The 71,808-nt window shown below is 47.1% G+C and overlaps 1 protein-coding gene, 1 long non-coding RNA gene and 1 pseudogene across 2 annotated transcripts; 2 read left to right on the forward strand and 1 right to left on the reverse strand.

The window, feature by feature from the left end:
• Positions 1 to 19,975: 19,975 nt before the first annotated feature.
• Positions 19,976 to 22,989, reverse strand: LOC147005116 (uncharacterized). Its single transcript, XR_015046899.1, has 2 exons — positions 22,650 to 22,989; positions 19,976 to 22,453 (listed from the first exon to the last, which is right to left on the reverse strand). It is a non-coding gene; the product is annotated as an uncharacterized LOC147005116 (long non-coding RNA).
• A 14,443-nt stretch (positions 22,990 to 37,432) lies between these two features.
• Positions 37,433 to 46,351, forward strand: Insig1 (insulin induced gene 1). Its single transcript, XM_021162628.3, has 5 exons — positions 37,433 to 37,880; positions 39,680 to 39,804; positions 40,622 to 40,788; positions 41,214 to 41,313; positions 44,495 to 46,351. Exons 1-5 carry the CDS (start codon positions 37,523 to 37,525, stop codon positions 44,522 to 44,524), a joined length of 780 nt encoding a protein of 259 aa, XP_021018287.1. The 5' UTR covers positions 37,433 to 37,522; the 3' UTR covers positions 44,525 to 46,351.
• A 3,701-nt stretch (positions 46,352 to 50,052) lies between these two features.
• LOC110295367 (gem-associated protein 6 pseudogene) lies at positions 50,053 to 51,028 on the forward strand (annotated as a pseudogene).
• The last annotated feature ends 20,780 nt before the right edge of the window (positions 51,029 to 71,808 follow it).

Below are 71,808 nucleotides of genomic sequence, written 5' to 3' on the forward strand. Positions count from 1 at the left end.
CATCAAAGGCTAGGCTCACAACCAAAAAAGGAAAACAAGAAAAAAAGTGTTTACTAGCTACTTGGCTTTTTGGGGGTTTTGGTTTTTGTGTTTGTTTGTTTGTTTGTTTGTTTGTTTTTTGAGAAATCTGTTTAGTTCCTAAACCATTTTCTTTTATTATTGTATTGTGCTTTAGTTAGGATTTCTAGACCTGTGAAGAGACACCATAACCAAGGCAACTCTTATAAAGGAAAACACTTAATTGTGGCTTATTTACAGTTCAGAGATTTAGTCCATTATCATCATAGCAGGAAGCATGGCAGCATCCAGGCTGACATTGTGCTGGAGAGGGAGTTGAGAGTTCTATATCTGGATCAGCAAGCATCAGGAAGAGAAAGGGACCCTGGATCTGGTTTGGGTTTCTGAAACCTCAGAGCCCACCCCCAGTGACACACTTTGTCCAACAAGGCCACACATCCCATTAGTGCTACTTCCTTCAAGACTGTGGAGGCTTTTTCATTAACCTCTACAGGTTGTTTTGTTGATACTTAGCTTCTGAAGTTCTTTGAATATTCTAGATACTAATTCCTCTGTTGGAGGTAAAGCTCCCAAGGATTTTCTCCCATTCTTCAAGCTAGCTCTTCCTTCACTGACAGCTTGTAGTACAGAAACATTCTTGTTTCATGGACTTCACTTCGTTGGTTGTTGATTATTTCCTGAGCATGGAGTCCTAGTAAAAGTCCTGGTCTACACCTGTCTCTTGATGTGCATTCCCTAGTTTGTCCTCTTGCAGTTTCAGGTCCTCTGTTGAAGTCTTTGATCCACTTGAGGGTGGTTTTGTTGTTTGGGATGAGAGATAATGATCTAGTTTCATTCTTCTATATGTGGATGTCCAATTCTCCAGACCATGTGTTTAAAAGGCTATCTTTTCTCCAATGCATGCTTTTTTTCATCTTTGGCAAAATCATGTGGATATAGTCATGTGACCCCATATCAGGGCCCTTTCTCTAGTCTATTGACCTGTATGTCTGTTCTGTGCCAGTACCATGTTTTCATTCCTTGGCTCTGTAGTATTAAGGTGTGGTGATAGCCCCACAATGGTGATAGTCCCCACACCATTCTTGCTCAGGGCTGCTTTGGCTCTCTGAGGTCTTCCACACTTCCACATATATTTTAAGATCATTTCTTATGTTCCTAAGAAAGAATGCTACTAGAATTTTTATTTGAGATTGTGCTGGATTCATAGATTTCTTTTGTTAGGGGAGTCATTTCCTAGGATACATAGAGGTGGGCTCATTTTATAGACACTAGCTAGCACAAGTTCTCACTAATGGGATGTTGTCCCTGGGTGTTGTATAAATAGAGCTGTTGGATAGGGTCACTTCAGCTTGTCTAATGGCTCAATGGGTCTGTCAGGGCCTCCTGGTCACTCAAGCTCTCCTGGAAGAGAAGGCTGAGTGGAACACCACTCCTTTTAACTCACCATAAATACAGAGAGGATGACAGGGACCAGAGTCCCCACAGCCCTGAGAACTTTCCCAAGCAGAGCTCCAGATTCACTCTACACTGATAGTGCCCATCATGAGCAGGGACAGTGGCCACTATCAGAGTCCTCAGGGTCCCAGGTTCACACCCATTTATGACCTTTGTTCCTGTTAAGAGGTGAACTATGTACTCCTGAAGCTCACATGTCACAGAATTAACTTTTAGTGCCTGGAAAGGTGGCCTTAATAGGAAACAGGCTATTACAGGCTGATATAAGAAGCTGCAGGGAGGTTACCTAGGAAAAGACAAGGCCCTAATTCCATGATTTCTGTCTTTGTAACAAGACAAGCAAAGACAAAGCAAACCTACAAGGGAAAGATGAAAGAAAGAAAGAAAGAAAGAAAGAAAGAAAGAAAGAAAGAAAGAAAGAAAGAAAGAAAGAAAGAAAGAGAAAGGAAAGGAAAGGAAAGGAAAGGAAAGGAAAGGAAAGGAAAGGAAAGGAAAGGAAAGGAAAGGAAAGGAAAGGAAAGGAAAGAAAAGAAAAGAAAAGAAAAGAAAAGAAAAGAAAAGAAAAGAAAAGAAAAGAAAAGAAAAGAAAAGAAAAGAAAAGAAGAAAGGAAGAGAGAGAAGAGAAATCTCCACTAAGGTCATCAGCCATCACTACAGATAGAGAGGCCTAAAGGGCTCAAAGAGCTAATCCTTTGAAACTGGGTCCATCTCTCTCACAGTCACAACTGAGACATTATTTACAGTGCTGATGCCACCCTGTCTATAGAACCAGGCAGCTCTTGTGATGAATTTCCCAACAATCATTGACTTTTCCAGTTTGGGTCAGATCAATTATGCCTGACGCCACCTCTCCCAACATCTACAACATCTACTAAGCAGGTAGCACAGGAGGAGGAGGTGTGGAAAGGGAAGTGGGTGGGGACACAGATGGGGACATAGGTTGGAGACACTTATAGAAAAAGAAGACTCTCCAGAGTTTCTACAGAGTGAGGTCATGAGCTGGAGCCCAGATGCTAGGCATCTTAAGGAAGCAAGAGCAGCAATGGAAGTCTTGGGACTTGTCAGTGAAACAGGCAGTATCTCTAGGAAGTGCAGATTCAGCAAAGCAGACCTGAAATATCAAGGCTTGTTCTTTCTTACTCTGGCCTCTCTGTGGTGCAGACGTTAGCTGCTGTTCCCAGAGCTAGTTCAGAGAATGGAGAATAGACATTATGCTCTGCTCTGCAGGTGACAACAGGTCAGCAGACCTTTGTCCCAATAGATCTCTCAGTGGTCAGACACCCTCCAGATTCCCTTACCCCAACATGGTCCTGGCATTAGTCATCAGTGCTGAGACAGTCCGGCTGCCACTTCTCTTGGTTCAGCCCAGTCTTGTGACAGTATATGGGGTGACTCAGCCACCTTTCCTGAGTGGTACAGTCTTTCCAAGCGGTGTTGCCACTTTGCACTTGGGAGACACATCCAAGTTCTCAAAAACATCCTGTTTCTGAACTTGGCTCACAAGAAGGAAAGCAGAGAGGCCCGAAACCAGATCTCTGAGCTGCATGGGGTGCTGGGAGGAGTCAGGGTCAGCCAGAGGGCAGGGAGGGAAAGTGGTGTCGAGCTAGGTTTAATTAAGGGGTAGGTGGCAAGATCAGTGGCAGATGTGAGAAGAGGGTCTCACATGCCACCTGCAAGAAGCATTTAGAAAACTGGAACTGGGACTCAAAAGTCATCCAAGTCACAGGAGCTCCCCCACATTGCCACACTGGTCTGTGGTGGTAACAGAAGTAGATACCATATCCAGTGGGCTTTCCTAGAGGGCCTGGATGGACAGAGCTGGTTCCCAAATGCTGCTTACTGTTTACATTGTGGGAAGGAGGTCAAGTTTCACAATCACAATCCTGCCTGAAAACACAAGCTCTCAAGAAAACGTGTGCTTGCAACACAAGTGCTTGAAGAGGGAAAGGGCTGTGCTGTTGTAGTCTCTCCCTTTCCCCCACATGTCAATGTGCCAATTGCAGCGGCTGGAAGAATCTGCTGCAATTGGCACATTGTGACGAGAGGGCATAACAGAGCTGTGACAGTGAAGCCTGCCACAGGGTTGGAATTAATTTTTTCTTCATTAATAATATCCTAATTTGCATCATTAATATGTCATGATCCATGAGCACAGGCGACTAATGGTACAACTGATGAACAAAAATGCCACCTGCGGAGCAAAGAGAATAAACACACATGCAAGAGACATCAGTTCCCCCAAACATCACCAGCATGAAAACAGCTATTTGAGGAATGCAGAGCGGGCTATTCTCCATGGCTCTATGGGAGGAGGAGCTCTGGGTGTACCTACCACTCCCAGACTACCATTAGACAAACCTGAAAATTCCAGACAAGGCTGATGAGAGCCCGCTGGCTAAGCTCCTTGCCTGGTTTCTCCAGCTGGCCCCAGCCCAAGAGGCGGGATGTTCCAGGCCACAGTGGTGCCACCCCATCAGCCCAGATCCACCTCTTTCGGTGACTGCAAACCTCAGCTATTTTTGGCCAGCCAGCCTGTATCAGGAAGTGGAACAGGATGATGAGCCCAGAGGAAAAAAAAACACATGTGGGATGTATTCAGCTATGTGCCAGACTACTGCTGACATTGGAAACTTTGGGAATGCTAGACACAGAGGTCCCCTGGAATCTATACTCCATTCCTTGACTTGAACAACTGAACATATCAGCTGTCTGCTCTGCTCATGACCACCTTGTTCCAAACCGTAGCTCTGAATTATTTACATAAGCTAAGACAGGTCCAGTGTCACTAGGAGATATGATCTTACAGGGCCAACATCATGTGTGCTTCTCTCTGTCAACCATCCTGTTGCTATATGGTACATGGATGTCTCATATTATATAGCAGAAATTGTGCTCAGAGAGTATGACTTTGGTAACCTGCACACACATGTATACACATATACTCAGGTGCATACACATACATGCACAGACAGGGATTTCAGTATGTTCATTTTCTAACTATAATAATTACTTCATTGTATGCATGTTATCAATATATCATATAATCTTTAATGTTGCTTACTAAAAATATATTCAATAAAACACAAATATATTAACATTCATGTGAGTTGGAATTATCTTGGAAATACATTTTAAAAATTCAAAAGAAATAATAAAGTTAGTCTTTATTTTATTTATTTTATTTTATTTTTGCAACACAGTTTCTCCTTATAACAGCCCTGGAATTTACTTTATAGACTAGGTTGGCCTGGAATTCACAGAGATCCTTTTGCCTCTGCCTCCCAAGTGCTGGGATTAAAAGTCTGGGCCACCATGCCAGGCAGTTAGTCTTCCTTCTGTGCTTTATTTGACCAAGTGGTATCTCAGTAGATAATTTCAGATTTTCCAGATACTTATTAGATATTGCTCATTAGTTTTCATCCTAACCCTTGGGGTTTAGTGTACACTTTATATACCCCACATGGCTTAGCCCATCACACCTGACACACAGCGCTAGTTCTTGCCACTAGATATTGTGGGTGGAATGTTTATGCCAACCTACCAAACTTCCAAGATGCTGAAATTAGGAGGTGAGACTTCTGGGAAAGACTAGGGCCAAATCAGCCGTAGGGTGGGGCCTTTATATTGCAATTGGTGCCCTTATTAATGGCAGATGTTGTCACTCCTCACTCTCTACCAAGTAGAGACTCAGAAGAGAGGGCCATCTACAAACCAGGAAGAAAGTCCTCACCAGGGCTGTCCATGGTGCCAGGAATTCTTGGTTTGGACATGAAGCCTCTATAATCATGGAGAGTAATTTCTGTTATTTGAGCCCTTGGTCTATGGTATTTGTTTCCAAAACCTGAGTTTAGGCACAGGCTCTTCATAGCACAAACCCAACATACTGAGGATCTGAGATAAAGAGCCACAGCAGCAAAGGCTGGGAGGCCAAAGACCTCAAACGCCAAGCTCAGCCTGCCTCCCTGCTCATGACAGGGGAGAGTGAGTCACTGTACTCGGTGCTGTATGCAGAGATGGAAATGTCTGCCTCTAAGTTCACCAGCCCTGATGTCAGTAAGCTGTTTAGCTTGCTATGAAGCCTGAACAAAGCTGAGATCATCGCTGTAAGATCTGGACAAAAGGTAGACCCCCTGCAACTACCACTAGGCACTCAAGGAGAAGAGCAAGCATTTCAAAGGCTTCTGCCAACACAGCATGTGCTTTTTCTAGGGCTGGGCTGTTGTTCAGAGTTAGGTGTTTGCCTAACGTTCAACAGGCTCTGGATTCGAGCCCTAGTATTACACACAGAACTGTGCCATGGTCAAAGGTCATTCTGGCCTCTGACCACACATCTGTCCTGACTCCACTGTGGTTTCAATTGTCCCTGAGTCCCACACCAACGGCCCTGTGCATTCTCAGATGTTACCTTTCCCATTGTTAGACATAAACAAATCACAGCAGAAGACAGGAAATGCTGTGGCCTGGGACTGCTAGGCAACGAATTGTTCAGTGTTGGCATAAATGACAGAAAAATTCCCAACTGCCAGAAGACCAGAACTCTGCATGTTGGAAGGGAATCCCCAAACTCTTGTGCATAGCCTGTGGCTCCAGCAGCCTCCACAGGGAAGATGAAGCTAAATCACAGGACCTCCACCCCGACCTCCACACATCCAAGTGTCCAGAAAAAAACAAAAGCATATGAGGACTGCAAGCCATCTAAAAAGACTGAGAAGGTCAAAGAAATGTCCTTAAGTAAGCACGTCAGGTCCTGGGACCTACCAAGCACAGTCCAAGGCATCTGATGCTGCTCTCTGTTTCCCTTTGAGACCGAGTCTATGGGGAGCAACAATCACAAGAAGCAAGGGCTGAAGCCTCAGACTTCACAGCACCTGGATAAAAGGTCTCTGGGATGTTGAGCAAAGTACGCAAAAGGAACTCAGTGAGAGGGAGACTGAAAGAGACAACCTCTGTGCCTAGTGCAAGGTCTCTGTGGGACTCAATCGACTTCAAGGCAAAGTTCAGCACTTGGGGATGGAAATCCATTCAGGAGCTTTTGACAAGACACCAAACCACAAAACAGTCTGGTCACAGTGCTGGGGTGAGGCTTGCCTGAGAGAGCAAGGAAAGTGGCCTGATGGTGAACTTGCTGGGTGCTGCCCACCACTCTAAGCATAGTTGTCTAGCTCCAGTGGATTCAATGACAGAGCCTAAAGGAGCTGGCCACAGCTAAGTCAGGTCAGTCCTCTGTGGCCCTCATGGGCTCTTTCAGAAACCTTGCTCATCATCTGTCATCTCAGCCACTTTCTAGAGCCTAGCCCCTAGCCTATGCCTCCAGCCACCATTCACAAATTCACTCTTAGCTCCATCTCCAAGCACAGGGCTCCCATGCCCAGCCTGGCTATGTTTTAGAACTGTCCCCAGCCTTCCCAGGATCATGGATGGAAGCTGGGGACAGCCTGGCCTCTGCAGCAGCCCTCTACTCTGATCCCTGTGGTGGAAATGGCAGGCTTTTTGCAGGCAGGAGTGGCCCTAGAATATAAGCATCTCTCCCAGGTCACTTCTAGTTGCGGGTATGGGTTAGACTGGCCGCACCTGGCTGTAGATCCATCTCAGGACAAAATCTGAATAACTGGAATTTCTTAATAATGGAACCATTTTGACTTCAGTTTACACCAGATTCATATTTTCTGATTATAAACTAATTCCATCATATCATGAGGAATTGACCTATGGCTTTATATATAGCTATTTTTTATGTGTTGTTTTGGTTTGGATTTTTTTGACATAGGTTTTCATGTAGCCCAGGTTGGCCTTTATCTCATTATATAGATGAAACCAGCTTTCAACTCCTGATCCTTCTGCCTCTATCTCTAGAAAGCTGGAATTGTAAGCACAAGCTAGCTGGTGTGGTTTTCATCCATGTTCAAAACTGAAGCCTAAACTTACATATATTTCCTTTTAACCATTGTTTACTTTGTGTACACTAATGAGTATGCACACAGATAGCGTCATAAACATAGTACCTAGTATCTGATGGGGCTACTGGATTCCTATAAAGAAGATAACCAACATTCCAACTGCTCAGGCCACTATTGGGTTTTTCTTTGCTCACATCAGTACTATTTCTGCACTGGGGACAAAGGAGGGCAGAGGGAGAAGATACACTCCTGTTGTACAAGGAGCCACAGGACCATCAGCAGGTTTGACACAGGGATATACATGGACTTGGCTCTCACAAGAACTGCATTGCCTTTCTCTGTGACACATTGGCATCTGTTCTCATGCTATCGATCTTTCTAAAGTAGGACCAGTCCGGACCAGGCAGAGGCAGTGTAACCTACAACCTCCTCTGGCACCCTTGACTTGGTTTGAGTTGGCTGGGCAGAGCTCTCATCTCTAGGGTAAGGAGCAGGTTCACCACTCCTCACTGCAGTCTCTCAAACACTCTCAGGGCCCAGGGAGCCACCTCTGTTCTACAGGAAGTGTCACTCACACATTTGGGTAAGCAGAATTACACAGTGGCACACATACATCCATGCCCTTCTCCAGGATCCCAGCATCCTCCCAACCATCCAGCCTGCTTGAGCCTTTATACTTAGAATATGTAGCCAGCTGTGGCCCTGAGAGAGACTTGTGGCAAGTTTACGAGCCTTGTGTCCTCCTGTAGGAGGCTGGCAGCAAGATCTTGTCCTAGGAGTTTATAGACACTGACTATATGACTGGCAACAATGGGAAGGTCTACACACTAAATGAAACCCCAAGCTGTCTGCTGAGACCCTTCCCTAGCTCAGAAGAATGGAGTTGAGCTTCCAATATAGTTAGCACCCAATCTGTTCCTCCCCTCTAGCCATCAGAGCCAGCATGGAGCTGAGACCCAGTGTGGCTTATATCGACAACTCTGTATAGAACATGACCCAGCCCATCTTGGGAAGACCAGTATCTAGCTTGAATAGCTACTAACGCCTTGTCTTGCGCTATACCATGGTCAGCTGAGCCCTGGCCACTCCCTTCTCCACCCTAAATCCCCAAGAGCATATCTGCTGAGAAGAGTCCTTGATATCTGTCTCCTCCACCACAGCCCAAGTAACAGGCACTATCTTCTTTGCCTGTGGCCCAGCCTAAGGGGAGCTTGACTGTGACATTCAGGAATCTTTCCTGGGCCCTTGTTTCTCCAGGCTTATAGGTGGAACCTGAAGAGGCTGAGTGTTAGTGAGGTATGAGTCACCAGGGAAGCACAGCTTATGTAAACAACAGCCACTTAAGTAGTGATTCCCTAACTACAGAGAACTAGTGGATTTATACATTTTTGTTTGTTTAAAACAGTGCCACTCTGGAGCCCTGACTGATCTGGGACTCACAGCAATCCTTCTGTCTCACTCTTCCAAGTGCTGGGATGATGAACATGCATTACCACACCCAGCTCAGTATGCTTTTGTTATTGTTTTCAAAATAGGGTCTCTGGTAGTCCAGACTGGTTTCAAACTCATTACATACTTTAGGATTTCCTTGAACTTTTGACTTCTGCTCTGTCCCCTAAGGACTGGGATTATAGGTATAAACCCCTCATATTCTTTCCACATTTTTATATGTAATGTATGTGTGTGCATGCAAATGCATGTGCAAATGTGTGTACAGCCCAGGTTGACACTGTGTCTTCCACCACTGCACTCCGTTTTTCCTTCAGAGACAGGGTCTCTCACTAAGCGTGGCTAGCCTCACCTGCCAGCCAACACTAGGGATCGTCTGTCTGCCTCTGCCTTCCTTCCCAACGCTGGGGTTTCACTGTGCTCACTGTGCCCAGCTTTGACGTGAGTCTGGGAGACCTACACTCAGGCCCTCAAGCTTGTTGAACAGACACTGTGCTGACTAATTTTTTTAAATTAAAAATGTACCAAATTCAGACCTGCAGCAGCTGTCCTTTTTCAAAACTTTGAAGTTCCTTTCATTTATCTTTAAATGTGGTTACTTCAAAGTTAAAGGTTAGCTTCTTAGACACTTAAAATGCACTTAACAGCTTCGTGGTTGTTGTTTTTTTAATATTATTTTTTAAAGAGCATCAGAGCTGCGGTCTAGGAAACTAGATCATTGGTAACACCTTAGGCTCCATGAAGTTCAAGACCTTCTAGGTCACCAGCACCCGGTTGACACCCATGGAAACTTCACTATTTTCCTTACAACAGAGAACAGAAAATACAAGAGGGGCTGGCTGCCTGTGTGTCCCATGCTGGTCACAATATCAAGAAAACCAAGATGGATCCCGGCACTTGACAGCCCTTGGCAGGAGGGGATGGACACACTCCTGGGACCCAGGTCTTCCTGGTAGGAAGGTGCTGACTTCCTGAGATTGAAGGCATTTGGGGAATGGTTGGTGAGTGATTATGTAATCAAGCCTGTGTATTGTTGTGTGGTGTGGGTAGCAGGTCTGGGGACAGACCCTGGTCCTGTCCAAGCCCTCTCCTCCCTATTCCCTGGCCTATTCTCTATGCATGGGAAGCCTATGACTCTAGCCTCCACTGCCCCCTTCTGTGAGGAAAAGGGCCCTTTAGCATCAGCCAGAGCTGTTTCTGGCACTGATAGCCAACAACTGTGTTTAAGACACTGTTCTCTGTCACCCACATGACTTCTTATGGCTTCCTCACTGTAATAGAGCTCAGGGAATGAAGAAGATATCACATGGTCCTGTGACCCTTTGACAATTCCTAGGACCAAACCAAACCCAGAAGGGTGTAAAGAGAGAGCCAAGGGCACCCTGAGTTGTTCTCCAGAATCCATAAAAGAAGGAGAGAAACAAATCCCCAAAATTGTCCTCTGACCTCTATACGCATACTCTGGCAGGCATGCAGACACCAGCCACACATCATACATACACACAAAATAAAAAGGAGCCAGTACCACCAGAAATCAGGCAATACTTTCAAAACAGAAGAACAGAGGTAAGGGAAGCACCACAAGACACTGTCTCAACTGCAGGCCACATAGCAAGCAGACATGTTTGAGTCTGATACAGGGTGTATCCAGGAAGTATATGGCCCCAAACACATCTTTAGAAAACCCCCAAAATCAACCAAAAAAAATGACTGAGTAAATAAACAGGAAGAGAAACCCCTCTTCCTTACAAGAGATTCCCTGTCAGTGCTGTCCACTCCTCCAGGAGGTAGAGTTCAAGCCCCTTGACTTACTTACAAGTTCACAGACCTGGGTATAGCAGGTCAGGGGCTCTACCTTTTCTCCCAAGGCAGCTCATTACAGTTGCCCTTTGGCATCTGAGTGGACAGCTTCCCCTCACAGGCACTGGACCATCTACATGACATAAAAGCAATGGCACTAGATGTGCCACAGTTACCGTGGTGATAGACAGGATGATGAGTGATTTGCCTGGCTGTGTGGGGAAAGGATGATTTATAACCTAGTCACGATGCTACATCCACTCCAGTAGTGACACACATGACAGGCCAAAAGCCTGGATGCAGTCCTGAGGCGAAGAGTTTCACGGAAACTTAGTCTCCTGGAACTGTGGCATTCCATAGCACATATGCTCCAATTTTGTCCTTACGAATGGATCTGTGTGCTTCCTTTCAGTATTGTTTTGTTATAGGTGCCTCCAAGCAATGACTTGCCAAATATCTAAGCAAAATAAAACTTTGCTTCCTGGCCTTCACCAATGCCCTAGGTAGTCCTTAAGCCGACCATGGGCTTGGAATTCAGTAAGAATGATGCCTATTCAGTGACATTCAGAATTGCCTCTAGTATTGTAAGAGAGATAGTGAAAGAAATCAGGCATTACTATCTACTACATAGAGTTAGAAATGTCAGGGCAAGCTTAGCAAAGTAAGTTTAGAATTCTTATTATAGTTATGTATGGCAGACTACATTACTTAATAGTAGAAAGTCCCCCCACACACACACACACACTATCACTCAGAATAAAAGCCAAGTCGCTCCCATATACAGGAATTTACAGTGATTTAGGAAGTAGATCCGGCTGTGGTTTGAGAGTATTGCATTATTCATGAGAAGGTCAGATAGAACAACTCCCTAATTAGAGCCATGACTTGGGTGTGAAAGCCCTTGCCCTGGGAGTGTAAAGGCCTGGCTTCTGAGACTATAGCTGACCTTAGATAGAGCTGACTTTGTCTCAGTTGTTTTATTGCCCAGTTCCCGCCAGTCTTTGAGTTTACATTCTTCTGTTTTGTGTGTATAAAAAGTTTGATGCTCGATTTGACAAATTACACTCAGATTCAACATACTCTCTCGTGTCGCATCTGTTTGTCACCCACTTTTCGCCTACTCCTTCACCCACCTGCAACCAGAGACCTGCTTCGTGCAGATAGGAGACCCCAAAAAGAGGTCCATTTGGCAACAAGATGTAGATTTTACCTCACTACTTATAAACTAAAACCTTAAATCACAGTTTTCTCCACATTTTTACTTAAAACCTCCTGACCTCAGTTGGACTTGAAAAACTGAAGCTGAGGCTGGCTCCTGAGCTGTGGCTCTGGACAGTTTGGTCCTTTCCTGGATCTCGGGAGAATAAGAGAGGTCCTTCCAAAGGAGTGGTGTGGGAGTGAGGCCCTTCCATGGGCTTTCTGGCCACTCAGATCTGAGCTCAGATACCTTCTGGAGTGTCAAGGCTGAGGCCCTAGGTACTGAACATCTCAAAATGAAGGTGGAAAGTAGCCTCCACCCTTACAGGGGACAGTGGCTAGTAGAGACAGAAGCCACTGCACCTTGCCCATTTCCCCTTCAGTTTTTCATGGTGTTAGAATATAATTTCCTTATGGGCCCCATAAGCCTTTCCTACAGGGATGTCTTATTCTCTAGAAACCCAGGAAACTGAGAGAGGGGTAAACTGAGAGGACTTAGCTGAGCTGTGTGGGATGAAGGATCTTTCTAATATATGATTGGCTTCCTTGGAATGAACAAAGGGAAAAGAACCTGACAGAAGGCTCCAGTCCTGCATTCATTAAGGGATCTCCCATTGGCAGCTTAAGAAACTGAAGGAGGAATGTGGCTGGAAGTGTGAGGGCACTGAATCCCTTGCAGAACAGCACCCAGGCAGTAATATCTTGTAAAAGGAGGCTTCCTGGATTTACTTTATAAAATCTAAATGCCAGAGGGATATGGTAGCACACTTCTTAATCTCAACACTTGGGAGGCAGAAACAGGTGCTGAGTTCTCTATGAGTTCAAGGTCAGCCTGGTCTACATATAGATTCCAGGCTCGCTAGGTCTACATAGTGACTCTTTCTCAAAAACAAAAGTTTCATAACTCTAGGGCTGGAGGATGGCTCAGTAGCTAAGAGCACTTGCTGCTCTTGCAGAGCATCAGCATGTGGCTGCCGGTACCCACATCAGGTCTCAAGCTGAGCTACGTAGCTGAGGTTTCCCTTCAGTTTCTTATCCTCCTGCCTCAACATCCTCAGGACGAGAATGATAGGCATGGGCCTGTCTGATTATTCCTTAAAACCAATTAATCTATTCAGCCCTGAGAAGTGGCTCATGTTGACTGTCAATGAAAAAGAGACGATGTCAGAGACTTTGAGAGAGCCATTTTCTTCCCCTCCTGAACAAAAGGTCAGGTGTAACAGACCCTAGAGCAGAGAATCTGGTTCTGTGCAAACATGCCCTGCAACAGTCGAAGGTTTCAGAAACAAATCCATGCTCCATTTTCTCAACTGAGGTCAAGAAGAGCATTAGCATCATTGAAAGGCCATCAGCCCCTGTGCTGTGGCCTGACACTGCCATCAGACATCACTCCAGAGCACACACACTGCCCCTGCCTACCAGAAACCACCCCAAATCGCACATGTCTCTGCCAAGAAGGATAGTGGAGAGGTGTCAGTGAACACATCACCCCATGGACCTGGGCCTGAAGGTTTGTGGAAAAGTAATGGAGGGCACTGATCCTGTTCTGATGGTCCAGTTGGCCCCACCTAGCCATGACTCAGAGCCACGCCAATCCAAGCTTTCCTGACCAAGTTGGATGTAACCTGCTGTGTCTGTTGCTTTCCTTGTTGACTATAACCAGATGCCTTACAAAAAGTGGCTGAAGGGAGAAAGGATTTCTATTGGCTTGAAGTTCAAATGCAGCCTATCATTTGGAGGAAGGGCTGGTCCACCAGGAAGCAGAGATGGTGCGGGTGTTCAGTTCCTTTCTCCTTTCCCCTTTTCATTCTGTCTGGTACTCCTTCCCCTGGGATAAAGTCACTCACACTCAGGTAGATCTTCCCTCTTCAGTTACACCTCTCTAGACACACCCTCCGAGGGACACTCTGTCTGTCATAAATGCCTCTGCACCAGAGCAAGGGACAGAAACAGTGAAGGGGGAAATGAGAAGGGAGGAAGATTGCAGGCACGGAGGAGTCACCAGAAGAACAGCTGTCACTTTGCAGAGGACAGTCAGTCGGTTGAAATCAGTCTTGAACAATAACACGATTCTCGGGAGCCTTATTTCTAGAACTATGACTTTAAATGACAGAGCTAGAGAGATAGCTTTGTGTGCAAGTATGAGGACCTGAGAATCCTCAGAACCCGCATAAAAACTGGATTTAGTGTAGGATCAGCTATAATCCCAGTGGTCTTCACTGACGGTGAAGTAGATAGTGAAGAAGAAGAAGAAGGTATGAGGGAGAAACAGGAGAGCCCTGGAAATCCACAGGCCAATGAGCCTGGCATGCACAGCATTAAGAAAACAAATAGGCCCTGTTTCAAAGACAGAGGTTGCAAAGCAGCACCTAAGACTGGCCTCTGACCTCCACGAGTATAACATGTATGACCCCCACAGTTGTACATGTGAATGCAGTGCAAGCAAACTGCACGTGTCTACCATATCGTGTAAAATCTGTGAGATTCCTTCACAAGAAGTTCTCAGGATCAGGGCTATGCTCACTCCTGGATGGAAAGGCCACTTAACATGAATGCAATCCTGTCAAAGGAGAAGCCCAACCACGTGGCATGTGATTCCTGAACCCCAAACTCATGGCTTTTTCAATTTCCTAATTCCTGAGGCCAGCCTCTGTAGGAATGTTTAACCCTCCCTCCAAATGGTTTTTAAAGGAAAGACAAGCAAAACAATGTGGTCAAGAGACAGTGCAAAGTATATTTTCAGATGGGTACTTTTATTAAAATGCTGTTCATGCTTGCACAAGAGAAGACAAAAGAAATCACTCAGGGTGCTTGTGTTTTAGGGATGAGGGACTCTTTAAAGCTTTGTTATGGATAGGCCAGGGGTCACCTATTCTATGCCTGCAGGGTGGCTGCCTTCAGGAACAAGGCTGCAGCCAGCCTGAGGGCTGCTCAGTGCGTGTGCTGGTACTGCACGGAGTCACAGAGCTTCCTCTTGCAGACTTGGCACCTTGTCTTGAAACAGCAATCAGAAAGAAGAGAGTGGATGTCTGCCCTGGAAAGGTGGCTTCTTGGCTAAGAGCAGAAGTACTTCCAGAGGCCTCTAAGGTCCCTGCTGACCGTTTTCATGTGCTCACTCCCCCATGTCTTGGGTCCCCGTTTGAACAGAGGATGACCACTCGCTGATAACCCAGCACATATATTACATGACTCATAACCATCTGTAACTCTAATTCCAAGGGAGCCAAACATCCTCTTCTGCCTCCATAAGTACTGGACACACTGTATGTATGTGTAGTACACATACATACACATATATACACATTGTCATAGTTAGGATTTTATTGCTGTTATAAAAACCATTACCAAGAGTAAGTTGGGGAGGAATGAGTTTATTTCATCTTAAAACTCAAAGCAGAAATGGCAGGAGCTGAGGTCATAAAAAGATGCCAGTTACTGGCTTGCTCCCCATGGCTTTCTCAGCCTGCTTTTGTTTTTTTTTTTTTTGTTGTTGTTGTTGTTGTTTTTTTTGGTTTTTTTTTTGTTTTTTTTTTTTTTTTGAGACAGGGTTTCTCTGTGTAGCCCTGGCTGTCCTGGAGCTCACTCTGTATACCAGGCTGGCCTCGAACTCAGAAATCCTCCTGCCCCTGCCTCCCAATTGCTGGGATTAAAGGCATGCTCCACCTCTGCCCAGCCTCAACCTGCTTTCTTAAAGCACCCAAAACCTCCAGTGCAAGGGTGGCACCACCTACCGTGAGCTGGGCCCACCCACATTAACCACTAATTAAGAAAATGCCCTATAGGCTTGCCCACAAGTTGATCTTATAGAAGCATTTTCTCAGTTGAGGTTCCCTCTTCTCAAATGGCTCTCATTTGTATCAAGTTGACATAAAGCTAGCAAGGACAATATTACGTAAATAGATAAGCACTTCTAAAGTAACTTTGACTTAAAGAAAATAAAGAAAGAGTTAATTCTGAGTGAAGTCCGAGTGACCATGTCCCGTATTACCCTGGATGACAAGTCCAATCACAGAAGAGACACAACCATTATAGAACAAGAGAAAGCAGTGAAGCAGTATGTCAAAAATGCTATCATAGGGCATGTGAGGCCAGGAGGGTGCACAGCGGTGGAAACGCCTGCCCTGGGTCTCAATGTTCTCTGACTCACAGGCTTCTCTCACTTTTCTGCTCTCTAGACCACCCTGTATGAAAAATCATCTGGAGCCACAGATCAACACTCTTCACTTACACTAGTGGGGGCCAGAGGTCTGCTCAGCTCAGCAGTGTGCTTCCCTAGATGTTTACAAGGACGTTGGGTCAGATTCAGAGGGTGAAAGCAAAAGGAGGCCTGAAGCCACCCAGAAGCATTCTGTCTGGCAGCACTACAGCTTTCCTCTTCATCCTAGTTGCCCAAGGTCAGCCCATAGGATCTCTAACACAAAGCTAAAGCTTCATCTACCTATACCCAGGTACTGTGCTCAAGGACCAGATGGTCCAATAGTGGCCACCATCACCCTTCCCCTTTCAGAGGGAAAACTGAAGCACAATTCCATAACTTAACCAAGCCAGTGTCCCGGACACAGAGGCCTTGGAACTCCAGATCAGGACAGGGAGAACAAGGAGGCTGAACCTACAGGTGCAGCAAAAAGCAGCTTCCCACAGGGCTCCTGTGTGAGGTAGGTCGGTGTTCCTGTTATGCTAGCCGCCTGTTCTCCAGGGCTAGTAGAGATTGGGTCATGAGTGCCAGCAGAGGAGGAGACACAGAGAGCTCCAGGGATCCTTACTGACTAGCTTCAGTGATACCTTGTTGAGTCCTGGGACTCCCTGGGAATAGGGGACAGCCATATCCTGATAGCCAAGCAGGACACAAAGGCAGTGGACAGGTCATCCCATGCCATGATATGGGAGTTAGCAGGGTTTTGGACCTGTATCTGATCTATATGGGTCCAACTTTGAGGAGATAGGGGAGGAAGGGATGGAGGAGAGGAGATTCAAGGCAATCTAGCTACTACAGATGTTAAGCACAATGCCAATGATGTAGTGTTTCCTACTTAAAACTCAAACGTATAGAAAGTCCTTCCAAGAGCCAAGCAGATGGCTCAGCTGGTAAGATGCCTACTGTACAGGTGAGGACCTGAGTTCAGATTCCTTACCATACATATCAAAAACCAGAAGCAGCCCTATCTCTGTAATCTCAGTGCCAGGGAGACAGAAGGAGGCTGATGCCTGGAGTTTATCAGTCAGTCTGCACATACACAAGTGCACAGACATACACTCTCTGTCTGTTTCTGTCTCTCTTTCTGTCTCTCTGTCTCTCTGTCTGTCTCTGTCTCTGTCTCTGTCTCTGTCTCTCTCTCTCTCTCTCTCTCTCTCTCTCTCTCTCACACACACACACACACACACACACACACACACACACACACACATTTCTGACCTCCTTACTTATATCATCTCCATAGATTCTCAGTTTATCATTTTAGTTAGGTGGAAGCTATTCTATATCATATTCAGCAATAATTTGTCTTTTCTTTCCAGGAGCTTATGCAAAAACCTTAAATTTTTCTGAAGCCAAAAACAGTAAGGAGGACCTTACTTAGGCTCAGAGCTACCCTGAACAGCTTCGGGTAGGTGGATGGGGACTTCTATGTTCATTCTGTAAATCCCTCCAGATGGTTACTGAAACTAGAGTTTAAAGACGGCTCATTTTGGTTCCCGGTGAACAGTCTAGTCAGAACTCAAACTTACAGACTAGGTTTCCACCTATGCCCACCATTCTGACACCATTTTGAGGTTAGGGACAACTGAGCCCAGCAGAGGAAAAGGCTTTTCTCCTGATTTCTGGGTAAGTCAACAGAGAGTACCTGTAGCTGATGGGGAGTGTGCCAGGGTTTGCTTACTTACACAGTCCTGCAGAGGCAATGTGAGTAATGTTATACTTGGATATGTCTACCCATGCATGCAAACTTTGTTTCTCAATAGCTAAACTCTTTGCAAGGTCCCTGCACTGTATGTTATTTCTCTGATAAATGGATTTTTGTTGTTATGAAATGCTCCCTTGGCCTCCACACACCTCTTGTATTAATAGCACCTCCTCAGTCTCCTGGATTCCTCCTGTCCTGGCTTTCCCCTGTAGCCCATCTGTCCAGGTTCAGAGACAGCTTAGTGCTAGAGTGACCCAACAGTATGTTCAAGGCTCTGGTTTGATCCCCAGCACCCCCCCACACACACACACACAAATAAATTAACCCAATGTGTTTCCTGTGACTGGAATACTGATGGCTCCGGAACCTTTACCCCCTTCCTGTGAGAGGTTCAGCTGCCCCATTGTGAAGCTGACAACAGCTACCATTTGTTGCTTCCATTTTCTTCCCTACCTGCCATCTCTGGGGGTGATCTTTAGGCTCATTAGGATCATACTGCATTTAACCTTTAGCTGTCTGTTTCCAAGTGGCTTTTGAGCTGTTTCCTAACATACTTTCCACTGCCAATAACACACCACCACAAGCTGGAAGAAGACAGCTTGGAAGAAGACAGAGACACTGGAGTGCTGAGCAGACAGAAGCAGGGTTCATTTTGGCTCAGGAGTCTAGGCCAAGGCTTCAAGACCTTCTGATGATAGTTGTCATGCTGGCAGAATCCAGAGGCTGGCAGAGCATCATTGGGCAAGAAGCAGGGAGCTCCCTAGTCCCAGGGTCTGTGCCTGTGATCACAGATCTACTCACCCACTACCCACTCATCCATTACTAACACAGGCACATGAATCGCATTGTGCAGACAGGAGCCCCATCACCTCTTAAAGGACCACCCAGTTCCACCTTTTAATATCTCATACGTCCAACCAAATCTCAATGTGTGTTTCAGCAGGGACAAACTAGATTCAAACCATAGACTTGTATCTTTTCATGATTTTTTAAAGGTTTCTCTCGTGTTATGGTAAAATGTGTGATTTAAGATTTGTATGTGGTGAAAGCTATCTGATAAGTGTGTATTAGGGTGTCATTAAGGACAGCCACCGTGGTGCACACCCATCACTACCTAATTTCCTATCTCCCCAAATCCCCACCTCCATTCTCAGGCACTCTCCTTTTTGTCAGAGTTGGCTTCAGTGACTGCAGTATGTGTCCTTGGTCCACCTATTGTTACCATCGTATCAGTTTGCATAAGCTAAAACTTTGCAGCTACAAAAGATCCATTAGCCTCGAGGACCTTGTTCAATGCAACATGTTGCTATGGTTTTTCTATTGAAACAGCCATAGGAGTTCTAAGGAGACAGGCAGTAAGGTGAGCACACACAAAGTGCTTGCTTCTAACCCTCTCAGACTCTCCTGTGATACTTTGCTCCTGACGCCCTGCAGGCTGTGGCTATGAGAATCCCCAAGTGGGAGGGAGTCAGTGCTCCCACGAAGCACCTATGGACCACACCCCTGAGAGGATGTGTTTCTGAAACTGGGTTTGAAATCTGTGTGCAGTTGAAGAGACTACCTGAAACTGTGGAGTGTTTATGGGGCCAGGGACAATCTCACACTCTTGCAGCCGAGAAGCTCTGTCCTCCATGTGATGTGTCTGTGCAGTGTGTGTTTATGTTCATATATGTACATGTGCATGCATGTGGAAGCTAGAGGTCAACTTCAAGTACATTTCTCAGCCACTCTTCACATTATTTTGTTGAGAAAGGGTCTCACTAAACTCACTTGATCCAGCTGAGCTTTCTGGTCAGCCAGCCCCAGGGGTGCTCCAGACTTTACCTCCCCAGGGATGAACTTAAGACACATGTCATCAGACCTGGATTTTATGTGGGTGTCTGAGATCCAAACTCAGATCTTCATATTTACAAAGCAAAACACTTTACCAACTGAACCATCTCCCCAGCTTGCCATATTCTGTTCTTAAAACTAAAGTACTCAGGTTTTTTAGATTGCTAGCAAGGGACTGAGAATGTTGTCTGGATTTTTAGAAGTTATGTTACAAACTCAAAGAGAAAGCCAAGTGGCAAAACAAACAAACAAACAAACATCAGAGACACTGGAGTGCTGGTAAGCCCAGGAAAAGCCATACATGACATAGTAAGTGGACTAGGCATGTTCTGTGGTGCACAGAACATCACAGAAGCATATGCAGGTAGCTGCACATGGCTCTCTTGGATGGCCTCTCAGTTGAAACAAGGATTCCACTCACATCTCTTTTTCAAAAGACAGCTGCCTTCTGAGCTTTTACTTCAAGGAAAAGAGGAACCAGCTGGTCTCCAAGGGTGGGATGGTCCCCCCTACCTCTATCCTATTTCTGAAGAGATTGTTAAATTAGGGGCTTAACCTGCTTCCTTTTCCCTGGGAAATGAGCTCACCCCAGCACAGGCTGATTGATAGGCCTAGCACTGCACACAACGCTTACCTCCCTGCTCCCTCCTCCATCATTCACTGATCTTGCAGGGCTTTCCTGGTTGGGAAAGTCTCTCTGAGGACAGTCTTTGCTCTCAGTTTCCTTCTTAAACGCATACACATCTTTGTACTGGTATCTAAATCCCAGGTTTCATGTAACTTACAGAAACTTTGCAGAAGTGTTTTCTTTCTTTAAGAGACCTTGGCCTCTGCTGCTGGTGTGAGGAGCTCTGCTTTCTATAAATCTGTCGCTTTGGGAAGGGAAGAAAGGGCTTCTCTGTCTTGCAAAAGTGCCTGCTACAAAGCAAAGCAAACCATTTACAAGAGTTTGGTGTGATTCTGCTTATTGCTTTGGTTGACTTGGGGTCTCATGTAGCCTCAGCTGGCCAGGGTGCCACATGGCTGAGGATGACCATTGACTACTAATCCCCGACTCCATCTCCCAGATTCAGGTGCACGCACCCCAACATACAACTGAGGGTTATTTTTGTGTGGAGTAATGAGTCTTTTTTTTTTTTTATAGCAGCTGGGTTTTCAGTGTATTAAAATGTTTAGGAGGATCTAGAGAGACAGCTCAGTGGAGAAGAGCACTGGCTGCTCTAGCAGAGGTCCTGGGTTTAGTTCCCACCCCTCACATGGTGGCTCACAACATATGTAACTAAGTTCCAGCAGACCCAGTACTCTCTCTGCCCTTGGCCTCCACAGGCACTAGGCACACACATGGTGCACACACACATACTTGCAGGGGAAACATTCATACAAATAAAATAAAAATTAAATTAAAAACACATTAATAAAAAGGTAAAGGAGGGGCTGGGGAGATGGCTCAGTGGTCAAGAGTCATCTTCCAAAAGACCTGAGTTCAATTCCCAGCAACCACATGGTGGCTCAAACCATCTTCTATGGGATCCGATGTCTCGTCTGGTCCGAAGACAGGTACAGTATATTCATATAAATAAAATAAATGAATAAATAAATATTTTTTAAAAGGTAAAAGAATATGAGATTTCTCTGTTTTGCTTTTACTTTGTCTTTCTCATGGTCGTACAGGCAGAAGACAGGACCTTTCGCATGCTACGTAAGCCTCTATTGTGGAACCACACAGCACAGCCAGACAGATTGAGTCTTTGTATTTTTATGTGTATGGGTGTTTTGTCTGCTTACATGTCAGTACACAACATTCATGCCTGGTGCCCTTGGAGGCGGGGGAGGGGGTGCGAGGTGTGGGATCCTTTTGAACTGAACTAGAGATGGTTGTAAGCCACCATGTGGGTACTGAGAATCAAACCCAGGTCCTGTGGAAGAGCAGCCTGTGCTCTTAACTACTGAGGCATCTCCCCAGCCCCCAAAACTTGATATATTTAATAAACATCTCTAGTCAGGCCTTTGAGTTCACAGCACCCCAGGATTAGATGAAGCCTCAGGGAGCTGTTGAAGCATGGGTTCTGAGAAGCTCTTGATGGGTCAGAGATTTGGCATGGCTGAAACCTGCTGGTCAACAGGCCTGGGGACAGCCATCTGTGTCCTGAGCACCGAAGCACTTCTCTGTTCCCACACACCTTTTCCTGGTGCTTGGTCATAAAGTCCTCGGCTATGGACTCTCAGGGTAGAGTGAGCTGTCTGTTGCATACATGTCATCTCAGCACATAGCACTGGTAATAAACTGTGTCCCTATAAGCTTACTTCTCCTTGATGTCCTAACTAGCAGTTTAACTGCCCAGCAGAGGAATCAGGATCTTTACCCAGGAGGCAACTATTGTTTCCTTGGGGGCAAAACAAGTGCCAGTGACAACAGATGCCAAGTAATGCTAAGAGAAAAGGCATCAGCAAACCCAGGCACAGAAGAAAATGTTTACCTGAGGCTTACCTAAGCCTGGGTTTGGCTCCACCTAGATCCTGCATCAGAGCCACCAGCAGAGCGCTGGGAAAATGTAAACTGCTGGGCTGTCTTAGCCTCAGGGTTCCAGTGTGGGGTTTGGCATGGGTTCAATGGCTGGATATCCTACTGAGGCCCATAGACCTAGACCCCATTTTTGAAAAGTCCACATTTTGGAGGGAGGGGGGTCTTTACAAACCATCTACTCCTGGGGTAGATCCAGTTCAAGACAAGTGTACCAGTTCAGATAGAAACGGTGAGATTTAACATTGCCAACCGGACAAGTCCTAGAATCACTGAAGAGGCGAAGTTCAGAGCATGGCTATGAGGGAGCTCCTAGCTTGGGTTCGTTCACTGAGATGAGAAGCACCACCAATGTGGGCAATCCTGAGGCCTGGGCTGGGAACCTGGACGAAAAAAAGGAGAAAAGTATGCTGAGCTCCCTCGTTCTGCTTCCCAACTCTGGGAACTTCACACTCAGGCTGCCATGCCTCCCCTCCTGTAATGGACTATACCCTCAGGCCAAACTAAATCCTTACTCTCATAAGCTGATTTGTCACAGCAACAAGACAAGTGACCCTTGCAGAAGGGTCATACACAGACCTTTGTTTGGCACCTTTGACATCAGGCTTCTCTTTCTTCCATTAAAAGAACAGGTGACTGGGCAGAAAAGCATGATCTGTCTCCACTCAGAGGTCCCTTCAGTCCGTCCCAGTCAGCTTCAGTATGTTTTCTCTAGAACATTCTATTTGTCTACAAGGGTGAGCTGGGAGGACTCAGCCAATCAGGGAAGCCGTCCACTCCTCACCACCCCCAAGCTATTCTGACCCAGAAGTAAAGCACTGCCAACAGGTGAGCAGCAGTGGACTTGGGCTAAAGGGTTCATTGTTCCAGTGTCACTCATTGTTCCAGCACTGCTGAGTGTCACGGAGGCAGGCAGACACCTGGCTGGCCCCCAGGTTCCCTGAGCCTATCTACTCTTGATTACAAGTGGGTGGGTTCAGTGTACCTTGTGCTCTCACATGGCAGCCACACCCCCAGCCTCCTAATGGGCCTCCCCTTTGCTCTCTGCTCAGAGAATAATGATGGCCTTGAGAAGGGGGCAGAGAGGCTAACCTCTTTTCCAACTCTTCACGCTTGAAACTTTTACACCCACTTCTTTATCTAAGCAGGAAATCAGTCCAAATTACAATTCCTAGGATTCTACTTATTGCAAAAATTAATTCCATGGCCTAGATTAAATTGTTATTCAGCAAAATTTAAGACATAGCAAAAACAAAGTAAAGGAGACACTGGTGAGTATTCTGGCCTTGTTTATTAACAGCACTGCCTTGCTTTAAAACTGCTACTGGAACAGGGAGGTGGTGGTGCACGCCTTTAATCCCAGTACTCGAGAGGCAGAGGCAGAGGCAGGCGGATTTCTGAGTTCAAGGCCAGCCTGATCTACAGAGTGAGTTCCAGGACAGCCAGAGCTACACAGAGAAACCCTGTCTCAGAAAAAAACAAACAAACAACTGCTACTGGATACTGAAAACCACAGAGAGGCTGAGGTGCAGCGTGAGTAGATTAGCATCTCTGAGGGTAGAGATAGACCAGGGCTCCCATGTCCTAAGCAAGCCAAGCCTGCTAAGATGCACCCCAGCCCTAGCTCACATCATTTTACATCAGCTCTGGCTAAAAAATAAATTAGATGTGCTCATGGCTCCATGGTTAAGAATACTTACTGGTCTTGCAGAGGATCCAACACCAACATGGTGGCTCACAAACATTGTTAAGTCCAGATTCAGATCAGATGCCAACTTCTGGTCTCCAAGGGCACCAGGCATGCATGTGGCAGACATACATATATGCTCAAGAAACCCTCATATAGATGAAATAAAATAAATCTAAGAAACATTTAAATTAATATATTACATAAAATAATACATTAGAGAACACAGGTAATGAGTGTGAATGGAAAGCACTGCAGGAGCCATCTGTCTCTGTGCAGCTGATGGGGGTGAAGACAGGAGAGTCTCTAGTCAGACCTTGCACACAGCCGGGGTTCTGCTTAGAGACAAGGACTGACACAGATCAAAGTGTATCCTTCAAGAAAGGGTTTCCCCTCCCGAATCTGACTGTGCAATTAAGAGTCTTTTATCTGAAGTCAGTGCTGGAATCTGACTAAAGAAAAAGAAAATAACAGATGCAGTCAACCCTTACTGGTACAGGACACGTCACAGCCATGCCTCTGATACCAGATTGTATGACATGGTTCATGAACATCCAAAGGGTGAAGACAGGCTGGAAAGTGTGTGATACACACAACCTACAGAGCCAGTAAATATTCTCAAAGGATATTGTATCATTGTCCCGGGAGAACTGAGCTGGAAGACAGAACACAAAGTAACATAGACACAGGGAGGTGACCCACACCTGTGACCTCAGCTTTCCAGAGGTTGAGGCAGGAAAATTGATGCAAACTTGAGACTAGTCTGAACTGAAGTGAGACTATGTCTCAAAAACCAAAGAAGGTAAATAATGACAATTGCCAAGGCCTGACATTATTTTGGACATGACTTTGCATGAATAAATCAGACATGTAGAAAAACAAAGTAGACTAGCTACAAAGCTGCTGGCTAGGATTATTCCCTGAATTTAGGTCCAGAGGCGATGTTCAAGCTCTTGTCTTGACTTTTCCCCCATTTTCTGACTACTTACAATAACACGTATCCTTCCTCTTTCTCCTCCTCTCCTTTTCTTTCCCATCTTCCTTCTTTGGGAGGCAGTGTCCCATATAGCCCAGGCTGACCTCCAATTCCATATGTATCAGTTTGATTTCCTAACTCTCCTATCTCTACCTCCCCAGCACTGAGATCAAAGTTGTATGTCACTACATCTGGCTTGTGCTGGCTGGTTTTGTGTGTCAACTTGACACAGGCTGGAGTTATCACAGAGAAAAGAGTTTCAGTTGAGGAAATGCCTCCATGAGATTCAGCTGTAAGGCATTTTCTCAATTAGTGATCAAGGGGGGAGGTCCCCTTGTGGGTGGTGCCATCCCTGGGCTGGTAGTCTTGGGTTCTATAAGAAAGCAAGCTGAGCAAGCCAGGGGAAGCAAGCCAGTAAGAAACATCCCTCCATGGCCTCTGCATCAGCTCCTGCTTCCTGACCTGCTTGCGTTCCAGTCCTGACTTCCTTTGGTGATGGATAGCAACGTGAAAGTGTAAGCCGAATAAACCCTTTCCTCCCATTTTGCTTCTTGGTCATGATGTTTGTGCAGGACTAGAAACCCTGACTAAGATATAGCTTAAGCAAGACTGCTTGCCTACATATGGGGGAGTGTGTGTATACTGTGTACAAGCCTGGCACCTGCAGAGACTAGGAAAGGGGTCAGACTCCCTGGAATTGGAGTCAGGGGTAGTAATGTGCTGCCTGATGAAAGTGTCTGAAACTGGATCGGGTCCCCTCCAAGAGCAGCAGGTGCTCTTAACTGCTGAGCCAACTCCAACTCCTCCCTTGAGACTGTTAGTCGCATGCTCTGTTAGGAACACTGACATTGCCACTGTTGCTGGAACTCTTCAAATGGACAGTGTGTTTCCTCTCTATGGAACTTATAAAATAGAGTTCCATCCCAAAGCTGGAGTTGGTTTGCTTGGTGCTCCCATGTCCTAGAGGTTACAACTGGACCTTCCCATGATCTCCATCTTCTTCAAATGGAAGACAGCCTGGAACATACTAACTTGTATCCCTCATAAGGGTGTGTTGAAGTCCTATCCCATGTGTGATGCTCTGAAATGGTCACATAAGCTCAAAGGTTGAAGGCTTCATCCATGATGTACTGTGTACAGAGGTGGGGCTTCAGGGAAGCAAGGAGATCTGTGTGGCAGGCTTATAATTTGATGGACACTTAGGTAGTGGCACTTATTTGAAGAGAATGGGACCTTAGGGGCTGCATCTTGTTCCCAGCCCTTTCCCAATACCCCTTTCTGGATGTCATGAGGCCAGCAGCTTTACTCCTTACCACGACACAGACACAAAGTAACAGAGCCAGCTGACCAGGGACAGATATCAACAAGCAAAACATCCCTTTTCTACTTGCAATTGTTAGTACTCATGGTCAGCACGGCTGGGTTTGTAGTCACCCAGGAAACACACCTCTGGGTGTGGATGTGAGGCTGTTTCTACAGAGCTTTAATTGGAGAGGGAAGATCTGTCCTAAATCCCTAGAGATGGGTCCTGTGGGCTGGGATCCAACCTGAATAAAAAGAGTGGAAGGAGAAAGCCAGGTGAGCACTGGTGTTCACTGCGGATATGATGTCATCTGGGTCCCTGTGCCACCTCTGCAATCCTTTCCCCACCATGGTGGTCTGTTTCCCTTTAAAATATGGGCCAAAATAAAGCCTTCCTCTTTAGATGGCCTCTTGCCAGTTGTTTGTTTGGTCAGAACAAGGAGAAATTAACATACTTTCCTTTGGCATTGTGTCAGTAGCTAAAATCTGACAAAAATCCTGGTAACTGCAAAGTGACTTTGTGAGGAAGTGGGGTCTGAAATGAAGTGGGTAGGTACTTGATTCAACCTGGCAGCCCTCTGAGAGAAGAGAGCTGAAAAGAAAGAGCACTATGTGTAAACACAGGCCTGGCAACAGCAAAGCTAGAAATAGTTCAACCAAATGACAGGATCAGGGGCTGTGCCAGAACTCTCAGAGATGGTGAGGCTGGGAGGACCCTCTCCCTGAGCCTTGGAGACACAGGGCCTTGAAGACCTATTGTGCTTATTATGTCAAAGTCTTTTCCCTCAGACTGTCCTAATATGGTCAGGTGTCCCTGCTGCCCTAGGTCCAAACACCCAGAGAACTACAGTTCTTGTGTTACTGTACCAGCCCCTCCAGCAAGCCTGCACCCCAGCAGACTCCTTAGCCTTCAGAAGCCTGTTTCCCAAGTTTCAGAGTCATCCCAGAGAACCTGAACCTGAACAGAGCAGGTAGACAGGCTGCCAGACCCTTCCAAGACAGAAAATTCCCTGGATCATTTAAGGAAAGACACTTTAGAGGAGAGGGTGTCTGGAAGGCTCAGCAGATGGTGAAACAGTTAGAGAGGCAGCCTAGGAAAGCTGTTCACATTGTTAGGGGAAAGGAACGTGGCTGGGCGAGTGCCTCAGAGCTGAGCTGGCGGGAGCCCACACCTATCTTCCCCCAGCTCCTGCCAGCACCTCCCTCTGGCCAAACAACATTTGCCTCCTCTATCAGGATTCAAGGACATGGTCAGCTGGAGATCCTAGACCAGATCGACAAGATAGCAAAAGCAAGAGTATGTGGAGCATGGGTAAGGGGGGCTTCTGTAGTCACTTCCCCCTAGGGGAGTCAACCAGGGCCAGGCCCAGATGCAGGGGAGCAAGGATCAAAGAACATGCTAGCCATGCACTCAACTGTGAGCAGACGCTAGCCTTCAGTATCGAGAAGAAATACAAAAGGGAATGAGCAGAGGAGGATGGGCAGGGAAGGTCAATAGATACCAGAAAGGAAGCTTTAAAATAGGGCTCTGATGAAGGCCACCCTCCATTCCTTACCCATGATGCTCTGTTAACCTTTCTATTCGTGGTTCGTTTTCACCTGAGAAAATTTTACACTACCCCAGTGTGGAGGTTTGAGTGAGAATGGCCGCCATTTGCACACATGTGGAATAATACCTGGTCCCCAGTTAAATGAACTGTTTAGGAAGGATTAGGAGGTGTGGCCTTGTTGGAGGAGTATGTCACTGGGGGTGAGCTTTGAGGTTTCGAAAACTGAGATCAGGTTCAGTCTATCTGTCTGTCTGCTTGTCTGACTGCCTGTCTGCCTGCTCCCCCCTTCTCTCTTTGCCTTGTGCTTATGGATCAGATGTGATCTCTCAGTTACTGTTACAGCACCTAGCCTGCCTGCTGCCATGCTCCCTGCTATGACAGTCATAGACTCACCCTGTGACCCCAGAAATAAATTTGGTCATGGTCTCTTCACAACAACAGAAACATAACTAAGACACTAAGGCAATAGGTATAGCAATCAAACATTAAAGAGACATTTCTTTTTAAACAATGCTTTGTATGCCTCTAATTTATTGTCTCTTAAGACCAGATGCAAGTTTACATACCAATGAGATGGATGTGCTTGTTTATGTTTACATAAGGAACTGACTTATGGCTAAAAATTTAGAGCACAGGATGGAGGCCATCTTTGATGTTCTCCAGAGGTGAGCGATGGTTGTGCATATTTGTGTGTAGCAAGCATGTGTGTGCATATCTGCATATGCATGTGTGCATTGATACACCTATCTACAAATACACGTGGGGGCTGCAACACCGATGTCAGGTTTCTTCTCCACTCTCTTTCCACCTTATATACTGAAGTAGGGTCTCTCACTTAGCCATGAGTGTGACAATCCAGAGAATGCAGATGGCTACCTTGCTTCAGGGACTGCTCGTCTCTGTGTCCCCAGCCCCAGAGTTATGGGGCCACCAATGAGGTGCTTCTGCATTTAGTGAGCACTGAGGTTCAAACTCAGGTCTTTACTAATATACAACAAACACTTTACACACCAAGCCATTTCCCCATCCCGGATGAATATTTTGATTTTCTAATAATTAGTACTAAGGACTTCCCCTCACATAAATATAAAGTACAAATTCTGCCCTAATTCCAACCCACCATTCATTGATCAATTGTTTAAAAATCTCCAATCAGCTCAAACAGGAGTTTTTAAAATCAAACAATCCAACCCAAAGATGCATCGCGTTGATACATTCTGAGGAATGATGGCAAGAAAACAACAAGGTTTGTTTTCTGTAATTAAACGGTTTTATTTCTATAAGAACAAAGACTTCCGTATGTACAGATAAAACACCACAAGTCACAGCATACAACAATCTTGGACCTGCGTTGCATGCTTCGGGCATTGTTCTCTGTTCTCTGGTGCTGTGCTATGACAGCATGACCAATGAGCCCACAGGCTGTCCATCCATTTCCCCACCACTACCCACTAGTGGCCTGTAACTTCAACCATGCCATCTAACAGCATACTCCCACCTCCCTGCTGTACCCAGCCCTGCCTACTCTTGCCCAGACTCATGATGACTTTGATAGCATCACTGTCAACCCAGAGGAGAGCAGGCAACCTCTACCCTTCCTGTCTCCCTGAACAGGCTCAGACCTCAGTTCCTCAGTGACCCATCTTGTATCTGGTACAGTCTACATCTGTCCTCTCCATGGCTAACATTCATCACTGGCCCGGCCCCTTAGGGCTCCATGGGCTCCATCTCCTGACCCTCTGGCCCACTCTAAGCCCGATAGAAGAAGAATGTGGTCTTTCCACTCTCCCTCTTCCTAGATATAGAAACTAACATACACAATGGCTGCCTGTGTTGTTGTAAGACTCCCCTGCCAATAGTTACTGGGAAAGTGACAGACTAGCGGAAGCTACACACTGTAGAGTACTTCAGAGTTCTTAGAGCCATTCATTGTCTTCCATGCAGCCCTTAGTACACTCCAGAGGGTTAAGGGGAAGCAGAGTTAGTTCTGAGAATGATGTATCCTAGCCACACCTTGCCTCCTAATCCAGTGGAAACCAGTACCCGTGTCTACCCCTAGGGCCATGTACTAGGACAGCCTATCAACAACCAGTCTCTCTAGGTCTGATGACTTAGCCCTGTGGGGTGTGATAGCATATCTTCCCCATGACCTTCATCTCAGGAGACAGAAGTGGGAGGCATGTGTCCACTCCCATTCTCCATACAGCTCCAGAGCAAGACCATCTCATGCTACTAGATTAGCTCCTTCATGCTGTCCATGCTCCCCATCACTAGCCAGGTAGACTCCAAGCTGCAGTCTTCCAGGCTGCAGTGAGCAGAAGAGATGATCAATCTGCATTCCCCCTGCTAATAGCAGCAGCCCTCAGTGTACAGGATGCTTCTAGAAGAGATCCATATGTGCTAATACTCAGCAAGTATGCAATCAGACACTGCCTCATATGCCGGGACCTATAAAGACCATAGAGCATGCAGGGCAAACAACCACAGCCCAGGTCTGAACTGGTGCTGCTGTGTACAAGGGAGACCACATGGCATACTTAAAATATCACCTGCCAATCTTGTGGTTCTTACTTACATCCCACATAAGCCATGGTGGTTTCCCAAGGGATGGGAAGTGACTGTGCAACAGGAAGTCTGCTGTTAATCTCAGGATTAACTACTTAAACAACTTGAGCTTACACATGACCTTGAGCCCATGGTATTGACTGGGGTGCATGCTAGCTTTCTTAAGGAGACAGGAACAGGGAGGAGAGCATGGTTGCCTCTATGAGAAGGGGGATGGGGCATCTGGAGTGCACCTGGCTGCTTAGCATGACTGTAACTGTGCACATGCCTGCCTACACCCTATAGCACAGACTTAGGCCTGGATAGCATGTGACCACAGAGAGAAAGGATCGTAACTAAACTACTATCAACAGAAGCAAAGGAAAAAGAACAATTTAGGGATACTGTACCCCCACAGGAAAAGTCATGCATACAACAAAGGCTGCCTTCTGCCCAGCTTGGCTTTGCTGGTTCCTCTGTTCACATACTGGCTGGACACTCTTAAGTATCTGAGGGACCTCTCTCTTTTCTTAGCTCCTTTTTTTAAAAAAAAAAAAATATATATATATATATATATATATATATATATATATATATATATTTATTTATTTATGTGGCTAGGATTGGACTTGGGGCCTTATACATCCCAAGTTCTACTTCCACTCACTACATTCATATATTCATTCTCTCTTTCTGTCTCTGTCTGTCTCTGTCTCTGTCTCTCTCTTGAAAGTGAGTTGCCCAGGATGGTCTGGAACTTGATATTCTCCACCCTCTGGAGTGGGATGATCAGCCTGGGCTACCCACTCAGGCTTTGAATTTCCAGAGCTCTTGGCATATGCTTAAACAGGAGTCAGTGTGCTGAGGTGCTGTCTTCAGGTCTGACTTGGCAGACACGTAGCTGGGTCCTGACACCCTGTAAAGTGTGGCCTGGATGGCAAAGGGACCCTAGATGTGGTTATGCCAAAGCCCTTGAGATGAGATAAAACTCTACCTCGTCACCTCCGGAAGGCCTCAAGCTGCCTCATGTTGAAAAAAGGTTTTCCCAGCTGTGCACTTAGAGGACACACACACTTGCAGCTGGGTCCTTTAGATGGTTCTGATGTAAGTGACAGGAGGAGAAGTAAGAGACACAATCAATACAGTCAGAGGGACAAGAGGAAGATGCCCTGAGCCAAGGGAAGCAGGCAGCCTCCAGTAGTCACCAAGGGCAGAACCAGGCTTTCCTAGGGGCACACAGCCCTGCCACACGCTAGCCCCCCACCCCCACCCCCGGAGATGATAAAACTGCATTGCCATGAGCTGCTATGCTTCTGCTCATCTGCTTCAGCAGCCGCGGAGGATTCAGAGTCAGTGTGAGCTCGTAATAATCTGGTCACCTCTGCGTTCCTCCATGAGCAATAGACAGGGGAGGAAAGGAGTCTGTGAGAGAGAAGGGGAGGGGAGAGGAAGAGGAAGGAGAGGGAGTGGAGAAGCAGTTAGACCTAGAAGTGTTGAGGGAGAGACGGTGCTATGGGGGCAGGAGGGGCAGGAGGAAGCAAGGCAAACCCCACTATGAGAGTACTACTGTTCATTGCCCATGCAGAGCTGGCTCTTCCTAGTTGGGCTCCTCTGGGAGACCGAGGTTAGGTCAGACACCTCAGCCTTTCCTTGAGGGCCACAGGCTAGGGGACCAGCAGAAAGCAGAGTGGTTCTGCAGCCTGTGCTGCAGACCCAGACCTTTCTCTACACCTTGCTGCCTCAGTCCTGCTCCAACAGAGACTCACCCCTGGGCTATCCCGGAGAGTATCCCGCCCCCCCCCCCCTTCTGAAGCTGAGGGGATCTGGACCCCCTTCTCCTGTAATATGAGTAGTCTCTAATTAGGGTAGGGTGACCTCAAACTGTCTCTATCTGTAGGGACTCTATTTCCAAACAATAGTAAATCCTGAGGGTCAACAGAGGACACCTAGCACCTACCTGCCACCCTCAGTCCCTACCTTTGTCCCTGCCACACTGTCAGCTCCCAAAACCGCTGTGAGCCTCTGTCAGGCATGTTGGTCTTCAGAAGTCTTAGTCAAGCACACCTTGCCCTCCTGGGCGGCACACAGCCCAGCAGCCCAGCAGCTCATCCACCCAGCCGCCCAGCTGCCCAGCTGCCCAGCCGCCCAGCCGCCCAGCAGCCCAGCAGCCCAGCCGCCCAGTAGCCCAGCAGCCCAGCAGCCCAGCAGCCCAGCAGCCCAGGTCATCAGGCTGGTTTGCACTTTGCCTCATATGGGCAGTATCTCCCCATGAAGTGCTCATCTTCAACTCCACCCCACATGGCTGGGCTCTTCACCAGATGCCCACCGGGGACCAGAAGTGTCATATAATTTTCCTGGTTCCCATGGGCTGCTGCACCAGGCCCAGCTGCCAGAGGGCAGAGCAAAACAGCCTGACTAACCTGTGCTAAAGTCCCTTGTCAACAAACTGAAACTAAACTGTTATCTGACTTCCAAGTAATCAGTAGTCAAGTTCTCCAAAGAGGCCCTTCCCTAAGTTCCCTGCCTTTAGCCTTACACCAGCTAATCCTTGCAGATCACACCAGAAGGAAGCAGTGAGGTGTTTAACAATCCAGTGTCCTCTGCTTCTGCTGGCCTAGGCCTGTCTTTAAGTAGCCCTCCTCTTCCCCAGGTCTGCTACCTCGGCACTTCTATTCCATGGGCTCAAGTGCAGCCTGCCTCTAGAATCAATGCAAGTAAAAGCAGGAATCTAATTCCACATGGGTTCTTCCCAGGCTACAGCCTCTTCCCAACTGCTCCCTGCTTTTCCCTCTGCCTCACAAGGCTTGAGGCAGGATATGAACCCATCAAACACCAGGCCCCAATCTGACTTCCCTGATCCCACTGTCCTACTTTTTTCCTCTACAAGCGAAAATCTAGGAGCCTATCTACTGGCCTAGAGAGTGACACAGAGAGTCACCATAGCTTGCAAGTGGCGTTGCCATCACAGATCTCCTCAAGCCCTCAATCCCAAGAGATCAATTCCCCTACCCCAACCTTCCCAACTGCAAACTCCCACTCATTCCCTGACATCAGTCCTTGCTCCCTGTGCTGTGATTTTTTTTTTCCTGGAGAGTGTGACTAAATGTCCACTCATCCCAGGGAGGGCAGTGACTACAGACCAAAGAAACCATTTCACTGAGTCTAGATTAGATAACCAGTGGATCTATTCCGAATAATTATATGAGCGTGGGTGACACAAAGTTGTCACCAAAGGGCCCACTACAGGCTGCAAAGATGGCTCAGTGAGTAAGGGTGTCTGCCCACCACCAAGTCTGATAATGTGAGGTCAATTCCTGGGATCCACATTGTAGAGAGAACCCACTCCCAAAAGTTGTCCTCTGTCTTCCACACACATGCTGTGGAAGTGAGCACACACACACACACACACACACACACACACACACACACACAGTAGCATTTTGTTTTGTTTTTTATGACTTACTCCAGCATGATTAAGGACTCACAGAATCTGCATCCCTGGAGCTCCTTGCATGCTTTGAAGACATCTCTATCTCCTCTCCCCAGCAACTGCTTACAGCTTAGATGATGATCTCCACGGAGGCTCCATGAATTCCTAAGCCTCTTGAGCTTTCTGAGACTTCTGCCCCCACCCCTGCCTCACCACCTACACACAAGGCAGAGTTTCCCATTTTCAGGGCATGGCTACACAACACTCCCTCAACTAAGGAACCCCCCCCCAAAAAAAAACCACTGACTTCCCAAGAAGCCTTGTCCTTTGACCCCTGTCTATCCCCAGTAAGTCCACTGGGCACTTCTATTCTATTTCAGGTAGTGACCAGAATGAAACTGTTTAAGCCCCACAGCTGCTGGACTTTCTCTCTCTTCCCCCTCACCTCTTTCCAACCAAGAGGGGTCTGTACTGTGACAATCCTGTGACCTTCCCTCCCAGTTGCCCAGTACCTCCCGGGGATCCTCCTAATGTGCCAGTGGGGCTGCAGGATGGCATGGAGTTTCCTGTGAGACCTTGTAATTCCACTCATGTTGTTCCATCCAAGGGAAGTGAAAATGCACACACAGAGCTATGCACCACACACATCTTTACTGTGCACACACAGAGCTAAAGAGCAGACACAACTCAAATGTTCATCAGCCAAGTAAAGGAACAGACAAAATACAGAATACTACATAATGGAATACTAGTCAGCCATCAAAAGAAACAAAGCATTCCTGTGCTTGGCTAAATCTTGAAAGTATTATTGCTAAAAGAACCATCAAAGAGCACACAGTGAATGATTCTGTTTGCAGGAATGCTCAGAACAGGCAGCTCACAGAGGCAGACGGCAGCTTCATGGCAGCCTGAGGCTGGAAAGAGTGAAGGAGCAGCAGTAGCCCTGAAGAAGGCTCTACACCTTCTGAATCTGTGAGCAACCTCGGGACTGGAGGCCTTCAGTGGGAGAGCTGTACAGCATGCGAATGGGGTTTCAACTCTGAAGTTCATGGTTACCTGATTAACAGGTTCTGCCATTATCAAGTGTGACTCCAGAACATAGTACAGGGACTAGAAAGATGGCTCAGTGGGTGGAAGCTGGCATTCAATACCTGGGACCCACGTGGAAGGAAAGAAGCAACCCTCCAACCATACAAAATAAATAAATGCTTAGAAACCAGAAGCAGGGTGACTAGAGATGGTTAGCAGAGTACCCAGGTGTGGTCCTAGAACCACATGGTGACTTATAACTATCTGTAGTTCCAGTCTGAGGAGATCTGTCTTCTTCTGGCCACCTACATGCATGTGACACACACACATTAAAAATTATAAGCCTTCATAAAATAAACACTTAGCAAAGCCACATAGGCTTCTGCATAGACACACACTTAGAAATGCATACTCTCGCTGATATGTTAACCGCAGCTTGTGCTCAATGGAGGGGTGAAAGCTGGCATGTGTGTGTCCAGGTGCATTTGTGCACATGCATATGGAGGTCAGGGTAGATCTCAGCAGTCTTCCTCAATTGCTCTCCACCTCTTTTTGAAACAAGGTCTCTCTCTGAACTCAGAGCTTAGTTTTAGGTGTATGATCCAGCCACCATGCTCCAAGGGTCCTCTCTGTCTCCCTAGTACTGGGACAGACATGTACTGCTACATCTGTGGCTCCTTGTGGTTTCTGAGGGACCACACTCTGCTTCTTATTCTTATTCTTATTCAGCAAACACGTTACTGACCAAGTCATTACCTCGCCCAGATATGATTCTACTTTCTGAACAGTCTACAGTGAGCAAGAGGTGAGACTACACTAAAATAGCCAATCTCCTTCCTTATCTAGTCCGTTTTAAGAATGAAGTCACAAATGATCATTGGTATTATCCTAGGAAGAATGGCAGAGATATAGATAAAAAGCAATTGGGTGGCTCCCAGGGAAGTTCTCAGTAGATGGAAACACCTGCAATCAGCAAGCTGTAATGATTAACATGAAGTGGTCCAGTGAAGGGCTGAGGAGCTTCACCTCAAAAGCATCTCCCAGGCAACCCCACTCATCCTCAGGGCCAGAGAAGGGACCCCTGATCTTCCATTTCCAGTATGCTTTAAAAAAAAAAACAAACTTAGCAGGCCTTGGGTATCATTTTTGATAGGCAGGCAGTATCTCCAAGAGCCTCAGTTTGAACTCTTCTCTACCATCACCCTACATTCACTGAAAGTGAGGTAAACTGCTCTTGAGCCCATAGCAGCCCCCGTGGGACCCCAGAGAACCAGGCAACAGGGTGTATCCTTCATGGTCCACAGGGCACCTTGGTCTGCATACCACAACAGCCACCAGGGTTTAAGACCACAGCTTGCTTTATCCCAGTGCAGATGAGATGGTCAAGCAGCAGCAGAGGTTAGACTGCCTTAATACTGGCTTGGGTAAGCAGAAGAAACAACCAAGTTGGTAACAGAGCAATTGTCTGAAGATATCAACCCCTGCCCCCAGGCAAGCATCACAAAAACACACAAAGTATTATTAGAACCTCTAAGCCTACTTGGTAAGAATTATAACAACAGGGAAAAAAATCCGGGGGAAGAGTCTGTAAAGACAAGCAAAATGGCTTGAGAAAAAGGGACTGAATTACATCTCAGTGCTCACAAGACAGACACTTGGTGCTGGGGTGTGGGTGCAGGGTCTGGGCCTGTCCCATCAAGCCAGCTTCCTGCAAGTGACTGGCATGTCTGTTCCTTAAGGCCAAGTTTCCTATGAGTGACATGTCTGTTCCTTGGGGGCAAAATTGTGTGTATTTACACAGGTGCCGCTTTCTCAACATCTGCCTAGAGTACTTGCAGCTGGTGATGGGTGGTAGAGGCAGCACCTGCTACATCCCACAGCAGACTCACTGCCTTTAACAATTTCCTATCAGCTGGAGCTGAGCAGCCCCTCCTGCTTTCTTGCTGTCAAAAAGGCTCCCATGTTGCTGTAATACAGCATACAGTACTGATGTCCCCAACCCCCGTGTGTGTATGCCCATGAAACCTCACATGCTTGGACTGGCCAGAGTGTGGAAAATGGCAACGACCCAAGTTGCAACATTCCTTGAAGTCAAAACTGCTTCAAGCTCTTTCAAACAACGCATAGAGCCGCCTAAGAGAGGAGTGGGCAGGCTGTGAGGGAAAGACACCCAGGTCCCCACACCCGTGTCATACTGGGAAAATGACAACCCCCATGATCTCTGAGAAACAGCCTGCTTAGGAGGGTGACTTTGTTTTACACTTTTGGCACAAAGCCACATTCCTTACCTAAGGTCTCACACACACACACACACACACACAGTGCCTTTTCAGGCCTGCTCACCACCCTGTGGTTTTAGCCCGTGGGGTCTTGGCTAGGGGAGCCCTGGACTGAGCTGTGAACCTGCAGAGCACTTGCCACGAGCAGCCACCCCAAGCGATCCCAGGTCTTTCAAGCACTCAGGAGGGTTTGCGCTCCGGGTCCTTTCCTTCGGACCTGCGTGGACCTCATTATCTCAGAAACCGAGGTCCGGCAGCGCAATAGGGCAGCATCGGACCATCTGACTCGCGGGCCGCCCGCCCGGGTGCCCGCCCCGGTGCCTGCCCGAATAGCGCGCGCTCGAGCGCGTGCCGGGCACCAGCGCCACCCCCCCGGTGGCGTGTGCATACGTCATATGGGCCGCCCTCCTCCCATTGGTTCCTGCGGCCTCACCAGACCCCGAGCGGACTGGCGCGCGGACAGGGCGGGGTCGCCTGAAGACACGCCCCCCAGCAGGGCGCGCGGGCGGTGGATAGGCTGAGTGAGGTCACATGACTTCGGTGGCAGCCTGCCTTATAAGCGGAACCCGCGCGGGGCCGCGGCCGCTCCTGGGCCGTCCGGGCGCGGTACGTTTGGTGTCGTGGCGTGTACCTTCCATGGTGTGCCTGGACGCCGATGCCCAGGCTGCACGACCACGTCTGGAGCTATCCAAGCGCGGGCGCTGCGAGGCCGTACAGCCTCCCGCGAGGCATGATTCCGGCGGCCGCTTGTCCGCAGGGCCCCGGAGTCCCCGAACCTGAGCACGCGCCCCGGGGCCAGCGAGCGGGAACCACAGGATGCAGCGCGCGGCCGGGCAGCTGGCACCACGACTTGGTGCAGCGGAGCCTAGTGCTCTTCTCATTTGGCGTGGTTCTGGCCCTGGTGCTCAACCTGCTGCAGATCCAGCGGAATGTCACGCTCTTCCCCGACGAGGTGATAGCCACCATCTTCTCCTCCGCCTGGTGGGTGCCCCCGTGCTGTGGCACGGCAGCGGGTGAGTGCCTTTCCTTGTTCTTGGGGTGGGGGTGGGGGATGAAGGGACACGTCAGCTGTTAAAGTCACCCTTGTTACAAGAAAAGGAGAACGGAGAGGGTAGGAAACCCCAGACGTTGGCGAGCGACAGGCGGAAGTTGGAGGGACTAGTGATGGAGATGAGGTCAGGAGATAATTGGCAGTTTAAGTGGAGGAGTCGCAGCTGTCTCGTTGAACCAGAAGCCAGGATTGGCCGCCTGGAGAACTGGTGAGGGCAGCACCACGCAGCTATTGGCTGCCTGAGCAAACGTGCTACCTCGCTGGATAACTGAAAACAAACCATCACGTGCGCTCAAGAGGCAGTTGCCAGGGGACAGACTTCTCTGCCTTCTGCAGATTGTGGCTATCAGCCAACCCTTCTGGAACTCCGTGCCCACTAGACTTGGGACAGGAGGAAAAAAGGAGCCTTTGGGCCTAAGCACACCTATGGTGTCACCTCTTAGGCCCAACGAAACTTGTAACAGTGCCACAGTCTTCTTTTTTCTTTCCTTGATCATTTTGCTGCTTTTTGCCAAAAGTGTTGAGTAATTACAGTCCAACAGATCCCTGCATACCTTACAGTGTACAGCGTTGATAACCATTTGTCAAGTGTTTCTCCCCGCTCAGCCCTGCTTGTCCTTGTCCTGTCCTGTGTAGGTGGGCAGTATTTGCTCAGGTGCATCTTTGCTCCAATCTGCAGCCACAGGACAGCAGGAGCAGTGCCTGTCTGCTTTGAAGCCAGCTTTTATTGACTGCCTGCCTATGCTTTATATGCTGGGCTTGGGTGCAGTGCGGTAGCTGAGTCATGGGTTAAATGTAGGATGCAGGACACTTAACTGTTGATTTCCAAGGCTGCTTGCTCTCGGGCTCACCTGCAGCATTATGAGGGTCAGCCTCATGACAGTTGTGTGTTTCTTGGTTGTTTTGGACTGGAGGTGGCCTCGTACATGTTAGGCAAATCATCTGCCACCAAACTACTATCCCCAGCATTTAATAGTTCCTTGGGGAATAAGATGGAGATTTGAATTCTCTTTTCCATACATATGAAACATAATGGTTTGGTTCTTTGAATTTGAAAGTTGATCTTCAACATGAAGCATCATGTTTGTGATGAAAGTTTAAGGGAACTTAAACTTAAAGGGAATAGTAAACCAGTTTCTCATCTGAATATGAGGCTGGACTGGTACCGCTTTCACCACTGAGGCTGAGTGCCTGTGTTCACACCGGACAAGGTGGGACGGCAGCCTGACTGAGGTCTTGTGCCTTGTGTCCGTGAGACCGCTCCCACTTGTCCTGCAGACAGTCCCTTCCTTCCTGGGTTTTACCCTCTTTGTGTCTTCTGGAGTGCCCAACTTCTGCTGTCCAAATGTTTTGGAGTCCAATCTGTGTTTGTGAGAGTTCCTAACTCTGAGAACCACAGAACCTTCTCTGCCCTCCACTTTACTTACATAATCCTCATTTCACACATGCGGAAACAAACTTGAGGAGGCTTGTTCAGCCTGGGACTGAGAGCAGAGCTCTCTCCCTTCTTGGGGCCCTGCCCTCCTCACAGTGTGAGACTTGTCTTCACTGGGGCCAGGTCAAGGCTGAGAAAAAGAAAGCAGTGTGGGGTGGCCTTCCCACAGCCTTTTCTTACAGGCTGTATGTAAAGTAATACTTTGTGCTACAGGTGACAAAACTGCCGAGGAAAATAAGTGGTTTGGATTCTACTAATAATGACCACACAAGGACTGATTTTTTTTACCAGTGTATCCTAATCCTGTTTTGTTTTTCTTTAAACAGCTGTTGTCGGTTTACTGTATCCCTGTATTGACAGTCACCTGGGAGAACCACACAAGTTCAAGAGAGAGTGGGCCAGCGTCATGCGCTGTATTGCCGTGTTCGTTGGCATCAACCACGCCAGTGCCGTATCCTCAGTTGGTGTCTGTGCAGAGGGTCATCTGGGTTGTGGCAGGGTATATTGACACTGCTCGTCACCTCGTTCCTGAGCTTCAGAGTATGACTTGGCTTTCACGTGGCAGGAATTCTGGGGTTCTGTTCCTAGGGCCTCTGTACTAACAGCAGAAGCAGAGCTTTACTCTCTGCTTCTCAGTTCCTGTGGCTCAGTGGACTTTTGTCCTCTCTCTTGCCTTCTACCCCACTGATGTGCTCTGTGATAGTGAGAGCCCTGTTCCTGTTCTCTGTCACAGAAGCCCAAGGCTGGTCAGGAGGCCCCTGCAGGCTTCTGTCCATAGCTGACATACTCCCTTCATGCAGTCTGCTGTGGTTTTGTGCATTTTCTATGAAAATGGCCAATTTGATGGTAAACTCTTCAAATGCTAAGTTTCTAGAGCAACTTGGAGTAAAAGATCTTGTGAAGTTGTATCTGCACTTGGGGCCTTCCTTTCCTGCCAGCCAGCTCTGAGTGCTCACTGACAAGCGCTGAATCAACTCGCTTATCTACTGCCTAGAGGACACAGAGACAGCATGAGGTAGTGCCCGCCTGTTTCCACTCACTGAAAAGTAAAGGAGGGAGGAGAGCATTCTTAGCTCCCAGCTGTCAGAAAGTTCACTATTAGAAGCCAGCGCTCTGACTGGTCCTCACTGGGGGTCTCAGGATTGGTCATGTACCATCATTAGAAGCAGACAGTTACTATATAGTGATATACTCTGTATGTAATTCTGAGGTTTAGGGGTTTTTTTATGATAAATTATAAAATGTTTCCTTAACTTTTGAATCACTAGAAATTAGATTTTGCCAATAATGTCCAGCTGTCCTTGACTTTAGCCGCCCTCTCTTTGGGTTTGTGGTGGACATTTGATCGTTCCCGGAGCGGCCTTGGGCTTGGGATTACCATCGCCTTCCTAGCTACGCTGATCACTCAGTTTCTTGTGTATAATGGTGTCTATCAGTAAGTTCGAATTTAGAATATTACTTTGGTTTTATAACACCTGTTAAAATGTAAATGATTTTTATGCAAAATAACATGAAAATCTTGAAGTGCTTTTTTTCAATGCATATTGACAACTCACCACTCAGTTGGGTTAGGGGTGATTCATGCCTTTTATCCCAGTACTCAGGCAGAGAGAGGCAGTAGGATCTCTTGAGTTCAAGGTGAGCCTGGTTACAGAATGAGTTCCAGGATAGTCAAGACTACACAAGGGGAAAAAAACAATAACTACTCACCATTAATAAGTTGGTAAGAGGAAAGTCTGGTGACCATAAAACATGACACATTTGATAACTTTAGCCCACAATTGTCTCCCTCACCCACATTACAGGATCCTGGACCACAAGCTGCCTGCATAGTTAAGTCTGTTTTGTTTTTCTCCCTAGGTACACGTCCCCTGATTTCCTCTATATCCGTTCTTGGCTCCCCTGTATATTTTTCTCAGGAGGTGTCACAGTGGGAAACATAGGACGACAGTTAGCTATGGTAAGTGCAGCAGTTGCTGTCCCTGGGCACTTGACACACACCTTGTTGATGCATGTCTTACTCAGATTCATTAGCAACAGTTGATGTTAAATATAAAATGGTATCTAGCTGGGTCCTCCCTAGGTTATGATGTATAGATTTGTAAACATTGATTCATGCTAGAAAGCAGCCAGAGTTTCTGCATGCCTTGGTCTGTGTCCTGTGGTTTCTCTGAGCTCATATAGCCATTAGATTAGGCAGCACAGTTGTCAGGAGCTCCCAGGCATCTGTTAGCAAATCAGTGGATGCAGACAGTACTGGGGTAGTGTTTCTTATCTGGACAAACCAGGCAACAGCTTGGGTCAGCAAGCACTGCCCTGGCAAAAGGCACCGAAAGCCATGCACAGGTAAGGAACCATCCAGAGAGCACGGGAAGGAACAACTGTGTAAAGGAACCGTCTTGTCTGAGTACTATGTCTCTTCTCCCTGGGAGAGAAAGCAGTGCCACCTCCTTATATCCAGAGCTACTTTCGAGGCTGCTGGGCAGCTGAATTCAGAGTCTGGTAGCAAGACTCTTCATCAGGCAGCAATTGCCACTTTAGCACACTGTAATTTTAAAAATAAACGTGGATGTTATTTCAAGATGACTTTGTCCCGTGGGCTGAAGTAAAGAGAGCTTTACAGAAAGGTGACTAGAAAGAGCCACTGTGCACAGAAATGAGTGCTGGGGCTTTCTCTTGGTGCTGTTCTCAGTATTTCAGGTTATTTTTAAATAGTCATGTGACATGAAGTTGAATTTGAAGGCCGCTTGGATATCTCAAAAAATGTCACTGTTAAAGGATAGAACTTGAGGTGTCTTTCTCTTCTGTTCCTGCTAACCCTCTAAAGATCACAGCCAGTCCGAAACTGAACCCTCCGTAAGAGAGAGTTAGAAAGCTTTCCTCAGTATTAAAAATCTTACCAGAAGCCAGCCGGTCATGATGGGACACACCTGTAATCCCACACCCAGGAGGCTGAAGCCAGGAGGGTTGAGGCTGGTGTGGGCTGCACATAGAGACCTTATCTTGAAACAAAAAATAACTCCTGCCCAAGCTGGGTAAAAAAAAAAATCCATGACACGTGAAAACAAGAAGGCCCTTCTCCCTCCCATGCTAGCCCCCCTCATCACAGCCCCGGGGACGGGGGTAACAGTGGAAGGGAAGGGCTCCTGCTGCCTGTGCCGTGAGGTTTGTTCATAGTCTGGCAGAGAGGTTCTCGGACTTTTGGACTAAGTTGTCCCCAAGGAGGTTGACTGATTTCTGCCAGAAAGGAGTTAGCAAAATCAGTGGTAGCAAAATCAATAGCTACCGCTACTCTGAGGAAGCTTGTGGAGGCCAAGGCTTTCTTGTCCTTTTAGCAAGTCAGCGTGCTCAGGGAGGAGCAGACACTGGGGGGTGTGTGCAGTCTAGATACCTAGTGATGACTGACAGGAAGCAAGCTTGAAGACTCATTCTAGGAACCCTTGCTGCCCTCCTTCTGTTTGTCAGGCCTCTTTGTTCCTGCTTGCACTTCTCATGAGTCTGGTTACTTACAAGGGCGTGCAAGCCAGGGACTGCTTAGAGCATTGGAGCAGGTCTTCTGGGTGGTAGCTTTGTTTCCTCTATGGCCCTTTGTTCTGTGTGTCTGAAAATACAGCAGGTTTGTTGTCAGCCTGTATGCTTAAAGAAAAGCAATGTCACCATTACTTTTCATGCAGTTGTTGCTATTTGCATTTAAAAACTTTTCTCAGAAAAGTGAAGTTTCAGATTGCAAATAGCAGCCAATTGTATATCAGCCTCTTGTCACCTCACCTCACAGGGACACTAACTATAGAGCTTGCACCTACTTTTAGACTCAGTGTCTCTGCTGTGTGACTGCTGAAACAGCTGAGTCACCGAGACACATCTGCGGACTACTGACTTGTCCATGCCGCTTGCTGACCATGTCCACTGCTACTGATGGAGCCTCTATGAAGTAGAAGCCATTACTGATGTGTTTTAAATTTGGGACTTGATGTTTGCTCAAGTGTGTGCCTTTGAACCATGCTACTCATTACAATATCACCTGACCCTTTAACCGTTGTCCTGCAAATGCATATGAAAACAGTTGAATACAAATCTGTGTCCCAGGTGCAGGCTTGACGTGTTTCGACACACTGCATCATTAGCCCTAGTGGGCAGCCAGGTCCCCGTGTTCCAGTGAGCCTCAGCCCACCGGTGGCTTTTTGGGTCTTTTGCCCTTTTCACAAATAAAAACCTAGTTTTAGTCTCCTGAAGACTGTACATTCTAAAATTGTATTTTGTTTGTGGAATCAGTAAATAGTATAATTTGGCGGCTTGGTTTTTCTTTGCAAGTAACTTGTCAAGAGTCTAGGTTAGATGTGGTGCATGCCTTTAATCCAGAATTTGAGAGACAGAAACATAAATCTCTTTGAGTTCAAGACAAGCCTGGACTATACTCAAAATCAGGAAGAAGAAAAATACTTAAATTACTTTAAGTTTGCTTAGAGACTTCCTTATGTCAACTTTTAGGGAAGCCCGTTTTCTAGAAGTAGTGCCACACTCCTAGGTGGCTTGACTCAGTTCCCATTTCTATCCGTCACTCGTGGGTATAGGATTCTCTAACAATGGCTGCTGAATTTGGAACACCTGGACAGAACAGGAGGTCTTGGCTCCCAGAGGAGGTGTGAATTGAGGTTTCTCTCTCCTCATTGGCAGCTTGTGGTTGTTCTGTCCAATCAGCTCTGCCCAGGAGACAGCATCCTCTACATGATCAGTTCTGCAGGCCTAGCAGAAGCAGCGACTCCTGGCTTGACCTGACAGGCTCCAGCAAAAGCCACTTACCTTTTCCATAAGTAAATCGCATTTAAAACAGTTCCACCGGGTCAGCTCTCTGGTGCACCTGTCCTACCTTGGCGTGGGTGGCAGGGCTTTGATAGGGCTGTTCCCTGTGGCTAGAAGCTTAGTCATGTAGTTGTCATCGTCTGGCTTGTACATAACAGGCTTTATAGGAAGGCATTAGCAGCACCACTCTCTCTGAGGTCGAGATTGGCGTAACTTGATAGGTGCTTGCTTGGCAGCCTGAAGGGCAATAGAGGGGCTCACCCTGAGCCTGTCATCGTCCGCAGGCAGTCATTTAGCCCCAACATTTAAGCACTGATTTTTCTTTTTCTTTTTTTCCACAGGGTGTTCCGGAAAAGCCTCACAGTGACTGAGCTTCAGCACATGGTTCAGAGTGGAAGCAGGATGTGGAGACACTGGTCCTGGGTGTGATGAAGATGATCTTTTTCTCAATGTTCCATTTAGACTGGGCTGACGATAAATGACTCCTAAAGACGTGTTCACTTAGTCTAGAGTAGCAAATGGAGGCAAGGACTACTTACCTAAAAGTCTTACCTTGCTCCCCCACCCTCACACCTGTCTTCTTTGGAACATTCCATCCCAGGCTGTATGTGAGAGTTGGGTCAAGGGGGGCAGTTTCCCGAGTATTAGAGTTCACTCATCATTCAAAGCAAATGCCATATTTCAAAGCCTTGAATCAAAATGAATTACCAACTAGCAGTTTGGTGTCAGTGCCCAAAGGAGGGAGGTAGATGGTGCTTAACAGAGATGAAGTGTGTGTAGTAAGAATATTTATCCAGAATTAAAATATAGGGTTGTGTAAGGAGGGGTTGAGAGCAGCAGTGAGTTAGAGGAAGGTCATCTCCCAGTAGGACCTATAGTGCAGCCATCTCTCTAGGTCACGCTCAGGCTGGCACTCACATGTGGGTTTCATCAGTGTGGGAACTGTGCTTTTTACTGCCAGGAGGTTTGTAGACGACAATCTTACTGAAAGCCAAGGGCAGCACAAAGTCAGGATTCTGCACTGGGATGCTGGACTTCTCACCTCAATTTAAGAGAAGTTTTATCCAAGCTCTGGACCATCTTAAGAGTGAGTCGCTGTCTGCTGTTTCAGTCATAATGAGCCGAAATTGTGTCTCTGTCACTCCAGGGTGGAGAGGACTTTTCCACAGCCCTGTGGAGCTTGCAATCTGTGATTGCTTTGTAACAGGTTGAGTGTCACTGTGTTAATTACGCAGTGTCCTATGTGCGTTGGACAGCATAGAACACAACACGTGGGACCTAACTTGCAAGGATTGGGTCTTCAACTTCAAGTGCAATGTGTATGAAAACCAATCTGAGCCTTGTATTCTCGTAAATATTTATTTTGTAATTTTTGTTACCGCACGAGCTGTTCCGGAGAAGGGTTCTCGGGTCATTTCAGAGGTGCGTGGAGGCACACTCAGCAATACTGTGTCAGCCGTGACGTCCCTCAGTCATACCCTCCACTGCACACTAGTCCTCTGACATACTCCAGCTTTGTGAGTTCAGTGATTTTTACTTACAAATTTACCATTTTTGTATTCCAAAATGTGTTTGTTTTAAATTATATGGAACTGACTTGCTGACGCAGTCGTTGGTCCGCAGGCGGGGCAGAAGCTGTGCCTGTGGACACCTGGGTTTGGGTTAACCCTCGCAGGGCTCCTCATAGGGGGTTGTTGTTTTTGTTTTTTTTTTATTTTTTTGAGGGAAATGTTTGAATTAAACCTTTGTTTTCTGAAACTACTTTAGCTAAAAGAAAATGGGTTGTGCTAGACTTTGGGATGGTCCTTAAAGTTTCCTGGAAATAAAAACAAATGATTGGTACTTTGAAGACATTCTTCAGCTAAGACTTGAGTGTCTTGCACAAGCCACCGTGACTGGAAGAAAAATAAGTGATCTTGGTGATGCACAATGTATACAATGAGTTTTTTCTTTTCTCTTAAACTGGAAATAAATGTTAGAAATAATGTAGCCCAAAAAAGTGAATCTGAAGGATGCTTTTGCCAATAGTTATAGCAGTTACAACAAACCAAAGTGACTGAGTTTGTACAAATGGTAACTAGTACCGAGCACACTCACTCTCCTGATCTGAACACCCAGCGAGGTTCGTGTCCGTGCTAAGTTTGCAGCATTGTGTTCTTTTGCATTCTTTTTTTACTTTTATTAAAGGTTCAAAACCAGCTGTTGTATTCCTGAGGTTTTCTTTTGGAGGAGACTGGCACTTTTGCCCAGAGTGTTGGGTTTCTGGGGAAAGGGGTTTTCTTGTGTGATGGAATCTTGATATACACTTTGGGAAGTGTCGTGTGAGGGTGTTTCCTATGAGGTAGGAGCTAAATGGAGCAAAAATTTGCCACTGCCCCTCCTGCTGGTATCCAGAGTGATGTAGCAGGTAATAGGATGCTCATCTGTTCTTGTTCAGGATTTAAGGTCAAGTGATTGGTGACTATATGCAGAAAAGCCTCTTGTGCTCCTTAAGTGCTGAAAGAAGGCACTCTACTTCTAGAATAGTCCCAACAGGCTTAACACAGATTCCCTTCAATCCAGAGCACCCCACCATGCTTAACCGCCCAATTGCTGGAATTTCGGGCACTTTGAGCACCAACGGCCCATTGCAGTTGCCCTAGTGCATTGTAACACAAACCCAAACTGTAGGTTCCCACAGCATCTGAGTCAGGGTTGACACAGATAGTGACTGTGGTTGGGATGCTAGTGTGCACGTTCTCTGGACACCAAGCATTTGCAGAGGGAACCCTAGTGTGTGGCGACAGCCCCAGCAGAGTGAAGCTCACTCTAAACTTGTATTTTGCAGGCTAAATTTCACCCGAATTTTTACTGGTCTTTGTACAAACTACCATTTCGGGAAAGGCATGGTATAAGGTGGACAAAATACTCCTACTCCACTCTCTGAAGCCATTTGAGAAGTCAATAGGGGCTCATGATGGACAGTGACCACATTTACCAAGTTCTTCAAATCCCTGTGCCCTTATATGGAACAATTCCTGACAGATTGGGTAAAGTGTGAAAAGGCTGGCCAGCATCTCCTACCTGCTTTTTTTGCCCCCATAGAGCCAGACAACCTGTAGCTACATCCTCTTTCCCCTGGAGCTTCAGACTCATACTAAAACAACACAGCCTTAGGATCAGCACAAAATCGTAACAGACTCAAGTGCTCTGGGAAGCTAGCCTGCTCCCAGCCCACTTGCCTTGTGGTTTACACTTGGGTTAGGAGAAGGTTCATAAACAGACAACAGATGGGAGTCCCTTTTATTGACAGACAAGAAACGGGTCCAGGAATAGAAGAGTCCTGATACCCAAAAAATACTCCGGATTTTCTCATAGATGCTTCTAAGACATACCTGAATATTTGTTTTTAAGATTTATTTATGTGAGTACACTAGCTGTCTTCAGATATATCAGATATCACTAGAGATGGTTGTAAGCCACCATGTGGTTGCTGGGAATTGACGGGACCTCTGGAAAAGCAGTCAGAGCCATCTCCCCTGCTCCCCCGGCCCCATACCTGAATTTTCACACTTACTGGGATGAGGAGGGAGGGAGAGAGAATAAGGAAAAGGGGAGGGGGGGAGCTTAGTTCAGTGCTCAGGTATGGGGTTTAAGAAAGTAGTGGCAGTCATAAGGCTAGCTGCTAATCTCAGTCCCGTGCTGTGCTGTTAGGAACATCAGAAATTCCCAGGCCCTCCCTGGGTTGTCTGAAGGAAGAAGGGAGCCAGATCCAGGAAAGCATACCTGTCTCAGGATGCCTGGCCTCCACTTTCCATCTAAGAGCAGAAGTGCATTCTGTCTCTCTGAGGATCTCACTGGACCCTGCCTTACATTCTGGGTTAATTGTGCCCACACTTGAAAGAGAGTTTAAGTCCCAACCACCAACAGCGCAGACTTGCTTCTAATAAAGTCCTTTTACAGTGTCTATCCACGCTAGAGAAGTCTGACTAATGAAAGACCGCTAGGTGACCCTAATCCCAAATGGCTGGTGCCCTTATAAGGACAGAAATTGAGACAAATGGGCACTGATGGAAAATAGCATAGAAACCTGTCGGAAGTTTGTGTTTCCATTGCTGTGAAGAGACACCATGACCAAGGCAACTCTTACAAAGGAAAACATTTAATTGGGGCTGGCTTACAGTTCAGGGGTTCAGTCTATTATGGTGGCACACAGGCACGCATGGTGATGAAGAAAGAGCTGAGAGTTCTACAGCTGGGTTGGCAGGAAGAGACAAAGAGATAGACACTGGGCCTGGCTTGAGCTGAAACCTCAAAGCCCACCCCCTAGTGACACTTTTCCTCCAACAAGGCCATACCTTCTAATAGTGCCACTCTTTATGGGCCTGTAGGGGTGGGGAACATTTTTATTCAAACCACTGACAAAATTCAAGGTTAGAACACCCTTGGGACTGGACTGAGCCATTTTATTCATAAGCCCTAGGAGGCCAGAGCCTCTCTGAGGGGCAGAGGCATGGAACACACCCCCCACCCCCACTTCCCAAGGTAGCAGACCTACTCACACCTGGGCCTTCAACTCCTGACCTCTGGAGAGTCAACAGGCCATGTGAAGCTCCCTAGAGCAACACAACTAGAATCTGGACCTCACCAGAGGCTGGATGTGTGACCAGGAGACACCAAGACTACTTGACCCTCAAATAGAAGTACAGCGATGATGTCTGGTAGGCTGCAGGACTTTGGAGACAAGCAGGAATGCACAGACCATTTGTCTGGAGGGGCCTCAACACAGAAGGAAGGTGAAAGGGAAGAAGGGATGGAGAGGAGGAGGGAGAAGGAGAGGAGGAGGGAGGGAGAGGAGAGAAGGAAGCTGAACCAGAAACACTCTAGACTCTACCCAATCCACAGGTTTCTAGCAGAGGCATCAAAGGGACAGCCCCAGGGATGACTGAAATGGAGAGATACCACCCCAGTGATGAATGTCCCTGAGGGTCGCCCTTCCTCTTCTGAAGAGCATTCACTACTGCAGAGGGTTGTGACGGCAGGAGGCAAAACAGAAAATCTCTCAAGTCATTTCTATCAAAGATGGCCGGGCATAAGAGATTCGAAGCTATGTCCTGTCTTGTGGGATTCTACTAAGGTGAACTATGTGGTTCCCAACCAGTTTGGGAGGAGAGGCTCTGTGGTCTCTATGCAGGAAATAATGGATGTTGTTACAGCTGAAACAAGCCAGGATTTGGAGTCTAAGGAGGCAGAAATGGAACTGGCTCCCTTTGTCAACCGAGAAAAAAATTTGCTAGTCATAGTGTCTCAGATTTTAAAACCAGCAGCAACCAGGAAGGGTTTCAGTCCCCTTATCTATTGTAATGTTAAGTGCAGGCTCTAAGGTCTGGTAATCCCAGAGATGAGCGAGTCCTCATGTATACCTTGGTCCCAAGTTATTTCTGATTGGTAAATAAAGATGACAACAGTCAATAGTTGGGCAAAAGAGACATAGGTGGGGTTAGGTTTTGTGGGCTTGAGGTTGGAGAACCATAAGTAGAAGAAGAGTGCGGGAGGAGGGAGGAGAAGCCTCTGTGGGTTAGAAGTCAAGAGAGCAGGACTGCAAGGGCTGGCCAGTTGGAGTTAAGAGCAGCCCAGATGAACCAGAGTAAGCAATAGCTTTGGGTTATTGATAGCAAAGTAAATTCTAGCAGCATAGAGGGTAGGCAGCTGCCCAGCTTTTATACTGTTTAAGGCTTATTGTAAATATAAAGGCTGTGTGTGTGTTTCATCCAGGAACTAAAGGGTCAAAGGTGGGATGCAGGGAGGGGAGGGTTTGGGGGATAGCATTTAAAATGTAAATGAAGAAAATACCTAATAAAAAATTGGAAAAAAAAAAAACAAACAACAAGTAGAAATGTGGCCAAGGGTCTGTGCGGCGTTTCCCTGGGTCGTGCAGAGCTCTGGGTATGGCGGCCTCAGGGCAGGACCTGCTCTTCGAGCTCTAGAGCTTCGCTAACGGGTCCTCAGCACTTTACGAGAAAATTGGCGCAAACCCCGCGGAGAATCATCTAGAAAGTATCTAGCCAGCTGGTAACCATGAGCGAATGGATGAAGAAAAGCCCCTTAGAATGGGAAGATTACGTTTATAAAGAAGTGAGAGTGATAGCCTGTGAGAGTATAAAGGATGGCTTCTAACCACAGACCCAGTCTCTGCCAACATTGTCCTCGTAAACTTCCTTGAAGATGGCAGATTGTCTGTGACTGGAATCATGGGCCACTCTGTGCAGACTGTGGAGACCGTAAGTGAAGGGGACCACAGAGTGCGGGAGAAGCTGATGCATGTGTTTACAGCTGGAGACTGTAAAGGATACAGCCCCGAGGTTCTGGAAGAGAAGAGGACCAGCCTCAAGAAATGGCTGGAGAAGAACCACATCCCTGTCACCGAGCAGGGGGATGCACAGAGGACTCTCTGTGTGGCTGGGGTTCTGACTATAGACCCACCATACGCTCCAGAAAACTGCAGCAGCTCCAATGAGATCATTCTGTCCCGAATTCAGGATCTTATTCAAGGACATCTTTCAGCTTCCCAGTGAGAGGCCAAGCACTGTGAACATGCTGGCTTCACCGTTTGGTTTTGTATTCAATTCTTCCAATGTAAGTTGATTATATTACATGACATCAGAAGCACATGAGGGTTATAGGTGTGTGTGTATTTTAAGGTTTTGTTCAGGTCAAATCAGATGAGTAGATCATGAGTGCTGGGTTCCTTAGGAATTGAAGGTACAAGAGCAGTGCCCCTATGAAAATAACACAGGGAAGTCAGATTTGAAAGGAGCTCTTCTTGTGTGTGATTTAAGATAAATTGCCCTTCAAGAATACATTTTGAGTAGGTGTAACAATGAAATAAATTTATAAATTTCAATATAAAAAAAAAAAAACAACAACAAAAACACCCAGGCCGGGATTTAAATGATTTGTTTCAACAGCACTTTCCTACCCAGATCCACCTGCATCCTTTTCGCCCTTGCCCCACCCCCACCCCCGTAACTCAGAAGTTCAGAGGAGAGCTGAGAGTGCTGGCAAGGCACCCTGCCCCTTGACAGCCTCACCCAATTCCAGCCAGTTTTTGATGACAAAATCTTCTGCTTCCGGTCTATGACTGCTTATCCCAGGGGACCCCCAGTCTGACCACATCAGCAGAAGCCTTAGAGACCATGTGCATCTGCTGTCTGGTCACCCTGCCTGTCCCCAGCTTTAGTCTACTCCCTGCTCCAGCTGTTCCTCCTGCTTCTCCAAGCCCTGACCTGCGGCCTAGACACTGTCCCCATGTTCCCTGGGAAGGCACTACCCTAGGCTTTGCACTGACCTTTATCCCCTTCTCTGAGGCACATTCTTGGGGCATTTCATATCACGAGCACTGAGTGCCACAACTTATTTCTAATGTTGTGGTCCCAGGAGTCCCTTGCCCACCTGGGCTCTGAGATCACCTCTGATGCTTTGTGGTCTGGGCAGCCTCTGGTTACAGGCTCAGAAACTCGGCTCGCTCTAATGAAGGTGACCATGTGCCACATCCGGTTTTGTTTTCCCTGAGTGATTCCTTTCCTGTCTGCAGTTGAAAATGTAATTCCAGCGCTTCTGAAATTTCACATAGATCCTATGAGGCATGTCAGGCAGGGTAGGTCAGAGATGCCCTTCTGAAGAACAGGCATGAGGCCAGGGTCTCCCCAATGGCCCTGTGAACTCCATCGATGAGTCCTGGGCGTGCCACTCACATTATCTGAAAAATGAGGGTGGAAACAGGACATACTTCATAAAGTTGTGGTTGTATGACAAGAGTATGAGATCAGGAAATATTATCTAGTGTTACTATTATCATGACCACCACAGTCATCATGTTATCCACAGCACCATCATCAATCTCACCATTTACTCATCACAAACATTATCATCACCATGGCTACACATTCATCCATCACACAATGCTACCATCTTCACCACCACTATCTCTATCAACGCATTCCTCACCACCATCTTCACCACCATCATCGTCACACCATCATCACCGTCACTGTCCTCGTCACATCGTCATCCCCTCCCTGCTCATGGTTTGCTCTTTGGTCCTCCATCTGGAGCCACCAGTGGGATTCTACAGCTCCCACCTCTGCTCCTCATTTTTCCCTTCCAATATCAGCAGCCAAAACCCAGGCACAGTTTGTGACTTTGCTGTCTTTAGAGTCGTGAAACCAACCCTCTCTCTTCAGGGAAGCGGCACACTTGGCTTTCACTGCCAGCTGCTGCCTGTCTCTCTGGCTTCCTACTTAAACAGCCAGCTTTAAGTGTTGAAAGATTAATTGAGCCCTGTTTTTATGGTCTTTTAGACTGCAAGAAAATACCAAACTACTTCAAAATATATAAGGTAAAAAGTGGAGTTCTCTCTTCCCACTTCCCAGGAGCAGATACCATTAATAATACAATGTGTAGTCCTCTGGGCATTTTAAATTACACACGTCAAAATCATAGAGGCATGATGATAGTGGGCGTCTTGAAAGCCCTGTTGTTTGATGTGGGGAAGTGAGCCGTCCAACAGTGGCTGCCCTAAGAGCGGGGTGCGTTTTACTGCTGTAGAACGCAGTGGGCTACTCGCCCTGGGCCCCCTAGTTCTCATTGGGCCCTGTGTTAGCCTTCATTTCTTGTGACCAGGCAAATGGCTCCACAAAGAAACCCCAAGTCATGAGAAGCATGCACTGTTCTCGCCACAGTGCCGCTTCCCAGGAGACCAATGACACATTCCCTGTCACCTTTCTCAAAGCCCCAGGTAACTCTAGGAGTGCTGACACAGAAAATCTTCTTAGCTCATTGGCCAGTCAGCATAGCCAAATGGAGCTCTGGCCTCGATGAAAGATCCTGTTTCAAAAAATAAGGAAGACACTCATGTCCACCTAAGCCTCCACACATGCATATTTACACATGTTCACACCTAGTTCACACACACACACTACATCACACACCACATACATATCACACACATAGCACATACATATCACACACACATACCATATACATACCACACACACACACACCACATACATACCATAAACACACACACCACATACATACCACAAACACACCACATACATATCACACACACCCCACATATATACCACACACACACACACCACATACATATCACACACATAGCACATACATATCACACACACAGCACATACCACACACATAGCACATACATATCACACACACATACCACATACATATCACACACACACACACACAGAGACACCACATACATACCACACACCCACACAAATACTATTTAAATATATCCCACATGACTCTACACAGCAAACTTAGCAGCCACAGGACTTCAAGGGCAGAGGAAACATCTGGACCTGGCTGTTTAGGAAAGTAACAACAAAGAAGCCACTGCATCTAAGCCCAGATGACAAGCCACAGGAACACCCCACAGGGAAAGAAAGTTCGGGTGCCTGTGTTCACATGAGCTGTGGGCTTTGCTGCCTGTGTCCCACAGCCCACACTATGGTGGGCCCAGCATTTTGGAGTACACATGGTCTTGGCTTCCTCACGGCCACCCAGCATGTCCCCTTCCTTCTCCTGACAGTGTTATCCTTATGTGTATGACAGTATCTGACTACAGTTTGGACTTGATGCTGATGCATAGCCACGGGCTTACTGACTATCGCTGCAGGGATACTAACTCTAGTCCTTGGCTCATACGTCCATCTATTCAATCTTCTAGTTGAGTTGTGAGAGCTTTTTTCTTTATATATACAGGATTCTCACCCTCCTCGGATATAAGGGTTTCAATTTTGCTTTCCCGTCCCACAGGTTGCCTTTCCTTGGTTAATCTGCCTTGTCAAATGAATGGGTTTGGAATGGCCTAGGAGACACAGCACTGGATGCATCTACCTGGGTGTTTCCAGCAAGGTTTGACTGAGGAGTGGCGGCTCACCCTGGATATAGATGGCACCATTCCATGGATCAGGGCCCTGGAGTGAATTTGAAGAGGTTCAGGGAGGAGGGCTGAGCACTGGCATTCATCTCTTTCTGGTTCCCGACTGTGAGCAGCTGCTTTATGCTCCCACAGTCATGCCTTCCAAACACAGGGGACTGAATCCCCTTCATCTGTGAGCCAAAGTGAGCTCTTCCTCAAGCTTCTCTGTCAGGCATTTTGCCACAGCAACAGCACAATTGGCTAGCCTGCTTTTCCTCTCACCCACTGATGCTGCACACTGGAGCCCTTGTTTGATGTAGTTCCATTCATCAAGCCTTACTCTTGTCCATGTCTCTGCCGTCACAGCCAAGAAATAACCATCAAGCCCAAGGTTAAGCTCTTTTTATAAGAGTTTTCTAGTCTGAGATCCTGTCTATGTCCTTGTCTCTGTCAACAGTTGTAGCCTATGATGTAAGGTTAGGGCACACCATTCATTGTTCTATGACCATTCCATTTTCCCAGGACCCTTTGCTAAACCTTCTTGTTCCATCCAATGGTCGTGGAACCTTTGTCACAGGTCATCTGACCACGTGTGCCCTCTTCCCGAGCCCCTTTTTGTTTTTGTCTTGTCTGCATTTCTCTTCTCCTCTGTCACCACATTGATCAATGACTGTGCCTAGCTAGTATGCTTTAAAATCATGATGTATGAGTCCTTCATCTTTGTTTCTTCTCTTTCATGATCATTTTGGCTACTTGGGCTCCTGTAGAATTCCACGTGAATTCTGGAATGCTTTTTAATTTTTGCTGGCAATAATGCCATTGCATTAAACCTTCAGTTCAGCACTGAGTGGTGGATGACAGACACAGTCAGTTCATGTAGGGCCTCTTCATTCACTCATAAAGAGGTTCATCGGGTGCCTCTGAGTTCCAGGAACTGCTCTTAAGATGGCAATCAAACTAGAGATCCTGTCTTTAGGAAGTACCTTAGAGGAAAGAGACACTAGGCTGGGGAAAGAGAGCAGGGAAAGCAACAGCCATGGAGAACATGAGACTGGAGAGTAGGAAGACAGACTGGGATTTTAAGTAGGGCTGATGAAATAATCCTCTTGAGGAGGTGGCTTAGCCCATGCTCCCTGGAAAATGGTCCAAGGTGAGTATCTCATGCTAGCACTTCTCTCAAGCAACAAGTCTCAGTCACAGTATTAGTGACACAACTCGGGTAGCTGGGTAGGAAAGCATCCTCCCAGACTATCACATAGCTGGTTTGACTGCTGCCTGACAGACAAGCCACATTTACGGACAGCTGGATAGATACTCATGACCAGGACTGTCCCACTGAGAGGGGCTCTGCCTTTACCTGCTCCATCCAGTGCAGCTGGCTCCATGGTTAGTCAGCATGCTTGGCATTCAGTGGCCACTACAGAATCTGATTCCTGTGCCCCTAGCAAAGGCAGAAGGAGGCAACCCAGGCATGTGTTGACTAGCCCCAGGCTGGTTGCCTCTCTGTAATGGGAATCAAGCTCTAGAGTAACCAAAGACAGACAGCCATGGTTTGAGGGACAGAGGAGATTGGGCTTCAGGAGGCTCAAGATACTCTCTTCCTTCCTCCTGGGATGGGGATGCCTCACCTTTTACAAATGTTGTGCCTTTTTTAAGACTAGATCCCTTCCTGAGATCAGGAGAATGACCCTGATTGCTCACCTGAATGAACAATGTCAAAGCCAACACACATGTCTAAAGACTGTGAACACCTCTGACATTACAGCACCAGAGTGACAGCTTCTAGATGAGTCATGTCTCCCCATGTCATTTCCAAGCAAGCTGACATTCCTCTCCAGGTATGCTGCTCCTGTTTGCCTCCAGGACTGTGAAAACCTGGTATCTTGCCAGCACCAGATCCCTTCCCCTTTGTACATGCACATAAGGTATCTATGTGCACATGGTTATGTAGGGGTGAGCACACATATGCACATGCATGTGGAGGACAGCATGTGCCCAGTGCTATCTCTCTGTCTCCTTGAGACAGGGTCTCAGTGAACCTGGAGCTTGCCATTTTTTAGCCAGCCTATGCCAGTGATCCTCCTGGCTCTTTCCCCTCCAGCAACACAGTCTTACATGGGTCTGAGAATCTAACTCTGATCCTTACAAGACCACAGCAAGCTCTCTCACTCACCGAACCTTCTCCCCAGCCTCAGCTTCCCTTAGAGTGGCTGTCAACACAAGTGAATATGGCTCTCAATTTTCACTTTGGTTCTGTCAGAGCATCGCCTCCTGCTTACTGGCTCTGTATGTTTCTCTTACAAATTTCCTATCAACCCTTTTGCCCATTTTTCAACGACAGCCCATTTGCATATCAGGGCTGTGTGCTCTTTGTCTCTGACATATGATGACAGACCTAGCTTATGCCTCCTCTTCCTCTGTCCTGAGTGTTTGAGATGGACCAATAACTACAGGGTAATTTCACATCCTGCTTATGTGTATCTCCCTCCTTCTATGGCATCAAGCTTGCCTTAACTTGCAAGGGCAAGTATAATGAAAATAACGCTCACCATACTGTCTAGAGCATGCTAGGACTCTGTCTGTCTCTGGAGGGAAACAATTCCGTTCCCTTCAGAGGATACTCTTCTCACATTTAAAGGCTACCAGGACTACTCTTCCAGGTCCAAATGCAACATAGGACCTCACAATATACAGCCAGTAACCACATGGGCGAGCAAAGCCATGAGGGCATGCCTTCTGGGCTACTGTGGCTGAGATGATGGAAGCATACCAAAGAAAAGCCTGGTCTGAACCAAGAACTTGGAACTAGACAAGGAAGCGCTGCCTCACCCCCCTCATGGTGCCAATACCATGCTCCTGTGACTTTTGGAGAATCATTTGCTGGGCTGTGCAGCATGACTGTGACCTCAGCTGTGTTCTGTAATAAAATCAACAGCCTTGGGGAAAGCTGAGAAGAGTCACAGGTAGACTGAGGCCTCTGAGTGGTCACTGCCAGAGAAATGCTGGGTATATCTAAGACTCTAAAAGATCACCATGTTGAAGGCACTGATGTGACAACTAGGGTGGCTTTTATGAGGTCCTGAGCTAAGAGTGCCCCAAGGCTGTCTAGACTGAACTGGGCATAGGACACATGGGCTAGTGTGCACATAGGATATGTCCCTGATGCATGATTGTCCCTTCACTGACACACACAGCACACCTTCGCAGGAGCATGGCCTTCAGGCAGGCAAACCCTTGAGGTCCTGAAGAGTGAGTTCCTGAATATATTTCCTAAAGAACATCCCATCACTGCACAGGACTCTCCCTAGTGTCCTCAGTATAACTGAGACCACAGTCACTCTCAGTCCCTCTAGGTAGCTTATGGTTAAAGTACTCTAATATACACTTCCGTCCTGATTAGCCTTCATTGTCAACTTGACACAGTGTAAAGGCATCAGAGAGGAAAAGTCTCAATTGAGAAACTGTCCATATCATGTTAGCCCATGCACATGTCTTGGTTATTATTTGCCCAGATTACTACGGGCAGCACCATCCCTAGGCAGATAGTCCTGGACTGTGTAAGAAAACTAGCTATACTAGAAACAGACAACGAGCTTACCAGCAATGTTCTCAATGGTTCCTGCTTGCAGGTTCCTGCCTTGATGTCCTTCGATGTGACTGAGACTAGCAAGTATAAGAAAAGCAAACTTTTCCTCTCCAAGTTGCTTTTGGGGAGCCTCACATCCTAATCTCTAGGACTCCATCCCAGGGGCTGAATATGTCATGAAGATCGCCTTACACATCAAAGCAAAGCAGCTCATCAGATGTGGTTAAATTAGGTCTATCCAGATGTTCGTCTAGACTCTGAGGTTCCTAAATGCAGCCTTATACATAGCAAGGACAAAGCACGTGAAGACCCTGGCCTTGGAGGCTGAAGAGGTGTGGCCAGGTGCTAAAACAGTGCTAGTGTCCACCCAATGTTGAGAAAGGCAAGGGGCTACTCCCATGAACTACTCTTTGTGACCTGCCAGCCCTGTGGTCTTCCTGCCTCCAGCCTATAGGAGAAAAAGTGCTGAGGTTGCCTACGCCAGAGCTCATGGGGACTTCTTGCAGCAGCCACAGGTACTAACAAACACCCATAGCAAATGCCAACCCTCCACCCACCAGCCTGTTCGAGACCAAGCGGTATATGACATGGCAGAAAATAGCTGCAGTTCTTAGAAAATCAGTATACCACCATGGTCAGTCAGGCTTTGAGTCGAACAGCCAACTCTCATGATGTAAGGGCCATCATGCAACACCCCAGAGAGCAGTTTCCTAGTAAAACCAAGAAAACCAAAAAAACATTTGCAATGTTAGTGCATAGGGCACTCAGGGTGTTGAGTCTGAGGGCACATGCCAAACCTTAACGCACTTGCAAATGTAGAGTGCTGCTGGGGCAGGGAGCCCTTATAGACCCCCACTGTCCCTTAAGGGGACAGTGACTTTGAAGGCCTGTGGAAACGAAGACACTGGTTACTTTGTATCCCTAGGACACAAGGCAGCTGCCATCAGTTTCTGTGGTTCTGCAGTAGAAGCTAAATCTTTTGTTCCAAAGTAACCAGAAAAGAAAAGCTTCTCTCCCCCTCTCTCCCTTCCTCCCTCACTCCCCCCCTGTGTCTGTGTGTGTGTGTCTGTGTGTATGTCTGAGTGCATGTGTGTTCGTGTGCCTGTGTGCATACATATGTCTGTTCATGTCTGTGTGTGTGTGTGTGTGTGTGTGTGTGTGTGTGTGTGTCTGGGTGTGTCTGGGTGTGTCTGGGTGTATTCTGTGTATTTGTATGTATGTGTCTCTGTGTGGGGGGGGAGTCTCAACAGCTAGCTGTGTGAACAAATACCAGCAAGATTCTAGATGAGCCACTGCTTAAGAAAAACTTTTCCAGAAGTTGAAAGTTCAGGAATAAAAATCCACCGATTTCCTCTAGGGCTCACATGAACCTGCTTGCCACAGCTCTCACCATAGTCTGTCCTGACCAGTTTTTGGATGGCTACAAAGTAATTCTGACTGGAAGGAGTCCAGAGGAATGGTGCCCTTGCATATAGCTCCCTCCAGTGTAGAGGGATGTAAGTGACTTTGGTAGTTTAGCCAATGATGATGACTCAGTTGTCTTACACACACACACACACACACACACACACACCAGCAAGGTCCTGGGATCTGTCTGACCCTACTCCCCAGTACTGGGGTTACTGGGTTTTACATAGGCACTGTGGATTTGAACTCAGGTTCACATACTTGTATGGCAAAAACTATTTACCCACTGAGTCATCTCCTCAGTCTCTATTACATATATTTTATGCATCATAATTTTTAAATTATAACAATTACTAGAAAGAGAAAAATTTGCATGTCAATCATATCTCTTGACAACCCAGGATATACCTGTGCTTGCTACAGCTGACTGCCTCCTTTTTGTCTTGGGCTCTTCTGCCAGTTCAATTTATTTTCAGGGCTCGCTGGGGACCGACATGGTTTCAGGCCATCATTGTCACTTCCCTTTCCCAGCGTACTCAGCTTGACGATGACAAAGTGTCAGCTCCCTTGTTAACATTCCATCTGAGTCTGGTGTTTCCATCAGGTAGGGAGTAGCCCCTCTAGCAAGAGGACCCCGCCCCAGTAATATGGGTCACAGAACAGAGAGGAGGATTCTTGGTTGTGTAACAGGCAGAAGTATTTGATGAGGTTCCAAGCTGAAAGCCACGAACAGGGTTCAGAGTCACAGTCTTCCCCTTAAGCAAGGGACATGGAATGCATCTACCACTATGTTACAGGATAAAATGCATCTGTTGACAAATGACCCCTGGTCACATGTGGTTGTGCCTAGTGACAGGGTCTTTAAAGAGGTAAAAATGTGATGAGCCCTAATCAATGCAACTGGTACTCTTGTATGAAAAGATGAGGACACAAACATGCATTGGTGTGACCACGAGTCACAAACAGAAATGACCACCTAGGAACTAAAGAGAGAGGCCTCGGGGGTAGCAGCCCTGTCCACACCTTGGTTTTAGAGTTGCAGACTCCAGAACTATGAGAGATGAATGGACCTAGTCAACAAAGCAAACCGATACATAATTCTCCGGATGCTGCTGCTCTGAGGAGAAAGCCTACAGTGGCTCCAAGTGAGTTGAGAGACGAGATAGCCTAGGTTAAGAAATGAGATAGCCTGGGTGTGCTCCCACCTTACTCCTACGGAGGAAGGGATGACACAGATGGATGGGCAGTCTTCCAGAAGTGTGTGAGTCTGCTAACCATGGGAGCTGCAAGCGCTGTTGTGATCGGGTTAGTGATGTCCTGATACAGACAATGCCATTGCCTGCCTCACTAGCGAGGATCGCAAAAACATAAGACATGTTTAAGAAATTGTTTCTTGCCAGGTGTGGTGATGCATACTTTTAATCCCAGCCCATGGGAGGAAGAGGAAAGCAGATCTCTGTGAGTTCAAAGCCAGGCTGGTCTATATAGAGAGCTCTAGAACAGCAGAATAATATAGAGAGACCCTGTCTCAAAAAAGAAGAAGAAAAGGAGGGGTGCTCTTAAGGCTGGGAAGATGGCTCAGTGGTTAAGGGAGACTACTGCTCTTACAGGACCCAGGTTTGGTTCCCAGCCCCCACATCATGTGGTGCACATGTGCCTATACCTCCAGCTCCAGAGGTGTCTTAGGGTTTCCATTGCTGTGAAGAGACACCGTGACCAAAGCAACATTTTCTTTAATTCTTTTGTTTGTTTTTTAAGGTTTACTAATTTATTATGTATGCAGCATTCTACTTGTGTGCATGCCTGAATGCCAGAAGAGGGCACCAGATCCCATTACAGATGGGTGTGAGCCACCACATGTTTGCTGGGAATTGAACTCAGGACCTCTGGAAGAACAGACAGTGCTCTGACCTCTGAGCCATCTCTCCAGCCCCCCAAAGGCAAACATTTCATTGGGGCCAACTTACAGTTATGGAAATTTAGTCCATTATCATGGAGAGAAGCATGCTGCATGAAGGTAGACTCCATACTGGAGGAACTGAGAACTCTACATCTTGATCAGAAGGCAGCAAGGAGGAGATTGGATGTGTTTCACACTGAGCCTAGCTTGAGCATTTAAGACCTCAAAGCCCTACCTCCACAGTGACACACTTCCTCTAAGAAGACCACATCTCCTCCAATAAGGCCACACTTCCTATGGCCAAGCAATGAAACACGTGAATCTATGGGGGCCATACCACAAAGGGGATCTGAGACCTTGGGGATTCACATTACTCAGACAGAGAGACACATATACGCATGTATAATTTAAAACTTAAAACCTAATCTTTTTTAAAAAATAAAAATAAATTGCCATCTTACAGGAGAAGCTTGATACAGCTTAGTGGGTAGAGAATTCTAGAAAGTTCCTCCATCTGTCGATGCCTTCCTCCCACCTCACAATAGGCAAGGGGACCCACTTGGGTACAGCAGTTGGGCACAACGCCAGTGTCAAAGCTGTTGCTTTTCCTGTGGGGATCAGCAACGGCGGGAAGCTATGCTGAGCTGGGTTCCTTATTCACTGTTGATTTTAACTTTTGCATCGTTGATAGGTGGCATCTGGGTGTGCAGCTTTGTTGGTAGAGTGCTTGCTTAGCATACACAAAGCCAGGGATTCCATCCTCAGCACCACGTACACCACAGGTGGTGGTATTTGTCTGCAATCCCAGCAGCTGATAGATAAGGCAGGGGGGTCAGAAGGTCAAGGCCATCTTTAGCCACATTGGAGTTCAAGGATAGCCTGAGCAAGAGGGCCTACCTGTCTTATAAAAGGGTGAGGCATATTGTCAATGTTTTATTCTTTGATTTTTTTCTTTTATTATGATTAATTATGTCTATGTCTATGCTCCTGTGACTGAGTGCAGGTGCATATGGAGGCCAGAACATCTGTGGAACTAGACATGCGTGCTGGGAACTGAACTCAGGTTCTTTGCAAAAACATTGTGTGCTCTTAACTACCAAACCATCTCTTCCAACTCCATTTTAATTATTTAAGAAGTTCCTCCAGTGCAGTTCCTGGAAAATGGTTTTGCAGTCTGGGGGTTGGGGAAGCATCCCTGTAGCAATCTGTACTATGTTGAAGAGGGGGCATCTGATCAAAGGGCCTCTCTTTGTGCCCTGTGCCTCACAGGGGTAGCACAGGGGGGGGGGCAGTTGTTGACTAGACTGAGTACAAGGCCAATCTCTTTCCAGGAGAGAGGTGACACTTAGGCCTATCTGTTCTTCATGCAGATGTGTGTACACAGCAGCAAATTCCTGATCCCCTCTGTTACAGCTTCAATTGCGTTGAGAGGACCTCTTAACCTCAGGTTTCCACATTATTGTTTTCAGAACACAGCATCAGCGCCCCCTGGTGGCCACAGTAGGCACCCTTGTTCCGTCCCCCAGCTGGGAGCCAGAGCAGTTTTAAAAAGGCAAATCTCATCAATGGGAGGAGAGGCCCTTGGTCTTGCAAAGATTCTATGTCCCAGTATAGGGGAATGCCTGGGCCAGGAAATGGGAGTGGGTGAGTTGGAGAGCAGGGGGAGGAGAGAAGGGGGAGGGTATAGGGGATGTTTGGAGAGGAAACTAGGAAAGGGGACAGCATTTGAAATGTAAATGAAGAAAATATCTAACTTATCGTAATCCATTTTCTCTGCTACATCGGAGCCAACCTAGTCTCGTGCTGTGTGTTCACTGGAAGTTCTGTGGCTGTGATCCAGCTTGCTGAAAATGGGAGGAGCCAACAGATATATGATCAGTACCACAAAGCAACAGGTCAGATGTAAAGGCTATGGAAATAGACATGAGATACACCAGATTTGTCCCAGCCGCCTCACAAGCTGTCACTGGCCACCAGCACACACCCTTGGGCAGCCAGTTGTTCCTCTAACAGCTCAAGGAAGCCAGCCACATCAAGGAAGCATCCCACCTGGCCAGCCAACACCCCAGAACACAAACAGACATGAATACACACAAAAGAATCTTTTTTAAAAGTGTTCAGAATATGTCACAATCTTGACTTTGTTATACTTGGTGTAGTCCTAAACCAAACTTGACCCTGCCTGTCCTAAAACAACATAGATGTGTCAGATATACTTGGGAGCACCATGTACAGATTGAGGTGAAGCCGTCATGAGCCAGGAGCCACCAGAAGGTGGAGGGAGGCAGGAGACAACAACGTCTTAGCATTTTTCCTGGCATGACCAACACTTTGACTCTGGGCTTCCAGCCCCTGGCATATGAAGAGGCAGTGTCCCTTGTGTAAGCCAGGTTGTCCATGACCCTTGTTAACAACAGTACCTGGAAATGGATCTGCCTCACCCCAACACCTACCACCCTAACACTCTTGCCAGTTTCTGGGTCCATTTGCGGGTGTAGTGGGAGTGTGGCAGAGGATAAAATAGAAAGGGCCAGCAGGTACCCAAGACCATAATGGGAGGACCTAGTGGACTGATAGCATTTCCCACCCGAGCATGCTCAGACAGCCTCAGCTGAGACATAGCCATGCTGTTGACCCCTCTCCTCCACTCTGGCCAAAGATTCTCTTTCCAAGTTGAAGAGCCTCTGCAGCACTTCCTGGTCTTGGGTTGTGGGAGTGCCTCCTTTTTTGCTGGCAGTACAGTGTTGTGCCTGATACACCAATGGTATTAATTATGCCATTTAGAACCTTCTAGAATCCCTTGAGTTCTTCCCTCTTCTTCTCCTTCCCTCTTCTCCTTTCCTCCCTCCTCCTTTGCTTCCTCCCTCCTTCGATTCTCCTCCTCTCTTCATCTTTCTCTTCCTCTTCTCCTCCTGTCTTCCCTTCCTCCTCCTCTTCTCCTTTTCTCTTCCTCTTTCGCCTCTTCCCCTTCTCTCTGCCCCACTGTCACTGATACTCCTTACAGTTTTTATTTACATTGTGTTCAGGAAACCAAAAGCTTCTCCTGGAAACAGAGCTCTCCAGTGGACTGGGAAGGGCAAATGCCTCTCCAGGTTGTTGCAACACAAATGACCACATGAACAGAGAAGCTGTGTGGCCCACATGGCTCCACTGACTCTGCAGTTCCCTCTGTCCCTGTCCTTCATGCTCTGCCTGGCACCACTTCCGTGACCATCATTTCGTGCTCTGTCTAGAGTGACCTGTGCTCACATGAAGAACATTCTCCTGTCTGTCTTTAGGGGTCTGCCTCAGCCCCAGGATGCTGCCTGTCTTGCTCATCACATCTGGCCTCACTCATGGTAAGTGTGTCATGTACTCTTGTTGAATAAATGGTAATGCTTCCAACCAAGTTCCCAGGGTTTGAAATTGTGGGTGTTGATGTAAGACATGTTAAAGAGTGCTGCTGTGCTTGGAGGCATGCACCTTGGAAAGTAAGGATGGTGCAGAGTCCCTGCCCACACAGGATTTAAGCCATAGTGAATGGCTAGTCATCTTAAGTATAAGCATGCTTCCCCATCCTGTCCATGAAGGATAGCTTGAAAGACAAGAAAAGTGCAAACACCACAGCACTAGAAATTTGAGCAAGTGGGGGTGAGCATCTCCAACAGGAAGGGAGACAAAAGGATAACAAGACAAGCGTCCACTACAGTCTTCCTTAGGGGCTGGCCCACGTCACGGCTCTTCAAATCCTTAACAGTGGCACCCCTGGATCACAAACTGCAAAGCAAATTACACAGCCTTCGTTTCTGGACTGGGTTACTTTTCTTCTATTTGATAAAGTAAGACTCTTCTGAGGTGTTCCCACAGCCCTGAGGTGCTCTCAAAGCCCAGGCCCTAATTTACCACAGAAGGGAAAACATACAGGGAAAGGCCCCACTACGATAGGACCACAGCGGTGGACCCTGGGCCTCCTAGAACCTAGCCTGAGCACTGGGCTCACTATAGTCCAGGAATTGGAATGACAGTGATGCATTTTAACTTTAACCTCTCCCTTGCTGTACGCCCATTCTCTCACTGCCTGGAATGCCACAGTGCCCAGCTCATACTGACAATGTTCTTTGTCTCCCTGAGACAGACTGGGAAGACATGGGCTCTTGCTTGCTTTGAAAGACAGCTTCTCTCACTTTTATGAGGCCTGAGATGCACAGATAAAGCAGCATCACACTTGGTCAAACGTCTCCGATACACAGTCTGGCCCTCAGCAGAGAAGGAGGAGCACTGAGAGTATGAGAAGGGTAGGGAGGGAGCTCGGAGGAAGAAGCAGAGTGGTCCTTGCTCCCCGCAACTGCCTCTTCCCTTCATCCCCTGTCTCAGCCTCAGTCCTGAAGCCCAGGGTAGGCTTGCATGTATAGACTGAAGGCCAGGTAGCATAGCATGCGTGGATCTCAGTCTGTCCACCCAAGGCCACCACACTATCACAGCAGCTGCTATTGTCCCCATGTCCCAGCCAGCTGTGTAACTAGATCACCCAGGCTGCTGCTGGCATGGCTGGCTGATGAGTCTGCTGCAGACACAACTCTGAGCCATACGCCTTTCCTTGCTGTGAGCAAACACCTCTTTTGCAGCATGACATGGACAGATGACAGGCAGTGTCTTATCCCCCAGCACAGAGCAATGCATGAGGACTCTGGTTGTGTCTGTACCAGGGGATGCTAAGAACTCTGTGAAGCAGTCTCAGCAGTGAGTAGACATCTGCAAATAAAGCCACTGGCTCACCCTGCACCCCACCTTCTCTAGGATAAGCTAGAGTCTGTGCTCTCCCAGCAGGAAGGAAAAATTCTAACGCCATTGCCTTAGAGGAGTGGTAACTACGCACCTACTTCTTTTCTTTTTATTATGGTGGGTTTTTCTTTTTGTTTTGGTATCAGGAACTGAACCAGGGCTCTGTGCATACCAGGCAAATATTCTGCCAATAAATCACATACTAGCCCCATTAGAATTTATTATCATTATTTAAAGAAGATCTCATGATTTAGCTCAGGATAATCTCATATGTGGGATTCTCCTGCCCTAGCATCTCAAGTGCTGGAATTACAACCATATTCCAGATATTACAACTTTTTTGTTGTTGTTTTGTTTTTTTCGAGACAGAGTTTCTCTGTGTGGCCCTGGCTGTCCTGGAACTCACTTTGTAGACCAGGCTGGCCTCGATCTCAGAAATCAGCCTGCCTCTGCCTCCCAAGGTCTGGGATTAAAGGTGTGTGCCACCACTGCCTGACTTTATAACTTTTTTGTATGTGTGTTCATGTATGTGGGAGTATGTGGGCATATGTATGTATACATGTATATGTGGAGCCCAGAAGTTGACATCAACTTTCCTTCAATCTCTTGCCATCTTCTTTTTTTGATTCAGGATCTCTCAGTGAACCTGGAACTCTCTACTTTAGCTAAAGTGGCCAGCCGGCCAGCCAGCCTCAGGGGTCCATCTGTCTCTGCCTCCCCGGAGCTAGGTTACAAATGCACACCCTCATGTATACCTTTTACATGGATTCTAGGGATCCAGTTCTGTGTCCTTATGCTTGCACATCAAGCATTTTATCAACTGATCCAGCTCCCCAGACCCAGACCCAGGCCCAGACCCAGACCCAGCCCCAGCCCCAGCCCCAGCCCCAGCCCCAGACCCAGACCCAGACCCAGACCCAGACCCAGACCCAGACCCAGACCCAGACCCAGACCCAGACCCAGACACAGACACAGGCCCAGACCCAAGTCAGACCCAGACCCAAGTCAGACCCAGACCCAGACCCAGACCCAGACCCAGACCCAGACCCAGACCCAGACCCAGACCCAGACCCAGACCCAGACCCAGACCCAGACCCAGACCCAGACCCAGACCCAGACCCAGACCCAGACCCAGACCCAGACACAGACACAGACACAGACACAGACACAGTCACAGACACAGACACAGACACAGACACAGACACAGACACAGACACAGACACAGACACAGACACAGACACAGCCCTGACCCCAGAAAAATGTGTGTGAGACAGAATCTCACTAAATAGCCCTGGCTGGCCTGAAACTTGCTATGTAAAACCAGGGTGGCCTCAAATTTACAAAGATCTGCCTGCTACTACCTCCTTAGTATTAGGATTAAAGGTGTACACCAGGATTTTGTTTTATTTTTTAAGCAACGCCATGATATAGGCTCTATTAGCAAAATGTTTATTGCATAAACATAAGAACCTGAGTTCAAATGCCCAGCACATATGTAAAAAGCCAGAAGTGATGATGGCTCACACCTGTGCCCAGTGCTCGGGAGGTGGAGGCCGGAGGATCCCTGGAGTTTGTTGTCTTCTGAGTCGGTGAGCCGGGTTTAGTAACGGACATTGTCTCTCTCAAACACCAAATAAGGCAGGAAGCAACTGACGAAGATGTTGGCTTTGGCCTCTACACACATGCACATGCTTACACACACACACAGTGACAATTCTGGAATGTTGGCTTCTTTAAAACAAACAAACAAAAAACCCCACAGAAATAGTGTAAGAATGTGTTTTCCTATTTATCCCACGTGTGAGGATCTGGGGCTGCTCCAGACTGTCTGCAGCAGCTGACTATGATTTGCCTCATGCTCCTAGCAGAGGCATGGCTTTGCCAGTTGCAGAGTTTCTGTGATTGTGTGATGTTTGGAATTCTGGGAAAATTTCAGAAGATATATAAATGCTAGGGCCCAAATAAGTGGGGTTGGTGGTTGTTGGTCATTCAGGGGGGTTGGTTGTAGTTTGTTAGTAGAAAAGAAGAAACAAAAGAAATAAATTAGATTCCTCTCTCTCCCCCTCTCTCTCTCCTCTTTTTCTCTATCTAGTGTTAGGAGGAGAAACCAGAGGGATAAAGGGTGGGGGAAAAGAAAGAACCACAAAAGTAGCAAAGACCAGCTACAAGTGGTGGCCAAAAGTAGGGCTCAAAAGTTAAAGATAAAAATGGGGAATTTAATTTCAAATGCTGTGGCAAAAACTGCAGGTGATGAAGGAATGGATTTTTTTTTCCAAAACACCATCAAAAAATGTATTGTGGCTGCTACCACTGGGATATTCCCCACTTTGTTCCAGGGGGGATTTTTTTCTGGTTTCTTCTTCTTCTTCTTCTTCTTCTTCTTCTTCTTCTTCTTCTTCTTCTTCTTCTTCTTCTTCTTCTTCTTCTTCTTCCTCATATATTCTGTTTCAAAAAAGGTTCGAAGAATGGCTGAGCAGTTGGAAAAACTATAGTTGGAAATGGAGGGGCCCAAGAAACAAACAAACAAACAAAAATGGCTGAAATGGAGAAACAAAAGGGGTCAGTCTGAAAGGGTTGCAGAGTTGGCTGCGCAATTGGAGAAGTTGCAAGTGGAAGTGGAAGCTCTTGGGAGGCAAGAAGTACAAGAAAATAGGCTCAGTCCCAGTGACTGTGCAAGAGAAAGTGAGTTTCCCACGGGAAGAAAGAGGGAAAGAAACTGTGCCAGAGGACAGTCAAGTTAGGGAAACTCTAAAAAAGCAGGAGGACAATCTGATGAAACAGCCTTTTTTGAAAGAAAGGGTTAATCCTGAACCAATCACACTGCCACAGTGGGAGGAGGGGTGGCCCCAGGTGATGAAATCACCAACAACTTTAACAGTAGTCATACAGCATATGCCTGGAACAAGACAGGATGGCATTCTATAGAAATGATAGATCTAAGGTATTTTAAAGAGGCCATGATTTCATATGGGATGCACATACCTTATGTGAAACAAATCCTAAATAACTGGACTACTCAAAATTAAATTATTCCCTAAGACTGGAAGGGACTGGTAACTAGAGGATAATCTGCAGTTGGAATGGTGAACATGGTGAAGGAAAGAAGCTGTGAATATTGAACATCAAAATAGAGCAAGGGGAATGTCAAAGACCAGTTGCTGAGTCAATGGCAGTACTCTAATATACACGAGCAGATCTATTGATGACATTACTATAGAACAATGTCAAGTAGCAGCTTTAAGAGTTTGGGATATTAATCATCAGAGAAAAGGAAAGGCCCACTGCCATATCTTCACTTGGTCAGCAACAAAAACCCATGACTAGTAACTTCTGTTCTCACCTGGAGGCCACCATGATGATCCCTCTACTTCCTTACAGGCCCACAGCCTGATGCCCCATCCCAGGAAAGCAGTGACTGCTAATTTGTCCTGGAGAGGTTGGTAGCTATAAAGCCACACAGCTGACAGATCACACGCAGATGACACAGGAACAGAACTAATGTGGTGTGTGTGTGTGTGTGTGTGCATATGTACACCTGCATGTGTTGTAACCCCAAATTACTGATACTAGAGAGACTTCAGTGTTGTGTACAGACAGTTTGTCTCTGTGCTCCCCTGCCAGAATCTCCTATCCTCCCTCCACAATATGCAGACAGCTGGTGTCTGTGCTGCATACTCCTGCAGCAGCCCGGGGCTCCCTCCCCCTTCCCTAGCGTTAGAATGGCTCTACCCATAAAACTCCTCTTAATGAGGACATTCTGAGGAGACAGGGGGGGGGAGGGGGGGGGGGAGACAGGGGGGGGGGGGGACACATTCTCCCTGGCTTTGCATCTCCAAAAAACCAACACTCCTGCTGATAAGCAGCAGAACTCCAGGTGCCTGTCCTTGAGACCTTCGAGAAATAACAAGCTCAAGGGAGACCATGGGGGAAAAAAGGTAAACAGAGGTCAGGTCACATACAGTTAGGACTGACCATAAAATTAGTCCCTGAACAGACACCCATTAAACGCTCCCCCCCCCAACACACTTCAGTACCATTCCACCAAATGATTACAGCCCTCTACTCCCCTTTTCTGAGAACATTCACACTATTCCTAACTATACTGTATATAAACCCAGTGTGTTTCTGGATCCAGGGTTGCTTGCCAGCATTCATGCAGTGAGTGTGAGGCGGGTGAACCGAGTTTGAACTTGAAACAATAAAAGACTCTTTTGCGAGTTGCAGCAGACTTCACAATTCTGGGTTTCCTGTGGACTCAGGACACAACACATGGACATACATATTAGTTACTTGGGCTTGAACCTAAGGTCTCATGAACGCTAGGCAAGCTCCCACCACTGAGCTATATATCTCAACCCACTTTAAAACCAGATCTCACTAAACTACCCAAGCTGGCCTTGAACTCATAAACCCACCCTCTCACAGCTAAGCCACCAGGGAGTGGAAGTCTCTGCCTCTGACTACCTCAAGGACAGTCTCCAGCATGACAGGCCATCCCAGCCGGTGCCCCGGGCTTCATTCCATTAGCACCTTTTTCTGTATCTCTAGTGTCTGACTGTGGGGTGGCCCTTCAAGCTAACAGGATGTCTGTATAAGGTAACATTCATAGATTCCCACTGATCTCTTGAAAGGACTTCTGTCAGACAGCAGCTAAGGTCTGGATGGTCATGGGTCAAATCAGAGCCAACCAGCTTGACAACAGCTGCCTCCTCCTATGTGTGTGCTCAGCAGTTAAGAGTGTCTACTGCTATTGCAGAGGACCTGAGTTCAGTTCGCAGGACATACATAAGACAATTTACAACTGCCTGCAACTCCACCTCTATGAGACACACCCATCTACATCACACACCTGGGGAGTTGAGACTCAAGGCTTTCAGGACCCCAGGGCCATGGGGCTGCTGGTACTAAGCCAGGAGCAAAAGCCAAGCTTTTGTAAGTCCAAAATATGGCTGTAAGGCTCTGAGACAGAGCTAGCAAAGCTGGTTTGTAAGGTAGGGGTCAGTGCTCCTTGCACACAGCTTCCCAGGGACAAAGCTCAGCGTGTGTTGCTAGAGCATTCTCCCATCCACGGTGTGAAATCCAAAAACCTGAGAGGCAACAGGGTAGTGCACCAGTCATTGAGAGCACCTGCTCCACATATCTATCTAGTGACGTCAGATCCCCTGACCTAAGTGACTAGGAGGAGACCAGGACTAGAAGATCAGTTTCCCCAAATAAGCAAAGAAATGAAGCAACAGTGAAGGGGGATTCCAGGTGGATGTCTCTGGTGTGGGAATAAGTTCACAAAATCCATTGTGGAGTGAAGGAACACCACAACTAGGGCTGGCCCAACCTCTGAATCTCACTGCCTTGCACACTGCAGCTTAGCCTCAAGGCTGACCATCCCCAGCTGGAGAAGAGGTTTCAGATTTCCAGACAGACTCACCTCAGCACTGCTCATCTTCTCACACCAGGCCCCAGGTCTGATTTTCTGTGAATGAAAATCTATTTGCCACCTGCATAGTGCCAAGGAGCCCCGTTCCAAGACTTCAAAGACACGAGCCTGCTGCCCCCCAGGGCCACAAGCACCTTCCCTTCGCAGCTAGAGCTTTCCCTTTTTAATTTAAACTTTAATTTTAAACTTTAATTTTGCAAGTCTGGACAAAGTGAATGTCAAGAGCTTGGGTTTCTCCCTCATCAGTGCAGTCAGTAGAAGCTGGCAAGGGACTGTGAGGGCAGGAAATCCAACTCCCCATGAATCTTATACAAGAAGGCCATACGAGGGCTATTGAGACAGCCCTCAGTCATGGGGTAGGTGGCTGTAACTTTAATGACTAAAGGCCTTGGCAGCTTTCTTTGGCTCTCTGCCAAACTATTTGCTGGTTTGGGCAAATATTTTCTGCTCCACCCACAGAGACCCTGCATCATTCCCTTAGTCCAGGAGGGTTAGCAAAGAAGATGCAGTGGACAGTCCAAGGGCACCTCACAGATCAAACTAATTCCACCACTGTCCAGAGGGCCAGCCGGACACACTATGGCCTGAGAGTCTGAAAAAGAACTGAGTGAAGGCTCCTAGGTCAGAGCTTTTCCC

This window comes from Mus caroli, unplaced genomic scaffold (assembly GCF_978045245.1).
Source record: "Mus caroli unplaced genomic scaffold, Mus_caroli_1 scaffold_4, whole genome shotgun sequence".
Lineage (NCBI taxonomy): Eukaryota > Metazoa > Chordata > Mammalia > Rodentia > Muridae > Mus > Mus caroli.

Coding starts and splice junctions, on each gene's coding strand:
- Insig1 (XM_021162628.3), top strand. CDS start 37,523: ATGCCCAGGCTGCACGACCACGTCTGGAGCTATCCAAGCGCGGGCGCT. Junction 40,789..41,213: donor GTGTATAATGGTGTCTATCA/GTAAGTTCGAAT, acceptor TTTTCTCCCTAG/GTACACGTCCCCTGATTTCC. Junction 41,314..44,494: donor TAGGACGACAGTTAGCTATG/GTAAGTGCAGCA, acceptor TTTTTTCCACAG/GGTGTTCCGGAAAAGCCTCA.